This window comes from Marmota flaviventris, chromosome 5, assembly GCF_047511675.1.
Source record: "Marmota flaviventris isolate mMarFla1 chromosome 5, mMarFla1.hap1, whole genome shotgun sequence".
NCBI classification, from domain to species: Eukaryota; Metazoa; Chordata; class Mammalia; order Rodentia; family Sciuridae; genus Marmota; species Marmota flaviventris.
In genome coordinates this window covers 70135414-70207502 of record NC_092502.1, presented here as the reverse complement: position 1 = coordinate 70207502, position 72089 = coordinate 70135414, and the positions used below count along the sequence as shown (strand labels likewise).

Sequence of the window (72089 nt, the reverse complement as noted above, 5' to 3'; positions counted from 1 at the left end):
GGGCGGTGGCTCTGCTCTGCCCCTACTCCAATTGGGGTGACGTGTGTACCACGCTGGCAGGCCGCTGGGCCTGATCTGCCAGTCGGTTGCAGGTCTGCTTACCTTGCAGGTGCGGGCGGCGGCTCTGCTCTGCCCCTCCTACCACGCCTGCGGACCACTGGGCCTGTCCTGCTGGTCGGTTGCAGGTCTGCCTACCTTGCAGGCATGGGTGGCGGCTCTGCTCTGCCCCTACTCCAATTGGGGTGATGTGACTGCCACGCCAGTGGGCTGCTGGGCCTGTTCCAGGCGTGGGCGGCGGCTCTGCTCTGCCCCTCTGGCTTGATGACAAAGTGAGAGAAACTCGGGTGTTTGTGACTCACTTTCTTTACCAGGAGACCAACTGTTTCTGTCGCCGCTGGTATCGCTGAAGTTCTCTCCTCCGCCGCTTTCTGATGACATCCGATCTCTGCCATGTTGGTACCCCATGCGAATGGCAGCATTTTGTTCCCTTTGCCGGGTGACCAAAGCAATGGGTGAGTCCTGACCGGCCCTCACAAGCCCTGTTTCAATCCTGTTGCCACTGCCTATGAAGGCTCAGTTGGTATTTACCTCCACAGTGTTCAGCAGGACCCGGACCAAGAAGCAGTTTAAGTGGGTTCTTTAGCCCTGGGCCAGAGCAGTTCCGGGAGCCGGAATTCGGCCACTCTGGGCTCGGTGTATGTTCTGATTGGAGAAGGCTCCAAGAAGCTGTTTCTGCGGGTCCTTTAGCACTGAGCCTGAGTAATTTGTCTGCAAGATGCAGGTGAATGGCAGCCTGAAATTACCTGTTCTTGGCTGAATGAGCTGCGATCAGTCGAAAACAGGGATGGTGACGTCAGCTCTCCAAGATGGTGGCCGCTGGCTTCCTCTGTGGTCTGACCGGTGTGGAGAACCGAATTGGACCGCTTCCTTCCCCCATCTCAAACCCAGAATTCAGCACTGAGCACGGTGATTGCACAGCTGGCAGAAGCCTGCAGAAGCCTGCAGAATCCGCAGCGCTGTATCTTTGCGTTGCTATGTTGTCGTTTCCCAGCGCGCGCCGCCTCATTTGAGTTTTAAATTTGATTTATTGCTTCCTACATTTCTAGGGTTTCTGTTTGTTTGTTTTTTATAACCTCTATCTCCCTGTATAGTTGATCTTTTGCTTCTTGGATTTGTTTATGTAATTCATTGTCAAAGTGATCTTTCATTGTCTGATTTTGCTGTCTAATGTCTTCCTTGAGACTCCAGATCATCTGAAGCATGTATATCCTGAATTCTTTATCTGACATTCCATCTGCTGCAGATATTACCTCTTCTAAAGTTGAGTTGAGCTGCATTGCTTGTGGTCCTTTCTTTCCTTGTCTTTTCATACTGCTCACGTTTCTTTCTGCTTTGTGAAACTGTTGTGTTATGCTGAGAGCCACGGCTGAGTCTGTATGGCCCCTGGCATTTTGCCAACAGTATTGATTGACAGGCGCCTCTGCCTGTCCACCTCTGCCGCAACTTTTGAGTTCTCGCACTATTTTGGAGTTCTCGTGGGGATTTCCGGGGATTCCCCGAGAGTTCCCATTGGTTGGGGAAGTGCAGGAGGAGGGATTTCCGGGAGAGATAGTTCCGGCTGGGGGTTCCTGGACAAGCCTCGTGGCGCGTTCGGGAGGATTCCCCGGGAGCTGTGTGAAGTGTTTTCCTGCAGTTTAAAAATAAAGTTTGTTCCTGCTTCAGTGGCTCGTGATTTGTGCCCAGCCAGACTGCGGCAGATGGTGGCCTGTTACGGGGAGCCCCAGGACACTCGGGGGTAAGTGACGAAAAAAAGCTGCCCGTCCAAAGATAGGACGGGAGCAAATCTGCTCGTCCCTAGGCAGATAGGGCGAGAGGAAAAATGGCCATTTTGAGAAAATGGAGAAGATTGATACAGTATGTTTGTGTCTTGTTTTGTCTCAGTGTATTGTATTGTCTTTGTGATGAAAATATGGAAGGGGTGAGAAGTAAATTACTAAGGGAAGGAGGCACCCCAGTGGAACCAAGAATAGTTAGGGCATGTGTTGATGGAAGCCCAGGAACTCTAGTCAGAAAGAAAAAGAAAGTTCAGAAGAAGAAGGATTATCAGGAAAAAAGTTGCGGCAGAGGCGGACAGGCAGAGGCGCCTGTCAATCAATACTGTTGGCAAAATGCCAGGGGCCATACAGACTCAGCCGTGGCTCTCAGCAGTGTTATTGATTTTCCCCCTATATATTTATATTGCTCTTGTATAGTTGCAAAGTCTCCCTTTTGTGGAGAAAGACAATGTTAACAGTTCCCAATATCAATAGTACATCATCTAAGCACACGTTTTCCTTATTACTACATTTATAGCTAGACTCTATGTCTACAAATGTTGGTTTCGATTATCATTTACAAACATAGTCATTAGTTTCATGAAAGGCATACTGTTTCTGGTAGCTTGAAGAAAACTGAATTTCAGGTGTAGGATGTTATGTTTATGGGGAAAGGAGTGAGGGTATGGGGTTAGTCTAACTTAGTAACTTTGGAAATCTCTAACCAATAGATGGGTAATTTATGGAAGAATGTATAGATTCAAATTCCTATCTGTATTTGTAAGATTACCCTACTTATAAATAGTAAAATTTAGGGGGTTTCAAGTGGGATAGAGGGAGTAAGAAGGAGAAAAACAAATAACAAGGAAAGAAAGAGAAAAAAAGAGTGAGAAAAATAAAATAAGAGAAAAAATAAAAGAAATAAAAGGGGGGAGGGAGGTGGGGCATATGCAATTCCTCTATATTATATTATTCTGGTGATTCAGTTGTTAAAGACCTTTTTCATGCACAATTCTTGGTTTCACATATGTTGAGGTTGCAAGAACCAGAGGGGGAAGGGTACAGGAGACTGGATGAATGGATGAAAAGAGAGAGAGAAGAAAAAGAAAGAAAGAAAGAAAAGTCTCTCAGAACTCTGTTTTCTTTTCTTCTAATTGGTGGCATTGTCTATTCCTAGCTTGAGTCTCTGGGTTCAGGGTGGTGGTGGTAGTCAGTGTGAGAGGACTTGAGCTTCCACCTTTGGCCTCTCTACTCTTATTCTCTGAGATGTAAACCAGGTGCCTGATCCGCTGCAGAACCGAGCTGGTAGCCACGCCCATTGGTTGGTGGGTTTTAAGGGTTGGTGGGATTTTCCAAGATCAGTTCCATCAGTTTTTCTCATAAGGTGTTTGATGAGGTGGGGGTGTTGGGGAGACCTTATGTTTGCCAGAGCTCGGTCAGGTGACTGCACGGGTGGGCGGCTGGGCCCTTCCTCCAGTTGGGGTGGTCTGTCTACCGAACGGGTGGGCGGCTGTGCCCCTTCTCCAGGCCGCATGGTCTGCCTACCATCAGTAATACATTTCTTAAATGAGCTATATTTCTTTTCAATGAATAGTGGCATTTAGAACTACATGTATTAACAGCCTTAGTGCCTAGTACATAAGTGTTTAATAATACCATTGATTAGGTAAATTTCTATAATGAAATTTATATTTGTGCTGGCCTTATATTTGAAGTTTTATTTTAAAAGTCCTTTCTTACCCCTGTGTCATAAGGTATCTTCCTGTGTTTTCTTCCACCAACTTTATCGTTTTGTTTTCATGTCAGTTCTTCTAGCCACTTGGTGTCTATATTTGATTATAGTGTTATTTTTATCTTTTTAATACATAATATATAAAGTGTACTCTGTTTGAATAGTTTGTCCTTCCAAAATTCTTGTTGGGGTGATTAGCCATGGGGGCTATGCCCTCATTGATGGGATTAGTACCATTATAAAGACTTGAAGGGGTTAATTCATTCTCTTTTGCCCTTTTTTAAAGTGAAGACATGACATTTGTCTCTTCTGTCTTTTCTGCCACATGAAGAAGTTGTGATAAGACCCCCAAACCAGGATCTTGCTGTGGCTAGTGGTCAATCTAGCAGATTCCTGTGAGGGGGGAAGGGGAATAGAAAAAACAAAAATTCACACACGCTTTTGAAGATACAGCTGTGGTCATGTGGAGCATTGCTCTCTGATGGAGAAGCAGGTCTAAAGAATTATGCCAGTACCAGGTGTTGTGGCACACACCTGTAATCCCAGTGGCTTATGGAGCTGAAATAGGAGATCACAAGTTCAAAGCCAGCCTCAGCAAGGGCAAGGCACTAAGCAACTCAGTGAGACCCTGTATATAAATAAAATACAAAAAGGGCTGGGGATGTGTTTCAGTGGACAAGTGCCCCTGAGTTCAACCAAAGTACCAACCAACAAACAAACAAACAACAACAACAAAAAAGAATTATGCCAACAATCTTTACTTATAAGGGGACTCATTATCAAGTTAAAGACTATGCAAACATTATGCATTATTCTTTGTATTCAGGAAAGTTACAGGGTTAACAACATTATGTGGCTTTCTCATAGTTGCATTCTACATTTGCATTGTGCAACGTTAAGAAGTTTGTGTAGCTCTCAAGAAAATTCATGGTTTGAAGTTACTGTGAGACAGGAAGTTTCAGGAGCAGTGGAGCTGGTGAAACATTGTGGTTGTCTAGGAAGAAATTTCCTCTATTCCCAGGAGCTGTGTGCCTGAGATCAAGGTTTAGGCTGATAAGATTCTAGTACAGAACCTCCTAATGGAGCTTAGGAGCTAGGCATCCTGCACCTTTGCACAGAAACTTTCCCACAGCCAGGAGGTCATCAGAGACCCCAGTCTCAGACACTGCTTTCCCATTCACTGTAACCACTTTCCACAATAACTGAATGTGTTGATGCAATCAAAGATCTTTGGCTTCCCAGCTTCCAGAACTGAGAATAAATTTTTATTATTTATAAATTACCTAGTTAAAGGTATTTTTGTAGCAGAAAGAACAGAATAAGATAATGAGCAAAACAAAGTTTTTCCATTCCCATCTACACAACAATCTATCATTTATCCATTGATTTATGTTGCAAATTTTCCTTATATTAATTTAAATGTATTTAAAATTTTTTTGTCGTATGCCATTGGTCTCTTTTGCTATTCTTACATTGGCAACATACTTCTTTTTCTATAGTTTTGTGGCACAACTTAATAGCTCACAAGTCAAATTCTCCATCTTTTTACTTCATTTTCAATGTTGACTTAAAATTCATTGGATTATGCATTTCTGTTTAAGTGTTAAATTAAGATTCTCCAATAGTCTTAAAAATCCAACTGAAACATTGATGTCAAGGATTTTTGGTTTATACTAACTTTTGGAGTGTTATTTTTTAAGTGTAAGGTGTCCCCTAAAAGCTCCTACAAATGTAAGAATATTCAGAGGTAAAATGATAAGGTCATCAGAGTTGTAATCTAATCAGTCAATCCTAGCTTGAATGGACTGACTGGGTGGTAACTAGGCAGATATGGGGTATGGGTGGAGAAGGTGGATCATTAGGTCATGCCCTGGGAGGCTCATTATCTCTCATTTTCTATATTCTTTTTTGCTGCCATGAGGAGAGAAGCTTCCCTCTGCTGTGCCCTTTTCCCATGATGTGCTGCCTCATGCTGGACTCAGAGCCATGGTGTCAGTTGTCTATGGGCTAATACCTCTAAAACCATGAGCTCCAAATATACTTTTCATCCTTAAAATTGTTCTTGTCAGATATTTTGGTCACAGCAATGAAAAGTTAACTAAAACATGGAGATTGTATTATGTATGTACATATGTATGTATGTATGTATGTATGTATATCTATATATATATATTTATCTATCTCTATATCTATATGTACCAGGGATTGAAACCAAGGTCACTTAATGACTAAGCCCCAGCCCCAGCAATTTTTTGTTTTACTTTGAGATAGGGTGTTTGTTGCTAAGTCTTAGGGCCTAGCATCATGTACAAAACTGAGTTCAACCACAGCACCCCCACCACACACACACACACAAAAGTAAGGAAAGAAAACAAAAAGGAAGAAAATAGAAGAACTAAAAAAGAAAGAAGTAGAAAGGAAAATGGAGGTATAGATTGAAGTGATAGTCATAGGAATGCTGACAGTCACCAAAACTTGGGACAGATAAGGAATAAATTTTCACCTAGAGTCTTTGCAGAGAGTTTATCCCTGCTAGCACTTGATCTGAGACATTTGGCTGCTGAGAGCCACAGCCGAGTCGGAATGGCCCCTGGCATTTTGCCAATAGTATTGATTGACAGGCGAGGCATTACTATCCGCCTCTGCCGCTACTTTGCAGTTCTCACGCTACTTTGGAGTTCTTGTGGGGATTCCCGGAGAGTTCCCATTGGTTGGGGAAGTGCAGGAGGAGGGATTTCTGGAGGATATTTCTGGCTGCTGGTTCCTAGACAAGCCCTGTGGCGTTCAGGAGGAGTTCCCGGGAATGTGTGTGGAGCGTGCTGGTGGAGTTCAGAAATAAAGTTTGTTCTTGCTTCAGTGGCTCGTGATTTGTGCCCAGCCAGACTGTGGCATTTGGCCTTGATCTGAGACATTAAACTTTTTCTTTGATCTTCCATGTGACCAAATCCAACCCTAGAAAATTAATACATATGTTCTTTTTATTCTTTAGCTTATTTACATAATCAACCTAGACAATGAATAGTGCCAGAATAAAAAAAAAAATCCAGGTATTTTTAATTGGGAGGAGAGTAATACAGGAAATTTAATGCTTAAAATATTATTCAGATGACCTAAATAGTAAGCTGCACAAAACCAGGTTACTAGTAAGTCTATTTCCTTTGAGACTGTCATCAGATATAATGCTGTCTAGTTCTAGATATTTTTCCAGCACCACAACAGCTCATGTGGTCAAAATTCTGGGGGTCAGACACTAAATGTGTCATCCAGGAATTTAGAAGCCAGATTAAGGTGTAATAAAATTAATCATGAGACTTTAAAAAAATTATTAAAAATTTGAGAGCATACTTGAGAAAAGAGTATTTTACTTATACTATTATCTAAAATAATGGCCACTTATAGGCATTTTAAAATTTTATATTTGTAATTTATAGTAGAAAGAACCTCTGTGTAATAATATAAATTAAACCCTTTTCAGATTGGGATAAATTTGTTTTTATTAAATATAATGTGATCAATAAAAATACATGGAGGGAGAGAGATGATGGCAGAAGGGAGTTTGGCATCAGTTCTCAATCCCACAACACAGAAAGGAGGTGGTGAATAAAAAGCAGAATTGAGAGTTGGGTGACAAAATAAATGTTCTAAGGTTCAATCCTACAAAGTCTGATACCTGGAGAGACTTGAAGATTGGTTATCAGAGTGGAAAATAAGCAGAGTTCCCTAACCCCTAACCTGAGGTGGGGGAGGGGCAACAGAGAGCATGCATGTGCACACGGGGGGGGGAGAGAAAGAGAGAGAGAGAGAGGTGTGTGTGTGTGTGTGTATGTGTGTGTGTGTGTGTGTGCATGCACACACACATACGGAAAGACTGTTAAGCACAGCCACTTAAGAACATTTGGAAAGGCAGACAAAACTTAAAGTGTGATAGAAACAACAGGAAGCAGATCAAACAGCTTAAAACCAAATATGAAAAAAAAAGCTGTGCTGGAGACCTGTAGCCATTTTGTGGATCCCTCAGCCAAATAGTTACCTCCCTAAATCAACATAGCATTTTCCCATACCCAGACATCTGCAAATATAGCAGAGGTAAATCCTCTGCAGTGGGATCTCTTAAGAATCTGGCTAGAAAGAACACCTAGAGGGGTCACTACTAGCTTAAAATTGCCAAAACCCCTCCCTCACCATGAAAAAGGAGAGTGGTGTGGAGCAGACTTGTATGGGGAAGTATACCTAACCCAGTATTCTGCTCAGCCTTCTTGTAATCCAGGCAGAGGCAGAAAGCTCTGTGTAGCCTCTATGGGACCCAGGCAGAGATAAGCAATAAAGCAGCTTTGTCCCTGGGCAGAGGAAAGTGAATCTATCAGGACCACTCCAGCACCCAGTGACATTGGTGGGGGGGGAAGTACCATGGAAAGCCTAGGGACTGTTCCTTGATTTCACGGCTATATCAGCGGGAAACTGACTGAATTTCCAGTGAAAGAGACTTGTCTCCCTGTTTGTGTCAACCACCAACAGATGGCCACTGGGAGAAGTTGCCTGAGTACCCCAGGAAATGTAAACAGAAGGCAACTACAACCATAAACAGAGTTAAGGCATAAAATGCCTTATCCAGGGCAGCTGGGAATGACTGCTCCCAGCCTTACCCAGAGCCCAGCCTGATCCTGGTTACATCTGATGAATGAAAGCGTTTGACATTGGCTGGACCTCACATCAGTCACTGTAAACAGAGGGAATTTGTGCCCGTGTTCATAACCTGAGGCAGTGGAAAATAGAACACAGGTAAACCACCTTTTTTTTCACTATAGCACCCCAGAGAGTGGCTTCAGTTCAGGGAATGCTTCTGTGCAAAAGAACACCCATGGGAAAACCACAACCAGAGGATCTATGCTTATAGACAGACACTATGCACTATGCCACCATGAAAAGGATCCTGTAGAGGGAAGGAGGTACATGGTGACTCACAACAATCACAGGGACACTCCTGAGTCTATCTCCTGAATTCCTGCACACAATAGAAACAAGATCTAACACTGCACCTGCTAAGCAATCAACTGCAGGCCCCTGACTTGACAAATCAGAACTAGCTTGTGGAAGGTCCACATCAACTAGGGAAGTGGTACCTGTTCCCCAGCAATTCTGGAGGGATCCAGCCAAAGAGTGATGAACATATGCTAAAATTCCAAATCCCAGTGAAATCCAAACCAAGATTCATCAAAAATTTTCTTCACTTTGGCATAGTTTACTACAATAACTTTAATATCAATTTTGGTCATATATGTCACTATTTAACTGATTGATAGTTGTTATTCTAACAGCTAACATTGTACCTTTAATACATTTGAATGTATTTCTTCTAATGTATAAATTAGAATTATAATTTAGAATTAAATTATGCTTTCTTTTAAAGCATAATTAGAATCAATATTACTATCTTTGTTTCCTAGCTCTAGTTTATAATTTCTCCTCTTATTTCCTATCCAACATCTTATATTATCTGCTACTACCTCAAATACTCACCATCCATCTATTGCTCCTTTCTTTTTTGGTGTGTATTATTTTTCTGTCTTTTTTCTCTTTCTCTCTTTTTTTGTCCCTCCTTTAAGCCCTCATTTAATGTCATTCCAATTTTACTAAATTTAATAACTAAATTTTGATTTATTCCAGAATTTTACTACAAGTTTATGCCTGAATTTGAAGAACAATGGAGAATAATATCAACAAGCTTTTCATTTTTCATAAGGTTGAATTGTATGAGGCTTGATTCTGAATTGATTGTAGTAAATAATGCTCAGTGGCATCTCTCAAAGTGGTCCTGATATTGGGATCAGCAGAGATTACACATTGAGTCAAATTATCAATATCCTGATATCTGCCCAACATAAGGTTCTTAGGAGAAAGAAGCTCACAAAGTAGTACCTTGCTTAAAAGAAGAGGTGATAGCTATCCCAGTAGATGAGTAGACATACAAACAATATGAAAAATCAAGGGAACACACCATCCCAAACAGCCAATTATGCTTCAACAACTGACTCCATCAATACCACAGTTCAGGAAAGTTCAGATAAAGAATTCAGGAAGTTCATAGCTAAAGTGTTCTATAAGCTACAAGAAGTTATAAGGGGTGAAATTATAGGGAAAATAAAGGAAGTGAAAGATCACTTCAATAGATTCTGAAAAAGAATCAAACAGAAATCCTAGAAATAAAAGACTCAATAAACCAAAATTTAGAGTTCAATGGAAAGCATTACCAATAGATTAGATACTCTGAAGATAGATATTTTTGGCCTCAAAGACAAAGTATGTAATCTTGAAAATAAAGTTGGCCATAAAGAAAAGATGTTAAGAGGGGCTCAGAGGTAGAGCACATGTCTAGCATGCATGAGGCACTAGATTTGATCCTCAGCATCACATAAAAATAAAATAAAATAAAATGTCTTGGAAATAAGAACAAAAAATATAAACTAGAGCTAGGATACAGAGATAGTAACATTGATTCTAATTTATGCTTTAAAAGAAAGCATAACTTAATTCTAAATTATAATTCTAATTTATGCATTAGAAGAAATACATCCAAATGGGTTGAAGGTACAATGTTAGCTGTTAGAATAACAACTATCAATCAGTAAAATATTGATATATATAATCAAAGTTGATGTTAAAGTTATGTCCACCTACAACTAAAAATAATTTCTTTTAAAAAAAAGTTGAGAAGAGACAGTGACAAGAATTTTGAAGTATCATGTTCAGTCACAAGGCTGGGATCCTAATTAGAATAAGATATACTCCATGTTCATATAAATATGCCAAAATAGACTGTACTGTCATGTATAACTGAAAAGAATGAATAAAAATTAAAAATAATAAAAAAGCAAAAAAAGAGAAAGAAACCTGGAACATCAAGAGGCAATCGAAAATTAAGAATCATTGGGATAGATGAAAGCTCTGAAAAATAAGCTAAAGGAATGCACACTATTCAATGAAATAGTATCAGAAAATTTCCCAAACCTTAAAAATGAAGTGGAAATTAAAATACAAGAGGCATATAGAATTCTAAATATGCAAAGTCACAATATATCTATTCCAGGTACATAATAAAAATGTCTAACATACAGAATAAGATTTTTTAAATCTATAAGAGAAAAATGACTGGTCATATTCAGAGGTAAACTAATATGGATTTCAACTGATTTCTCAACCCAGACCTTAAAATCCAGGAGGGCTTGGAATAATATAAACCAAACCAAACTCTGAAAGAAAATGGATGCTAACCAAAAATATTTTACTCAATAAAATTAAGCTTCAGATTTGAAGATTGAAAAAAAGACAGCCTTCCATGACAAACAGAAGCTAAATGAATTCATAACCAGAAAACTTGCACTACAGAACATAATCATAATGAATAGTTCATAATCAGAGATATTTTATGAAGAAGAAATTAAAAAATAAAAATGAAAACCAGCATAGGTGTAGGGCATGGCTGCCTGCTTCCCAGTTTTGGGGCCGCACATGTGGCTGGGACGGCTCCTGACGATCAGCCAGGAGGCAGTGCTGTGGGTGGTGACGGAGGAGGCGGACCACCTCCAGGATAGGTCCAGAACTCTTCCTCCCTGGCGGACAGCTGGTGCCTTCCCTTACAGACTATGGGATGGGTGTACATGTGAACTTGCTCCACCCCTCTGACCTTTATTCTGATTGGCTCCTGTGCACTATATAAGCTGTGTGTACTTCCTTATTAAACGAGATCCTGCTTTGACTGTTCTCCTTAGCACATCTGATTGTCCTCTCAGGAGGGAGGGCTGGGTGTGGGTGGCCAGTCAACCGTTAACTCTCTTGACTCATCTTGGTCAGAGTGTGCTTTCCCCGCTTCTCCTGCCAGTCAGGAGAAGATGGGGGGCTAAAACCCCCGACACATAGGAATGAATTAAACTAGAAGAATAGCTAATGAAAGGAGAATTGAGTCCAATTTAAACACTAAAAATACATCACAATGACATGAAATAAACAGTATCCCTCCATAATAACATTGAATATAGATGGTCTAAACTCTTCAAACATAGATTTGCAAATTGGATTAAAAACAAGACCCAACAAAATGCTGTTTTCAGGAGACTCAAATCACATACAGACATCCACAGACTGAAGATGAAAGAATGGGAAAAGAGATACCATGAAAATGGTACTCATAAACAAACATGGGTAGATATTCTCATATCAGACAAAGTGGATTTCAAGCCAAAATGAATCAGAAGAGATACGGTCAATTTATACTGCTTAAGGGAATCATACCACAACAAAATAAAATGATTGTAAGTATTTATGCCCTAAACAATTGTGCATCTATGTGCATTAAACAATCTTTTTTCAATATTAAGGATCAAATAAACTGCAGTACAATAATATTGGGTGACTTTAACACACCTCTATCACCACTAGATAGATCATCCAGACATCAACTATATAAAGATTCTATAGAATTAAAAATATAACAGAAATCTATAGAATATTTCATCCATCAATGACTGAATTCACTTTCTTCTCAGCAGCACATTGAACATTTTCTAAAATAGACCATATATTAGGCCACAAAACTCTTTGGAAATACAAAAAAAAAAAAAAAAAAAAAAAAAAAAAGGAAATAACACCTTGCATTCAATCAGATGATAGTGGAATGAAATTAGAAGTCAACCATAATATAAAAAGTAGAAACCACTCTAATACCTGGAGACTATGTAATACACTTTTAAATGATAAATGGATAGGAGAAGAAATTAGGATGAAATAAAAAATATGTAGAGATAAATGAGAATAATGATACAACATCAAAATATCTGGGACAGTATGAAGGCAGTTCTGAGAAGAAATTTTATAGCATTAAGTTCATAAATAAAAACATAGAAAGATACCAACTGAATAATCTAACATTATGTCTCAAGGCCCTAGAAATATAAAAAACAACCAAATTAGTAGAAGACAGAAATTAATTAAAGTCAGAGCCAAAATCAATGAAATATAATATAAAGAAAACATTTAAAAAGATCAATAAAACAGAGAGTTGTTTTCTCAAAAGGATAAAGTTGATAAACCCTTAGCCAAACTAACCAAAACAAAGAAAGAAAATACCCTCAAATTAACAAAATTAGAGATGAAAAAGCAAATATCATCACAGACACTACTGCAATTCAGAGAATCATAGAAACTACTTTGAAAATTTATACTTCAATAAGTTATAAGATCTTGAAGATATTGACAAATTTCTAGAGACATATGAATTACCAAAATTGAACCACAAAGATATAAATACTTAATATATCTATATCAAGTAATAAAATTGAAGCAGTTAACAAATATAACTTTTATTTCCAACAAATAAAAAGAGACAAATCAGAAGAGATGGGGCATTAATATCTGAAATATAGAAGAACAGGACTGGATGGATTCTCAGGTGAGTTCTACCAGATTTTTAAAGAAGAAATAATACCAATCCTCCTCAAATTATTTCATGAAATAGAAAATGACAGAACACTGACAAATTTATCCTATAAACCCAGTATCAACTGATACTCAAACTATAACAAAGATTTAAAAGAAAGAAAAATTCAGGCCAATACCCTTAATGAACACAGATGCAAAATGTGTTAATAAAATATTGGAAAACTGCATAAAAAAGCCCATTAAACAGACAATGCACCATAATCAAGTGTGTTTCATTCCAGGGATGCAACATATGTTGATTCAACATACAAAAATCAATAAATGTGATTCATTGTATAAATAGACTTAAGTTTAGGGCTAAAATAATCATAGTATAAGGGGAAAACATTTGACAAAAAATTATTTTAATGTGGTGCTGAGGATTGAACCAGTTCCTCAAATGTGCTAGGCAAACACTCTACTGCTGAGCTACAACCTCAGGCCCCCCATTTATGTTTAAAACTAGAAATAGAAGGAACTTACCTCAACATTATAAGGGCTATATATGACCCAAGGCCAACTTATACTGAATGAATAAAAATAAAGAATTTTCTCTAAAAACAGAAAAAAAGAATTCTCACTTTTATCACTCCAATTCAACATAGTGCTTGAAACTCTAGCCAGAGCAATCAGGCAAGAGAAAGGAATTAAAGATATATGAATGGGAAAAGAAGAGCTCAAATTATCTCTGTTTGCTGACAACATGATTCCATATTTAGAAGACACCCACTCAAATCCACTAGAAGACTTCAAGAGCTGATAAATTAATTCAGCAAAGTAACAGGATACAAGATCAACTTTCATAAATCAATTATGTTTTTATACACCAATAATGAACCTGATGAAAAAGAAATTAGGAATACTATCCCATTCACACTAACCTTAAAAAAATAATAAAATACTTGGGAATCAATCTAACAAAAGAATGAATCAATCTAACAAAAGAAGTACCTCTACAATGAAAACTATAGAACACTAATGAAAGAAATTGAAGAAAAACTTAAATGATGGAAAGGTCTCCCAAGTTCTTGGGTAGGTGGAATTAATATTCTCAAAATGACCATACTACCAAAAGTGCTATACAGATTCAATAAAATTCCCATCAAAATACCAATAATATTCTTCACAGAACTAGAAAAATGAGTGCTGAAATTCATTTGGAAAAATAGAAAATTCAGAATAGGGTATTTATTTTGAATATCCAGTATCTATGCCCCAGAGAGTGCATAAATATCAGAAATAATCCTTAGCAAGAAAAGTAAAGCTGAAACATCCAATACTGGACCTCAAATTATACTACAGAGTTATAGCAAAAATAACAGCGTGGTACTGGCACCAAAACAGACATGAAGACCAATGGAATAGAATAGAAGACACAAAGACAAACCCACATAAATGCAATTATCTGATACTGGACAAAGGTGCCAAATACATTGATTGGGAAATAGATAAACTTTTTATCAAATAGTACTGGGAAAACTGGAAATACATATATAGAAGAATGAAATTTGACCCCATCCCACACCCTGCACAAAAGCCAAAGTAGATCTGAGACCTAGGAATTAGATCAGAAACTGCAAACTGATAGAAGGAAATGTAGACCCAATACTCCAAAGTGTTGGTAAAAGAACTGAATTCCTTAAAATTATAAAGCACAAGAAGTAAAATAAAAAATCAACAAGTGAGATGGCCAAATTAAAAATATTTTGCACTACAAAGGAAAAAATTATGCATGAAGAAAGCCTACAGAATAGGAGAATATCCAGTATCTGTTCCCCAGAGAGTGCATAAATATCAGAATGTACAAATAACACAAAACACTTAACCCTGCCCTAGAAAAAGATACAAATGGCCAATGAATATATGAAAATTATTCAACATGTCTGGCAACTAGGAAAATGCAGATCAAATCTACATTGAGATTTTATCTCACTCCAGTCAAAATGGCTATTATCAAGAATAAAAATAATAAATTTGTGAGCATGTGGGAGAAAATGTACACTCATACATTGTTGATGGGACTGCAAATTAGTACTCTGGAAAGTAGTATAGAGATTCTTCAAAAATTAGGACTAGAACTATCATATGCTCCTGCCATCCCACTCCTTAGTATATATCCAAAAGATTTAAATTCAACATACTACAATGATTCAGCCACATCATTTTTTATAATGGTTGAATTCAAAGTAGTCAAGCTAAGGAACCAACCTAGGTGCCCTTCAACAGATGAATTGATCAAGAAAATTTATATACACACAATGGAGTATTATTCAGGCATAAAGAAGAATGAATTATAGCATTTGCTGGTCAATGGATGAAATTGGAGAATACCATGCTAAGTGAAATAAGTCATTTGACCCAAAAGCCAAAGGACTAATGTTTTCTCTGATGTAGAAAAGCTAATCAAAAACAAGGGGGATGCTGTTTTAGTTGGATTTTTCACTGCTGTGATCAAAAGGCAAGAAAAATTTTAGAGAATAAAAATCTTATTTGGGGGCTATGGTTTCAGAGAACTCAGTCCACAGAGAGTTGGCTCCATTCCTTGGGGCTTGAGGTAAAGCAGAACATCATGGAATCTTGGGAAAAGAGTAGGGTGGGAAAACAGTTGGGAACATGTCAACAGGAAGGGTTGGGGAGGAAGAGAATGTTCCACTCAGCCAGGACAAAATATATATTGTAAAGGCATGTGACTAGGGGCCCACTTTCTCCAGGCTTACTCTTCCTGCCTATAGTTACCAACCATTTAGTTCCTAGTAGGGGATTAACACACTGATTAGGTTAAGGATCTCAGAATCCATATCACCTCTAAACTCTTATCATTTTACATATTAGCTTTTGGGGGACATCTCACATCTAAACCACAACACAGGTGGAGAAAGAGAGAAAGGAGAAAAGCAGAGTGGGAATTTCATCATAACAGAGGAAATATCAGTAGCATAGATAAAGGCAATTAAAGGGGAAGAAGGTGGGACAGGAAAAGGGAAGAATAGTGGAATGAATCTGATAGATCTTTCATGTGTACATAAATATAGCCCTGTGAATCTGAACATCAAGTATATTCATAAGATGCTAACTTTTAAAAGTATAAATAATTGCAGAAATATTAATAAAATAGAGGGTGAGAAGTAGGGAGACAGATAAGGGGAAGTGCTGAGGACTGAAATAGGACAAATTATATTCCATGTTTTTGTGATTATGTAAAAATGTATCCTGAAGTTACATATAACTAAAAAGAATCAAGAAAAAAGTCATTTGATCATAAAAAGAGAAGAATTAGTGATCACCACTAGTAATGAATATCCATTGCCCCAGCGTTAGAGAACTCATACTGGTGGAAAAAAGAACAATAAATTAAGACATATATATTAGTGTCATTTAATTTAGTTGTTAGTACACCTTAGTGAATTTACATTGATGAGGTAAAATTAATGTTGAGAATGTGAGCAAATTTTACTGTGTGCATAAGTTAATACAAGTAGATTTATAGTAGTAAGAAATCCAATGAATATAAGGAATGCAGAATGTATTTAGAAGCAATTGAATCTATTTTGCAAATCAGAGAATTCATACTGGTTGTAAACTTTAGAAATTAGGAATTGGAGAATGCCTTTATTGTTTGTGGACAAATTACTCAATATCAGAGAATTCATACTAGTGAGAAATTGGATGAATGTAAAAAATATGAAAGAGATTTAAAATTCATAACTTACTATTTATTAGAGAATTCATACTGGTAAGAAGAATTATGAATATAAGAAATACAACAAGTTCTTAATTATTTGTGCATAACTTACCCTATCTCCTAGTATTAAATGGATGAGATATTTCATAAATACAAGAAATGTAAAAAGGTATTTTTACACAATTGAATTCTTCTAAAAACTGGATAATTATACTATTGATAACTTTATGAATTTAAAGACTATGTAAAGAGTAACCAGAGAATTCATACTGGTGAAAAACTTGATGAATGTAAAAAATGTGAAAAAATATTCAGACTTGACTAAGTCCTCACTCTATATTAGAGAATTCATACTGGTGAGAATTCTTGTTAATGTAAGAAATAAAATCAAAACTTTTCTGTTGGAATAATTTGAATATAAAAACACTTTTAAATTTTTTGAATATTAAAAAACACTGTTTTTTAAAACCTCTATGAGTATAAGGAAAGTGGAAAAGCCTTTAAGGTTCATTGAAATGCAATTTACTGGAGAAATACAAATTATTGGAGATTAGAATATTCATATTTTTGAGAATGTCTATATATGCAAGTAATGTGAAAAAACTTTTAGATATAATTTAAACCTTACTATATTTCACTGAATTTATACAATGGTGGAAATTATGAATGTATGGAATATGAAAAAAATCTCTAATTAGGTAAACATCGTGAAATAAAAAAGAGAACTCATACTGATAAATATCCTATAAATATGAGCACTGTGATGCAAATTTAATGTTCATGAAATTACTCAAATTAGTTTAATTTAATTTATATCAGAGAAAATTTTATAAATGCAAAGTATGTTTTGTCCATTTCAGAAGTCTCAGTGATTTCTTGAAATCATTCATTCTGTTAAGAAAAAACATATAACACAGAGAAAGTCCAATGGGCAAAACATACATATTTCTCCACATTGAGAAGTCTTAGCATAATTTAATTGAATTGAGCATATATTTACTTTTTATATTTGTTTGTAGAATATCATAATATACATTCTAAAAGAAAATTTGGAAAATATAGAAAATTCACATGCTACTTTAATCTCATGTCACTAAATGGCACATTTTACTAGGTACAATTGTGAATTACAGAGAGCACTGTGGAAAACATCTGATTTGGAATTAAATTTATACATTTGAGATGGATCTTATGGACGAAAAGTGAATTTATAATTCTGCTTCCCCAGTGGTGCGTTTTTCTCAATTTGGATGAAAAAGTTTTCAACTAAAATCTGGACTTTAAAATTAATTCACATGCTACTTTAATCTCATGTCACTAAATGGCACATTTTACTAGGTACAATTGTGAATTACAGAGAGCACTGTGGAAAACATCTGATTTGGAATTAAATTTATACATTTGAGATGGATCTTATGGACGAAAAGTGAATTTATAATTCTGCTTCCCCAGTGGTGCGTTTTTCTCAATTTGGATGAAAAAGTTTTCAACTAAAATCTGGACTTTAAAATTGTTTCACTAAATAAATCCTTAACTAAAGCAAATGGGAAATATGAGAACCTTTCAATGGACTCATTTGTAGATCCATGAAGCTCATTCTACTTCCTTGCTTATATCTTCTATGCTTTCCTTCACTTCCTTCACTCCCAAAAACTTGCTTTACTTTCATGGATTACTAACTTTTAGTTCTCATTCTTAACTCAAATTGAGATAGAGGGCTCCATCGGGAGAGAGAAAAACAGATCCTGAGTATATAGAGCCCTGGATCTTCAAGAATGTCCAGTCACGCATGACAGTTTAGTTAGATGAACAAAACCTCCATGGTTTGCTTATAGCAAATTGAATATAACAAAAGCATAATCAGTTTAAATAGCATATGTTACTTAAGAGATAATTGCAGATGAATAATGGTCAGCCTATACTGGCTTCTCCCTGAGATTGAATTAAATCAACAATTGTGCAGATACATGAAAAAATAAGGGAACAGTGGGCAAGCACCATATTCCAACTCAGAGAATCATTGATTATCTAAAGCACAGGAATTGTTATTATTAAGAATAATATCAAAGAAAAAAAAGACACATTGAAAGACTACACCTGTTCTGGAGTCTTGGCCATTCAGTGGGGGAGGAGAAACTCCTTCCTAGAGAATTGAAGAAAAGAAATAATAAATATTTCAAGAAATTTTAGCCTCCACCATCAGGTCAATAGGCATATAGAGTATAAAGCAAATTTACTATATAATGAACCAGTGTGACTAAAGGGCAGATCTGCACTTGCTGCTGGAATCATTTTTTCATTTATCATAATTGCCATTCAAAGTGGTGTAAGGGATTGATTAAAGCACTTTGAACAAGTTCAGTGGTTAAATACCCCAGAGTTAAATCTCTGGGTCCTCTGGCACAGAGATATAGTGCTGGCTTAGGACATATAGTAACATGAAAGCAGCCTACTAAAAAGTCTTTATAAGACAGTAGGAGAAGGGATACATTTCAGATCATGGGCAAACATAAATGTGAGAAATCAAGGAAACAAGATGTCTCCCAAAGTTTGCAACCTCCTGCTGCAGTCTGGCTGGGCATAAAATAACCGAGCCACCATGAGGCACTTGTAGGTTCAAACAGGAACTACTTTATTGTCCGAACTCTCACCGGCACTCACTCGCACACTCCCCGGGAACTCTCTCTGCCCTCCACACGGCTCCGAGAGAACTCAACGGGAACTCTGCGAGAACTCAAAAGTAGCGGGCACCCGAGGCAGCAGGAGCCGCCCTATTGCCAGACAGCAGGGGTCTATATACAACTGAATGCCCAGCCTGTTTCAATCCAGCATCATCCAGTCACAGCAATTATACACAGCTTAACTTAAATATCATCATCTTAATGGCTTGCTGGCGTCACCTCTCAACCACTCCTTCTGGCAAAATGCCAGGCGCCATCCCAACTCGGCTGTGGCTCTCAACATTTCCCCCCTTCTGTTTAATTAAACAACAAGCATGTGGCTTAGGGAACGTGCCTGTCTTAGGTTGTCCAATACTATATATGGTCCTTACCCATCATCGGATGAGCTGACCTCAAGGCGTCAGCCTCCTGTCTTAGGTTGGTACCATTGCAATTGGATCTTTCCCATCATTGACTACCGGCCCAGCATACAGCCATACTTGTGGATAGGCCTTTGCACCAGTGGGGAGGTGAAGTTCTTTGCCTCACCTCTGTTGGCCCCCAAATTTTAGCCGAATGACCATCACAAGCAGAAGGGAGGAGGATACAAAATGCCACAACACCAAGCCAATTGACGGCTCCTTTTGGAAAAATTGTACCACCAATGACACCATCAGCAAAAATACCCTGGCACTACCACAAGTCGCTGCACCAACAGATAGTTCACAATGCATACAAGTGATACATAGTCCAGGCAAGTTCTGCAAGTAGTTCAAAGCAGAGGAATCTATTAATATGTCCATTTCCTCCCAAAGTAAATCAACTTCTTGATTGAGCATCACTTGTTGAGTTACATTATTCATTGATGCATCAGTTTATACAGTTTGTTGTGATAGCTATCGCAGAAGTTGTAGTTTGGTTTTATCTTTGTCTTCACTGGCACTAGGATGAAGATAGGAATTATGGCAACGATGGCTAAAAAAAATTATGTAACATTCCAGCAGGCACTAAAAGAAAGCAATTTTCTAAACAATTTAGTATCCTGAATGGAATTAGATATAATGAAAAGGAAAGGTGAAAGTAAACAAACAGATCTGTTAACCTCCTTTTTTGTTCACATATTAAAACAATCCTCAACAGCTGTTTACCCAATTTAAATTAAACCATTTAAATCACGTGAATAAAAAAAAAATTGGATCCATTTTTTCATGAGCACTCCTCATATATGATATGTGGACATACACACATACAGACATACAACACAAAACAGAAGTGTGCACACATAATACAATACATACAACACATAACATAATAGTAAAGGCCTTGTAGCTTTTCACAGGTGAAATCCCCATTGCAATGCTCAAAAACTCCACAGTCAAAAAATAGAACTGATCAGAAAAACATTAACCTAGGTCTGTATGGGCTCAAAAACAAAATAGAACTTCATGATGTGGAAAAGGGCAATAATAAAATAGATATTTAAAAAAGCATTCTGGTTACCACCTGGATTTGACTCTTCTTTTGATATCCCATCCTTCTTTCTGTAACTTGCATATGGGTTTGAAGGTATTCCCACAAGAAAGCCCCAAGGTTTTTTACATTTGAAATAGGCCTTAATGGTGTTCATTATTCATTAGCCTCTAGGTGTGGGAGAACCACTGTCGCAGATGTAAGGATAGCTAAACTGAAGTTCTGGATATCAGCTGTTATGGATTTGAGCCAAGTCATCTTCTTTTTGGTCTGTAGAAATTGCTTTAGTTAGTCTCTCTGGAATCCAAATTGGCTGCTATTCTCCCTCCAGGCTTCAGGCATCCCCTGCATGGGCCACCAAATGCCATAGTCTGACTGGGCACAAAATAACCGAGCTGCCATGAGGCATTTGTAGGTTCAAACAGGAACTACTTTATTGCCCGAACTCTCACCGGCACTCATTCGCACACTCCCCGGGAACTCTCTCTTCCCTCCATAAGGCTCCGTGAGAACTCAATGGGAACTCAAAAGTAGCGGGTGCCTGAGGCAGCAGGAGCTTCCCTATTGCCGGAGAGCAGGGGTCTATATACAACTGAATGCCCAGCCTGTTTCAATCCAGCATCATCCAGTCACAGCAATTATACACAGCTTAACTTAAATATCATCATCTTAATGGCTTGCTGGCATCACCCCTCAACCACTCCTTCTGGCAAAATGCCAGGCACCATCTCAACTTGGCTGTGGCTCTCAACATCCTCCCAAGCATTGAATTCACAAATATCAAAGTGGATGAAATTTCAGATAAATAATTCAAAAAGTTGACAGTTACCATGATCAATGAACTAATAGAAGATCTAGGGAATAAATTAAGATAAAAAATAGAAAAGGTGAATCAGTTCAATAAAGAGAGATTCCAAAAGAATCAAACAAAAATCCTGGAAATGAAAGACATAATATATTAAATAAAAAATTTTGTTGAAACTCTCTGAAAGAAAACTGGCACAGAACTGATTACACACACATCAAGGCAGAAACCGATTTATTGCCAAGCACCTGTCAAAAATGCTCTGCATGGGGCTGGGGATGTGGCTCAAGTGGTGGCGCGCTCGCCTGGCATGCGTGCGGCCCGGGTTCGATCCTCAGCACCACATACAAACAAAGATGTTGTGTCCGCCAAATGCTAGAAAATAAATATTTAAAAATTTCTTTCTTTCTCTCTCTCTTAAAAAAATGCTCTGCATAGAGAGAGAGTAGCAGCAAGTGAGGGACAGAAGCAACAACTCCCCTCAGGGGTTACTTTTTCTAGGCCAGAATAATGGCTGCCTGTTAGGAGCGGGTTTAGTTCTTGTGACTAGAATATAAAGCATCACCTCATTTAGCAGAAGGCAAGTTTCTGCCTTTGGGGAACAGAGATGGGCAAGTATTTATATCTTAAAGAGAGAACAGAGACCAGCAAGTCTCTGTCTCTCAAGGAGAGAACAGAGACTGGCAAGTTTCTGTCTCTCAAGGATGGGCAAGTTTCTATTTCTTGAGAATAAAAACAGTATTCATAAAGTAGGATGGGGAAAGGAAGATGGCTGTAGTTATGGCGACACTCTCACCAATATATTGAATCATGCAAAAGACAGATTTTCTGGACTTTCAAATACAAGGTATTTGTATTTGAACACTCATTCTACAATAAAGATAAAATATAAAGAAACCATTATCAGAATATATAAGAAATCTTAGACAAAATTAAGAGTGCAAACTTAAGACTCATTGGAATAGAAGAGGGATCTGAGACACAGCCTAATGGCATTGATAATCTTTTCAGTGAAATAATTCAGAAAAAAATATATAAAATAAAAAAACCTTTATGATACATTGTAGTTAAAAATGCCCAACATATGTAACAAGCAGTTTTAAAAAACTATTTTGTAATCTTCATTCACATTTCTCAGCTCCTAATTTTGACTCATTTATTTTAATATTGACTCTCTTCCTCTCTGCCCCATCTTTCTTTCTTTTCATAAACACACACACACACACACACACACACACACACACACACACACAATTTTCTTCTGAACATTTTAAGAGTAAATAATTTAAATCATGTACTTTTACCCTTAAAATACTTAAGTCTGTATTTCCAAAGGAGAAGAGTATTTGCCAGGTGAAGTTTCACATGCCTGAAATCCCAGCAACTCAGGAGGCTGAGGCAGGAGGATTGTACATTCTAAGCCAGGCTCAGCAACTTAGTGAGGCCCTAAGCAATGCAGTGAGACCCTGTCTCTAAAAAAAAAAAAAAGTACTGGGGATGTGGTTCAGTGGCTAAGTGTCCTGGAGTTAAATCCCTGTGCTAAAGAGAGAGAGGGTGAGGGAGAGGGAATTCTTAGGTAACAACAGAACAGTTATTAACCTCAAGCAATTCAACATTGATGTAACTACTTTTATAGTCTAAGAATAAGAGCTTTAAAAGCTTCAATTGAAAAAAGTCAGCTCACAATTAGAGGTGTGCTTATCAGAATTACTTCCGAATTCTTAGCACAAAGGCTAAACTCTAGAAGGGCTTAGAAAGGTGTGTTTCAAGCCCTGAAAGTAAAATGAGGTCCAAGCCATGAACATAAATAACAATCAACATTGTTATATCCTCCAAAGCTATCCTTCAGAATTGAAGTAGAATGAAAAACCTTCAAAGATAAGTGTTATGGTTTGGATATTATGTGTGTCCCCAAAGTTCCTATTAGTTAATGCAGGAATGTTTGGAGGTGAGATGATTATGTTGTGAGAGCTATAATCTAATCTGTCCGTTTTAATTTGAATGAATGAACTGTGTGTTAACTGTAGGTCGATTGTGGTTGGAGCAGGTGAGCCACTGGGGGCATGCCCTAGAGGTTTATTTTCCCTAAAAACCCTTACTTCCATGTTTCTTGGCTGCCATGAAGTAAGCAGCTTTACACCATGGTGTTCTGTTTCACCTTGGACCAAAAACAATGGAGTTGACTTACCATGGACTGAATTTCTGGAACTGTGAACAAAAATAAACTTTTCCTCCTCTATGTTATTTTTGTCTCAAGTACACAAAAATGACTAATGCAAAAAATGGTGCTAACAAGTGGGGTCATTGTTATGAGTAACCTGACCATGTGTTTCAAAAGCCTTTGTAACTGGTTTGGGAAAGTTTGAAAATGCAGGTTGGAGAAGACTTAGAATGTTGAACAATTCACATCAGAGCTCAGATGTTACATCCTAGCAAAAACTTGTCTACATTTTGCCCATGTTCTGAGACTTGGTGTGAGACTGAATTTAAAGGTGTTGAACTAAATTTTAAGGCAACAGGGAATTTGAGCAGTAGCATGGATACTTTTATAAGCTTTTAGACAATTTTTTTAAACCAAACTGTAAATTATTTTATTAACAAGCATTATAAATAGATAATACTAATTTTATTTAAAAACCATGAAGGGACTAGGTTGTGGCTCAGTGGTAGAGTGCTTGCCTAGCAGGTGTGAGGCACTGGGTTCAATCCTCAGCACCACATAAACAAACTTAATAAACAAAATAAAGGTAACGTGTTCATCTACAACTAAAAAATATTTGAAAAATAAAAATAAAATCCATGAGTATCACACTGGTAAGTATACAGCTCATGAATAACTTAAAAAAGTGTTTCCCATTTTTAAAGGCAACACACAGTATACAAAAACAATGAAGCTGTAATATGAGTGATTGATGTTCATAAAATAATATATATAGTACAATATTAATGATATGATCAGTACATTTTCTATGACTCCCTTCATGTTTCACTTTCCTTAGAAAATGAATTTTGAACTTTCTCTTGTAAAATTAGTACAATCAGGTTATCCTTCAACATCAAATTATATTTCATCATGAGTTTAGTAAATTGATGACATAAAAATGTTTCATTTTTATATTCATCAAATACCTGCCAGTGATGAAAATATTCTGTAAATTTTACAGTATAGTCATCCTAGTTTTTCTATAGATGAGTCTTTTATGCTAATACTGCTTTGAAAATATTTATTGCTATTCAGAAGTCATGAAGCATAATCAAGTGTGTGTCTAGAATACTCAATAGCAGGACACTCTTCTGGAGTTTGATGAGCTGCCCAAAGAAAAATCCATGGTTCATTTGCTATTATTTGGTACATGTATCTGGATGGCATTCCCTCTAAATTTTGACAGAAAGTCCATTTAATTTAGAATTGCCTTAAATGTTCATACTTCCATACACCTTCATCTTGGCCTTCAGATGGTTCATGAATTTTGTCAGTATTGGAGGAATATTGCCTCTATGTTCTGTTGAATATATTGCTGGACAGCAAGTGTGCTGTCCATTTCCTCAAATGATTCATTTGGCCAATTATAGAAATCCTGAGCTTTGATTCCTCCTCAGCATTACTGTCCCTGCCACCATCACTATAGTGTCTGTCTCTTAGACAGACTTAGAGCAGAAATTAGAACTGAAGGAATAAAAAAACTTTCAGTATGAACGGAAAATGCATGTAAAACCAGGGACAAGGAAGACGTTGTTAAAGAGATTACAGTAACTAAAAAGGTGCTAAGTATCTTGCACAGAGATAATTGGAGAGATGACTTGAAGCCATCTTTAGAATTTGAAAGACTATACTCATTTCAGACCCATGGATATAGAAGAAAAAATTTGAGATGAGATCATGGGGCCTTGCTTACTTATGAACTTGTTTCATCATGCTCAGCCTTGCAGCCACTCAGAAGCTACTGAAGCCATGATTCCAGGGTTCCAGGTACTGAGGAAGCTGATATTAGATCTTGGCATCATCCATGTAATTCTGGTTAATCAAGAATGCAGAATGCTGAAGTTAGGGTATCATGAACACTTCCACTGAGTTTTAAAAGAAGAGCCTACAAGATCAGACAAAGTTTAGCAGGGTTGGAATCTCTGCCTCTGAAAGGGTAATGCATAAAGATGTGAAGGTAAAAATGAAACTAGAATGGTAACCTGGAGAATTAAGATGTGCCAATAATATGGAATGAGTACTGAGAAAAGCTGCTGGCTATGAAGAGACGAGACTAGAACAGAACCCATGGTGATACAACTAGCAAGGCCAAAGAGATAGGGCTGCCAAGCCTTTTGGAGAGAATATCTAACCATAATGTGCCATAGATGATATATGTGGAGTTACAGAACCTGTTTGCCTACCTGAGGTTCAGTCTTACTTTGGTTCCATCTTTTCTTTCTATACCACTGTTCCTCCCTTTGGAATGGGAATGTTTACTCTGTGCTATTCTATATTGTGTGTGTGAGTGTGTGTCTGTGTGTGTGTGTGTGTGTGTGTGTGTGTATATATATATATATATATATATATATATATATATATATATATATATATATATATATATAAAACTAGCTTTTGATTTTTATAGGGGCTCATAGCCAAGAGTTTTCCTTGAGTCTCAGAGGAGATGATTAGGACATAGACTTCTGGGTAATACTGAAACTTTTAAGACTGTGGGATTCTGGAAGATAAACTAAATACCTTTTGCATTGTGAGATGGACCTGAACTTGGGGAGGCCTGGGGTGGAATACTGTGGTTTCAATATGAGATGTTATATATATATATATATATATATATATATATATATATATATATATATATATATATATATCTTAATGTATAAATCTTTGAATGTGAGATGATGAGATGATAAGAACTATAACCTTATCAGTTAGTTTGAATGGACTGACTTGTGTTAACTGTAGGCATATACTGGAAATGTTCATGTGCTCTGTGGCCACTTTCCCCTAAGCCATTTCCTCTTTCTCTACTTCTTGGCTGCCATGAGATGAGCAGTTTTCCTTCCCCACCATCCTTCTACCACCATGTTTTGCCTTACCTTGGGCCCAAAATGATAGGGTTGACTAACCATGGACTGAATCTGTGGAACCAGTGAGCCAAAATAACCTTTTTCTCTTTGACATTCTTTTTGTTGGTTGCAATGAATAAAGTTGGTTGTAATGATGTGAAGTTGAATAACTAAGCATTAATTTTAAAAATTTAAGGGTTCTAAATCAGCATTACATAAAATACAATAAGGAATACCACCCAGAAAAATAAGTAAAAATTAAACTCTGAAGCTTGTTAATGGACAAATCTCATTAGAAGAGAAGCTAAGCAATTGATTATTAGGACCATAATAAGCACTAGAAATAAAGTAATACACATCTTTATACAATAACACTGATTTTATTTATTCATTTAAAAAATATTTTTTTAGTTGTCAATGGACCTTTATTTTATTTATTTATATATGGTGTTGGAGATTGAACCCAGTGCCTCACATGTGCTAGGCAAGTGCTCTTACCACAGAGCCACATCCCCAGTCCCTGATTTTATTATTTTATTGATGTATTATAGTTACACATATCAATGAATTTTGTTATATATCTGTACATGTACACAATATAATTTGGCCAATATCATTTGTCAACATTTCTCACCTCCCTCCCTGCCTTTCACCCCTTGGTCATTTTTATCTTTTGATCTCCCTTTGGTTTTTTAGGAGATCAAACACCACCTTTGTTTTCTTTCTTCCACTCTAGCTTTCACATATGACCTTAATCTTCTGAGTTTTACTTATTTTGCTAAATATGATGGTCTCTAGATCCATCAATTTTTTCTGCAAATGCCATAATTTCATTTTTTCTTTATGGCTAAATAAAACTCCATTAAACAACACTGCTTTTAAAGGTCTCATCCCTCCACTTAAAATACAGACTGCTTCAGAGGGTTTCAAGGTCACTTTCCTGGCTGCTCCATGGCATGTGACCAAGAAAGCAGATATGCAGCTTCTCAACTAGGTGAGTTAACAAAAAAATGGGTGAGGACTTCATTGGAAGTTTAATATTGAACATTCAAAGCATATCAGGGACTCAGGAGGTTGGAAATAATAAAATAAGGAAGAAATCCCCAGCACCACTGCCATTGCTATGTCTGGAGGCACAATCCAGAGTGGTCCCTCCATAAGCACAGTGGAGGGATAAAGTAATTAAAAGAACCAGCATTTTTCAGAGGCCTGAAGTGTGTTTGCATATGGAGAGTTTAGAAATAAAAGACATTGACTTACTAAACTTGAAGGCATGCTGCAAAATATCATTGTGTGGAAAAAAAGCCACATCTCTCCCAGCTGCATGCAGAGGACAGAGGAAGGAACCATTTTGTAGCTGCAGCTCAAAAGCTGGAAGCTGGGGAGCTAATTTTTGACAAACCCAAGCTTCGCTCAAAATGCAGTCCTGGAAAATCCACACTGCAAAACATAGAGTGTGCCTAAGTGACCAGGAGAAAATTAAACATGGAGAGAGTTTTACACAAGGGACTACTGGTTGTGAAAACCCACCCAGCTCTTCTCCTCTCCCTCAATTCTGGCTGCTTAAAGAACTGGCTGGGAGAGACCTGCATGGCTGGGAGTTCAAAAGGGCAGGGATGGGAGAGATTGAGTTTGAAGACTGAATCTGAAACCAGGAAATGCAGTGTCCACAAGTGACATAGTGGATTAAGATGGGCTTCTACACCACATGAGTGTAACCCAGGGGAGATCTCTGTCGTGGAGTCTTCCAGCATGGATGGGCAATTGCTGGGCCCTGGATGTACACTGATTTAAAATCTAGAGGCCAATTGGAATTCAGTGAAGATCCTGGAACATACTTAAGCCTAAACCCTGCCTCTATTGTTCTGCTTGCAGAATTGCCTTTTTCACTCAAGCAACCCCACCCTGAGAGTGAAGCAAGCATCACACTCCAGATGACCCCACCTTCCACTGCTGAGAAGAGAAGCTAAGAATTGTTTGAACTCCAACATAAATAAATCTTTAGCTTTCATTGAGATCTTTTCATCTCTTCTATGTTTAATCATGACCTTAATAGTTCATGAACATTTATACATATTCATATATTTTAAAATCATTTATAGCATTTTTGAAGCCAGTTATTTTTCATGGATCAGTATTTTGAGAACTAAGATGTTTGATTAGTATTTTCAGTACTGTTTTGTGTATCTCTCTCTCTCTCTCTCTCTCTCTCTCTCTCATTTATCTGTTTCTCTGGATACTCTTCTCTACATTTTTCTGCTAACAGCCAATTCTATTATTCTTCCTTTCACACTTCCTTTAATTTTTTACTTCTACCTTCTCTCCTCCTCCCTCATAATCATCATATATTACATCATTTCTGTTCTCTCCCTACTATTTGAAATTGTAAACCCTTTTACAAACTCACTGTTTTACTGTAGCCAATAAATTATCACTTCATTTCTGTTTATTGTGACAGTTAACATTCTAGATGTCACAGCAGGAACTATATAATTTAATGGTGCATATTGTTTGCATTCGTAGTTGTTATAATTTGTCACCCCCTAAACAGTGAGGTCCTGGAAAATTTATATAAGTCCACAGTGTAGAAATTCTCCTGGTTCCAATCCATACTCTTAGATGGGATGACACATAAACAACATAAAACAGCAAAGGAATAAATCACCTCAAACACACCAAGATACTTCAATAAAAGAATTGATCAATATCACAGTGGAAGAAATGTCAGAGAAGAAGCTTAGAATGTACATAGTTAAACTGATTTGTGAGGTAAAGAATGATGTAAGGAGTGAAATAATAGAGAGAAAAACAGGATGTGAAAGATCACTTCAATAAAAACATAAAAATTCTGAAAAAAATAAGCAGAAATCCTGGAAATGAAGGAATCAGTAAACCAAATTAAAAATTCAATAGAAAGTATTGCCAACAGACTAGGTCACTTGGAAGACAGAGTTTCAGGCAATGAAGACAAAAAATAATGTTAAGCATGGAGAAAAGATGTTAAGAGACCATGAACAGAACTTCCAAGAAATAGAGGATAACCTGAAAAGACAAATCTAAGATTTATCAAGATTGTTGGAGGCTCAGAGACACTAACCATAGAAATGCACAATCTTTTCAATGAAATAATAACAGAAAATTTCTGTAACCTAAGGAATGAAATGAAAAATCAAAAGCAGGAGGCTTATATGACCCCAAATATACAAAATTACAACAGACACACACCAAAACACATTATTATGAAAATGTCTAATTTACAAAATAAGGATAGAATTTTAAAGGCTGCTGGAGAAAATAACAGTTCATATTTAGAGGGAGACCAATCTGGATCTCAGTTGATTTTTCAACCCAGACTCTCAAGGCTTGGGGGGCAAATATATATATATATATATATATATATATATATATATATATATATATATATATGAAAGAAAAGAGACACCAGCCAAGTGTTTATACTATACCCAGCAAAATTAAGCTTCAGATTGATGATGAAACAAAAACCTTTCACAATAAACAAAAGTTAAAAGAAATTACAACTAGAAAGCTTGCACTACAACACATACTCAAAATATTTCATGAAGAAGAAATAAATAAAAGTGAAACCAGAAAAGGGAGGAACTACACTAGAAGAATAGTCAATCAAAGGAGAAACTAATTCATATAAAAACCAAAAGGAAATCAAAATGACAAGGAATAAAAATCATTTCTCAATAATAGCATTGTATGTAAATGACCTAAATTCTCAATAAAAAGATGTAAACTGATAGATTGGATTAAAAACAAGATCTGATAATAGGCTATCTCCAAGAAACTCACATCATATGCAAAGACATTCACAGACTAAAGGTAAAAGAATGGGAAAAACATATCATGCACATGAATCTTATAAACAAGCAGGGGTTTTTAGCCTCATATCCAGATAAAATGAACTTAAAGACAAGGTTAATCAAAAGGGACAAAGAAGAACATTTCATAATACTTAAGGGAATTATACATCAATAAGACATAACAATCATAAATATTTATGCCCCAAACAATGGAGCATCTACATACATCATACAAATCCTTCTTAATTTCAAGAATTGAATAGACTACAACACAATAATACTGTGGTGACTTTGACACCTCCTTCACCACTGGATAGAATATCCAAACAAAAACTAAACAAAGAAGCAATAGAACTAAAAAATATTGTTAATAATTTAGACATAATAGACCTATATAGAATATTGTATCCATCAATGAATTAATACATTTTCTTCTCTAAAATGATGCAAAGTTCTCTAAAATCCTTCTCTGAAATGATGCAAAATTCTTAGACCATATTTTAGGATACAAAGCAACTCATAGAAAATACAAAATAGAGATAATTCACTTCATTCTATCAGATCATAATGGAATAAAATTAGAAATAAATGATAAAATAAAAATAGAGGGTACTCAAATGTAGTATAAGACAGGAGATAATTAAAACCAGAGTCAAAATCAAAGAAATTGAAGCAAAAAATTTAAAAAAATAACAAAACAAAAAGTTGGTTCTTTGAAAAAATAAATAAAATTGATAAACCCTTAGCTAAGCTAATGAAGAGAAAGAGAAAACTCAAATTACTAAAATTTATGATGAAAATCAAGTATCATGAAAGACACTACTAAAATTCAGATGATCAAACTATTTTAAAAATGTATACTCCAATAAAATAAGAAATCTTGAAGAATCAGCAAATTTCTAAAGACACATGACCTACACAAATTGAATCAGGAGGACATAAAAAATTTAAGCAGATAAATTTCAAGTAATAAAATTGAAAATTCTGTCAAATGCATACCAACAAAGTAAATACCAGGACTAGATGGAGTCTCAGCTGAGTTCTACCACATCTTAAAAGAAGAACTAACACCAACCCTCCTCATACTATTCCATGAAAAAGAAAATAAAGGAATCCTTTAAAAAATTGTTCTATAAAGATAGTTATCATACTTATACCAAAACCAAAGACACATCAAGGAAAGAAAATTTTAGGCCAATATCCTTGATGAACATTGATGCAAAATTCTTAATAAAACACTGGCAAATTGTGCACAAAAACATATTAAAAAGATATTACACCATGATCAAGTGAGGTTCATCACAGGGATGCAAGGTTGGTTCATCACACAGAAATCAATAAGTATAATTCATCATATCAATAGCCTTAAAGATAAGAATCACATGATTATCTCAATAGATGCAAAAAAAGCATTTGACAAAATACAGCATCCATTAATTCAAAAGTAGTCCAACTCTCTATCATGTCAGATTAAGAAGTGAATTCATCAACAAGACTCTGAAAATGCAAGAAGTAAAATCAAGAATCAATAAGTGGGATGGCATCACACTGAAATACAGCAAAGGAAACAATCAAGAATATGAAGAGAGATTCTACAGAATGGGAGAAAATCTTTGCCATATGCACCTCAGATAGAGCATTAACCTCCAAGATACACAAAGAACTCAAAATAACTTGACCCAGCTATCCCACTTCTTGTTTTGTACCCAAAGGACTTAAAAACAGCATACTACAGGGACACAGTTACATCAATGTTTATAGCAACACAACTCACAATAGCTAAATTGTGGAACCAATCTAGATACCCTTCAGTAGATGAATGGATAAAGAAAATGTGTTACATATACACAATGGAATAGTACTCAGTATTAAAAGAGAATAAAGTCATAGCATTTGCAGGAAAATGGATGAAGTTGGAGAACATAATGCTAAGTGAAGTAAGCCAATTCCTCCCCCCTCAAAAAAAAAAAAACCCAAAACAATTGCTGAATGTTTTCTCTGGTATAAAGATACTGATCCCGAATGGGGATGGGGGTGAGCATGGGTGTAAGAGACGAACTTTAGATGGGGAGGGGAAAGGAGGGGACATGGGGGTGGGAAAGATGATGGAATGAGATGGATATCATTACCCTAAGTACATATGAAAACACAAACTTTGTGACTCTACTTTGTGTACAACCAGAGGCATGAAAAACTGTACTCTATTTGTGTTATATGAATTGAATTGCATTCTGCTGTCATATATAATAAATTAGAATAAATTAAAACCAAATAACCCAACCAATAAATATACAAAGAAACTGTACAGACACTTCACAGAATAAATACAATTGGTCAACAAATATATGAAAAAATGTTCAATATCTCTAGCGACTAGAGAAATACAAGTTAAAACTACACTGAGATTTTATCTCACTCCAATTATCAAGAATACAAGAAATGAAAAATGTTGGTGAGGATGTGGAAAAAAAGGTACACTCATACATTGGTTGTGACACTGCAAACTGGTGCAACAGCTTTGAAAAGCAGTATAGAGATTTCTCAGAAAACTTGGAATGGAACCACTATTTGAACCAGTTATCCCACTCCTTGGACTATACCCCAAAGACTTAAAATCAGCATAGTATAGGGATGAGGCCATATCAATGTTTATAGCAGCTCAGTTCACAATAGCAAAACTATGGGACCAACCTATATGCCCTCAAAAAGATGAATGGATAAAGAAAATGTGGTATGTATACACAATGAACTATTACTCCACCAGAAAGAATAATCAAATTATGGCATTTGCTGGTGAATGGAAGGAACTGGAGAAAATTGTGCTAAGTAAAATAAGCCAATCCCAAAAAGCTAAAGGCCAAATGTTGTCTTTGATATGCAAATGCTAACACAATAAGGATGAAGGGAAGGAAGAATAAATGTTCATTGGATTAGACAAAGGGGAATGAAGTGAAGGGGGTGATGGGAATAGGAAAAACAGTAGAATAAATCAGGCAAAACTTTCCTATGTTCATATATGAATATATGACAAATGTAACTCCACATCATGTACAACCACAAGAATGGGAAGTTATACTCCATGTATGCATAATATGCCAAAATACACTCATTGTCATGTATATATAAAATGAACAAATTAAAAATAAATAAATAAAAATAAATGCAACAGTGGATATTGAATTCTCCCACTATTATTGTTCAATATTATGTCTACCCTCCCTTTGAGCAACCTTGATTCATATTTTGAGGCTCTATTATGTGTATTCATATTTAATTTTTAGAACTTCAATATAGACTGAAACATTTACCAATATAAAATATTTATTTTTATCTCTAATAACATTTTCATATTCAAGTCTATTTTGTCAGGTATAATTTAGTTAATTTAACTTTTGTATATCAGCTGTTTGCATATATCCTTTGCCAATCATTTACTTTCAATGTATTTTTATCTTTGATTCAAAAGTGTGGTCTTGTAGATAACATGGTTGGATTATGGTTTTTAAAAATTCCATTTTGTCAATTTCTGCCTTTTTAAAATTGATTTTAAAAAATAACAGCAGAATGCTTTACAATTCTTATTACACATATATACCACAGTTTTTCATATCTCTGTTTGAACATAAAGTATGTTGACACCCAATTTGTGTCTTCATACATGTACTTTGGATAATGATATCCAACACATTCCATTATCCTTGCTAATCCCCTGCCCCTCCCTTTCCCTCCAACCCCTCTTCCCTATATGGAATTCATCTATTCCTCCTATGCTCCCCCTCCCTACCCCCACTGAGTCAGCCTCCTTATATCAGAGAAAACATTCAGCATTTTGCCTTTTGAATAAATAATTTTATACATTTATGCAGGAAGCCATCTGTGAAAAACATGAGACCCTCGTCTTGGCATGGAATCCAGGGAAGGATAGGCCTGGCATTGGGAATTTCTCGTGGCTCTCCACTCAGTGCTCTTGACCTTCCCCTCTGCTATGCTAGAAGGGTTCCTCATAGTGGCACCGGAGATAGGCATAACCCATTAGGAACTAAACAGCCCAACTTTAACCTGTTTTGGAAATGAACATTCTATAGAATCTCTTTGATGTCTCCCAATATAAATAAAGCAGGCATTTTGTCAGAAGCTGGATCCTTGAGCTCAGCTTGCTCATCCTGCCACCACTTTTTAAAGTACTTTCTGTGCTCTATGATTTTTTTCACTATTCTATTTTTCCTAGCTTTTATTTCTCAGCCAGTTTATTTCACCAAGCAGAACCCCATGCCCACCGCCCAGAGGGAACATGGGTGGAACATTTATAGTTAGGGTAATTATTAATAAAAAAGACTTCTGCCATTTTGGTTTTTATTTTCTATATGTTTAATAGCTTTACCCTGCTCATTTATTCCAATACTGCCTTATTTTTTGTTTAGTTGATTTTTACAAAGTAATAAGCTTTGATTCTCTTCTCATTTAATTCTGTTTATATTTTTTAGATATTACCCTTATGAATAACATGAGAATTACATATAACATCTGTTCTATTTTAGGTGTGTCCCCCCCAAATTCGTGTGTTGGAAATTTAATTCCCAGTCCAACAGCATTGGGAGTTGGAATATAATAAGAGTTGATTAGGTCATGATAGATCTACTCTCATTAATGGATTCATGCTATAGACATTGGAATTTGTTAGCTATTTCAAGAATGGTATTATGTTTTGGATGTGAGGTGTACTTCAAAAGCTCATGTGTGAAACAATGCAAGAAGTTTCAAAAAAGAAATTATTGGATTGTAAGAGTCTTAATCCAATTAGTGAATTAATCTCCTGATGAAGATTAACTAAGTGGGAACTGAAATGATAGGGTGTGGTTGAAAGAGGTAGAAATTAGGGACCTGGTTTTGGGGTATATATTTGTATCTGGCAAGTGGAGACCTCTCTTTCTGCTTCCTGATCATAATGTGAGCTAATTCTGTTCCTCACACTCTTCCACCATGATCTTCTGCCTCACCTTGAGCCCCTAGGAATGAGTCAATTTTCTATGAACTAAGACTTCTGAAACTGTGAGACCTCAAATAAACTTTTCCTCCTCTACAATTGTTCTGGTTGGGTCCTTTAGTCAAAGCAGTGAGAAAGCTGACTAAAACAACTGGACTAATTATAAAAGTGAGTTTGACATACTCCTGCTTTTATGTTCTCTTTCACTTTATTCCTAATGGGATAATGTAGTATAAAGACTTTCTCAAGATGTCAGCACCTTGGTGATGGATTTCCAAGCCTCCAGATCCATGGAACAACTAAACTTCTATTGTTTATAAATTAGCCATTCTATGGTGTTCTTTTAAAGCAAAACAAAACAGAGTAAGGCATTATCCTAAAATTATAGCCATCTAATTGGTATCGATAACAATTTAATTTCATTCATAACTCCTCCTACAAAGCTTTACTTAACCTTTATATCATTGATGTTATATATTATATCTTTTTTTTTAATATTAGAGATTGAGCCAAGGCCTTTCACATGGTAGGTTAGCACTGAGCTGCATCTCCAGCCCTTTTTATTTTTATTTTGTTATAGGGTCCTACTGTTGCCCAGGCTGGCCTTGACTTTTTGATCCTACTACCTCAACTTCCCAAGTAGTTGGGATTACAAGTGTGTGCTATCATACCTGGATACACATTATATCTTTATTCATTGTGTGTCCAATAACATATATTTATAATTATTTTATGTATTTGTACCTTGAAGACTATAGAATACAAAAAGTGGGTTTACAAACCAAAATTACAATAATATTTGCATTTATATATGTCTATGTTATTATCTTTCCTGGAAATTCTTATACCTTCATTCAGATTGGGGTTATTGTGCAACATTCTTTTATTTAAACTGAAGCACTTCTTGTACAGCAAGTTTAATGGGAATGAATTCACCCATCTCTTATTTATCTTGGAATGTCTTAACTCTCATTCATTTTTGAAGGACAGTTTTGCTGGATATGGAATTATTTTTATAAGTTTTTTTCAATATTTTAAATATATCATACCATAGCCATATGGCTTCCAATATTTTTTCAAATTTATGGTAATTTTTTTATTCTAAAATAACTCATCATGGTCAATGTACTTTATTCAAGATATCCTACTAGGCCAGAGAAGAAAACAATAACTTCCTTTGGAAACACAAACAACCCAGACAAGAATCCAGGAGCCATGTGAGATTAGAAGGTCTCCAGGAAGGGAACGTAAAATGTAGATGCAACTGGCTAAATGTATAGGAAGATCAGTAAAAATAAAACAGAAACAAAGAAGGAAAAGAAGTAATATTAAACATAATGAAAGGTCGAAGAGCACTAAGAAGCCTCAAAATTTCTTCAAGGGAGACTGTTGTTTCTAGGTCTAGAGGGCAGGAAGATAAAACCACTAGACAATGAGACTACCACAGTGAGGGGTTACCTTGTCTCAGGATTCCAGAACTTCCAAGGAAACCCAAGCAAGCACAATAGGAAGGCTGCATTCCTGGAGGTTCAGAGACAGATAACAATAGCAGAAAGGCCATTGCTGTGCTGGGATGATACTTACTGGGCAAGTGAACTCTTAACATGCCTGAGAAAGGGAGAGGGGGGTAAGACATGCGTCATGGCTTTAAAAATTTTCCAGGGATTGATGTTGATTGGCATTTGACCCAGAGTACTGCCCATGGGCAAGGGTACAGCCTGAGTATGGGTAGAAAAAACAGCATCCTGCTCTCCCCCAGTTAAGCTTCTGTGAATCCTCCAATCCAATGCCTACCTCCAACTTTACCAGTAATCCCAAGAAGGTGAAATGTCTTAGGGACAGGATGTGTTGCTCTCTCAATAGTCTCCTGATTCTCAAAGTTGAAGGACAAGGAGTATTTGAAGTTCTGAAGTCTCTGTTTCTTTCCTTGCATTCGGCTAATATTTTGACAGAATTTCTTGAATTCCAAGAATGGAAATAGACAAAAACAAATAAAAAATTGAGGGTTGGGAAGGGGAGAGAGAGAGAGAGAAAACAGCTACCTCTCCCAATTTTAGCAGATTGTATCTGTGATATCATATTTCTTTACCATAGATAGGCTTGTTCTAAACCTAGGGACCAATCAAAAGTGAAACCTAAAATCTTCTCAGTACTTTTGTATAGGTATTAATATGGATCTCTAAATTCCACATTATATGTAGCTGATTTAGAATGTCCTGATTTGTGTAAAAAGCCTCACTGCAACTTATCTTATGGGTGTTAGGTGGTCTTTTTAATGTCTCCATACATAATCTCTTGCTTCAGTAGTCTCTTGGTTTTTAATCAACCTGTAGCTTCCAAGAGCATTTCCTATCAATTTGTCCACCTATATTTCTAGTTAACAAACAATAAACACCTTGTGTTAGTACTTCTGATGTTTCCTAGAAGAGGCAAATTTTAAAAATTTGCAAATAAGTTTTTCTGTTCTTTCTGGTTCAAGGGAGAGAGCTGGAAATTTGGATGCCACCTATTCAAGACCAAGTTTGATGCTGTACTAGGGAGTGGTTGGGGAAAGGACAAATTAAAATACCACAAAACTTTCTCACCAATTTGTTTCTCTTTTTGTATTTTTATTAATTAAATTTATTTGAGCTAGTACATAAAAAATTAAAATATGCACACTAATGGGGTGGTATTATGTGACGTTTTGATACATGTAAACATTTCACAATGTTTAAATCTTGTTGCACATACTTTATCACCTCAAACATTTATAATGTCTTTATCGTGAAAACATTCAGGATGAATTATTCTTGATTAGGCATTTGCCTGGTTTCTAAAAACATTTATTTTCCAGAGTTGCTGTGAGTTTAGTTCAGACTGCTTCTGTGGTTTTTATGTTTCCATTGTGGAATGAGTTTGGATAGTTCTAGTCCGCTATTTTGTTGACACAACTCCTGATTTTATAATTGAAATTGTATTTGAGATAATTGTAGGTTCACATGCAGATATAATGAATAATTATCCCATGCTGAGAGCCACGGCTGAGTCTGTATGGCCCCTGGCATTTTGCCAACAGTATTGATTGACAGGCGAGGCATTACTATCCGCCTCTGCCGCAACTTTTGAGTTCTCGCACTATTTTGGAGTTCTCGTGGGGATTTCCGGGGATTCCCCGAGAGTTCCCATTGGTTGGGGAAGTGCAGGAGGAGGGATTTCCGGGAGAGATATTTCCGGCTGGGGGTTCCTGGACAAGCCTCGTGGCATTTGGGACAATTCCCCGGGAGCTGTGTGAAGTGTTTTCCTGCAGTTTAAAAATAAAGTTTGTTCCTGCTTCAGTGGCTAGTGATTTGTGCCCAGCCAGACTGCGGCAATCCCACATATCCTTGACCCAATTTCCCTCATATAACACTTTGCCAATCCATAATACAAGATCACATTCAGTATATTGATTGTATCAAGATACAGGGCATTTCCATCACCACAAGGATCTTTCATATTGCTCTTTTATACCTTCACAAGTCTACTCAGGTCCACATCCCCTCCCAGACCCATCTCTTTCTTAACCTCTACAACCACTAATTATTTGTTTATTTCTAAAATGTTACAATTTAAGAATGATGTATAAATTGAATAATACAATATGTGACCTTTTGGGATCAAGTGTATTTTTTTCATTTAGCATATTTATTTGGAAATTCTCCCAGGTTGTTTCATTTATCAATACTTTATTCCTATTTATCACTGAATAGAATTCCATAATATGAATGTTCCATAGTTAAGTTTTATCATTTACTCATTGAAAGATTTCTGGGATGTTTCCAGTTTGGGGATATTATGAATAAAGCTTCTTTTATTTTTTTAATATGTGTGTAAAGATTTTGTGTGAATGTAAGCTTTAGTTTCTTGGAATAAATGCCCAAGGATGCTATTACTGGATTATACATCAAGTGTATCTGTAGTTCTCCCCAACTTTTTTTTTGGTACTGGGGATTGAACTCAGGGACACTCCACCACCGAGCCACACCCCCAGCCCTATTTTTGTACTTTATTTAGAGACAGGGATTCACTGAGTTGCTCAGTACCTCACTTTTGCTGAGGCTGGCTTTGAACTCAGGATCCTCCTGCCTCAGCCTCAAAAGCAGCTGGAATTACAACCTGAAGTTGTACATTTTTAAAGAAAATGTGATACTGTTTTATAGAGTGGCTTTGGTATTTTACATCCTTCCCAGCAATATTTGAGTAATCTAATTTCTCTGAAATTTTGATAGTTGAATGTGATATCTCATTGTAGTTTTCATTTGCATCCTCAGCAGCTACTAGCATTGAGAATACTTTCATGTGTTTCTTTGTCATCTGCACATTTTCCTAAGCTGTCATTGCTTTTTTACTGCTGAGGGTTTTTTTCAGTACTAGGGATCGAACACAGGAATTTCACCACTGAGCTACATGCCCAGACCTTTTTTATTTTCTATTTTTTATTTTGAGCAGGATCTTTCTAAGTTTGTGAGCATGTCCTCAAACTTGAGATTCTCCTCCCTCAGACTTCCAAGTAGCTGAAATTACAGGTGTGTGTCATTGTGCCCACTTGTGTGTATAAGACAGAACATTCAATCCTTCACTTTTGGAATCTGGCTTATTTCACTTATCATGGTGTTCTCCAGTTGCATCCATTTACCATCAAATGTCATAACTTCATTCGTATTTATGACTGAGTAAAACTCCATTGTGCAAATAAAATACATTTTCTTTGTCCTTTGAATTATTGGTGGACACTTGGACAGGTTCCATAACTTGGCTATTTTGAAATGTGCTGTTATAAACATTGATGTGCCTGTATTGCCACGATATATGGATTTTTAATTATTTGGGATAAATACTGAGGAGTAGAATAGCTGAGTTACATGGTGGTTCTACTCCTAGTCTTTTGAGAAATCTACACAATTATTTCTAGAGTAGTTGTACTCATTTTCAGTCCCACCAAGAATGTATGATAGTATCCTTTTCCCCACGCCCTTACCAGCATTTATTATCACTTGTATTCTTGACAATTGGCATTCTAACTGGCATGAGATAAAATCTCAATGTAGTTTTGATTTGCATTTCCCTGATTACTCAAGATATTAAATGTTTTTTTTTATATTTGTTGACCATTTGTGTTTCTTCTTTTGAGAAATGTTTAATTCTTCTTCCCATTTATTGATTGGTTTTATTTTTTAGTGTTGAATATTTTGAGTTCTTTAAATATCTTGATATTAATTCCCTGTTAGAGGACTGCATGGACCTATTTTTATATTAATGTGTCATGTTTATCTACATGTCTACTCATCTGCCAAACAGCACATAGTCTTGAATACCAAAGTTATATAATAAAATTACAAAATAGAGTAAACTGATTATTCTTACTTTTTGTTTTTCTAAAATTGCTTTAGATACTCTAGTTCCTTTGTTATTCCACAAAAATTTTAAAATAATCACATCTACATCTATATAATATCTTGCTGGCATTTTGACAAGGATTATTTTAAATCAACATATCAATTCAGGGAAACCTGATGTCTATTTGTGACATGTTGAATTTTCCAATTCATGAATATAGTATATTTGTCTGTTTATTTGGATTTTTAAAAATTTTTCTTTCATTAACATTGTTTAATTTTCAGAATAAAACTCCTGTACATTTTTTGTTACATTTATTCCTAAGCATTATTTTTGTTTTGTCAATAGTATTGCATTTTTAATTTTTTGGGGGGTGGGTGGAACTGGGCTTTACAAATGCAAGGCACACACTTTGCCACTGAACTACATCCCAGGTCTGCATTTTTAATTTTGATATCTATCATTGTATTGTTAGTATGAGAGAAATTATTTATTTTTGTATGTTCATCTTGCTTTCTGTGACCTTGAAAAATTCACTTATTCTAGAAGATTTTTTTCCCATTCTTGGTATTTAAAATATATTATATATTAATATATATTTTATATGTAATTGTATTATTTATAAATGGGGATATCTTTCTTTCTGCCTTATATTTCCTTTCATGTATTATTGCATAGAGTAGAATTTCCAACAGTAAAATGAGTAAGAGCGGGGAGAACAGATATTTTTGCTTTGTTGCTGGTCTTAGTATTCAGTTTTTCACAATTATTATATTGTCCACAGATTTTTCATACATGCTTTTTATTAGGTTGAGGAAGGTCTCCTCTATTGATATTTTTTCTAAAAAATTTTAAGACAACTTGGTATTGCATTTTGTGAAATGTTCTTTTCTGCACTGATTAATGTAATCATATGACTTTTCTTCTGTTGCCCATGGTATGGCGAATTATGATGATTTATTTTCAAATATTGAACCACCATTGCATACCTAGAATAAAAAGTCCCATTTGGTTATGGTGTATAATTCTTAGAACTTTTACTTTTAAATCTGTGTTTATGAGAGGTATTCATTTGTATTTTTTTCCTTTTTTAAATACTGGATTTACCTATTTTGTGTTATAGTGATACTAGCCTCATAGCATGAATGGAGAAGTGTTACCCCCTTTTATATTTTCTAGGGAGAATTTGTGGAATTTATATTAAATTTTCTTAACATGTTTAATAAAATTTCAGTGAAACCATTTGAGCCTAGAGATTTCTTTTTCAGGAATTGTTAAATCATGAGTTCACATTTTTAGTTATGGGGTTTCTCAAATTATATACTTCATATTGGGTGAGTATGGAGGTTTTTGTTTTCAAAAGAATCAGTCCATCTCACCTAAGTTGTCAGATTTACATGTACAGCATTTCTTTCCTATTGATATCTTCAGGGTTTGAAGTGATGCTCCCTGTTTCATTAATGATAATGCTGAACCATGTCTTCTCTTAATTTTTCTTTGGGAGTCTTGCTAAATATGTTCATTTTACTGATTTTTTCAAAGAACTGTCTTTTCACTTATTTGTTTTTTGTTGTTGTTGTTTTAAATTTTATTGATTTCTGAACTCTTCCTTTTGTGTATTTGCCTTTGGTTTGTTTCACTCTTCTACTTCTAGCCTTTTTTTAAAAAGTTTTTTTTCATTGTAGACACAATACCTTTATTTTATTAATTTATATTTATGTGGTGCTGAGGATTGAACCCAGTGCCTCACATATACCAGGCAAGTTGTCTCCCACTGAGCCACAACCCCAGCCCTATTTCTAGACTCTTAATTTGAGAATTTCTCTCTTACCAAAGATATTTATTTATTGCTTGCTATGGTGTCCATGTCCCCCCAAACCAATGTAATTTGTCATTGTGACAGTACTGAGTGGAATTTTAAGAGAGGATTAGGTCAAGAGCTTCTGATTTGCATGAATGAATTACTGCTGTTATCACAGGAATAGGTTAGTTATTTTATTTTATGTAGTGGGTTTCTGACAAAAATATAAAGTTCAGTTCTTCCTATCTCTGTTTCATATGATCACTTTCCCTTCCAACTTATGCTTTGGGATGACAGAGCATGAAGGCTCTCACCATTTATTGCCATTCCCTTGAACTTCTCAGCCTCTAGGACCATGAAATGAGCAAACTTCTATTGTCTATAAATTACTCAGATTGTTGTATTCAGTTATAGCAACAGAAAATGGACCGAGACAGCACTATAAATTTCCCTTTCTGCAATGATTTAGCTTTGTTCCACAGTTTTTGCTATGTTGTGTTTTAAAAAATTTATAACCAGTTCAATGTTTTTCTTTTCTTTCTTTCTTTTTAAAAATAGTTTAATGTATTTTAATAGCAAACTTACAGGAACAACACAGAAGACAGAAGACTACTTGCATGTAGGACAACTCAGAAAAATATAGTGAATGGATGGAATCTACTGTATGATAAAAATGCTACAAACAACATTTAGTTGCTGTCAATAAGAAATCTGCTTGTTTAAAAAGTCCAAATGCTGGCATTTTCCAGAAAAATTTAACAGTTGTTTTATAATTATTATAAAGTTGAACTGCTGAAATTTGTTCACTGAAACATTTTGACTTGCATTTATACTAAAAATTTACACACAAATGAAAGGGAAAAAATGGCCAATGCTTGATTTCTGTCTCCTACTTTTCCACTCACAATTATATACTTAGGTAACTTTTGACCCCATGGAAAAAAATATCTAACGCTCAGAACTACCAATAACAGGAAAAAGAGGAAAACCCCCTTTTTTGAGAATGAAATGTTTTCCCATCATAGTGAATTTTTAAGCATGTTTTCCATGTATGAATTGTGCTAGTTGGATGTCTTTTGGCATAATTGTTACATGTTTGGCATGGATAGCACATAGGTTGGTGTCTTCAAAAAGGCCAACCAGATAGGCCTCACTTGCCTCCTGCAAAGCACCTATAGTGGTGCTCTAGAATTGCAGACCTGTTTTGAAGTTCTGAGCAATCTCTTTCACCAGCGACTGGAAGGTAAGTTTGCAAATCAGAAGCTCAATGGACTTCTGATAACATCTAATTTCATGGAATGCCACCCTATCAGGCCTGTAAAGATCAGGTTTCTTCACCCCTGCAGTAGAGGGCATACTCTGTGAGTGGCTTTTGTAGCAGTTGTTTCCTGGGTGTTTTACCTCTGGTTGATTTGTGGGCAGTCTGCTTTTTATGAGCCATGGTAGAAAGACTTCTTCACTTATCCCCCTTCTCCTTTGGCTGGAGTTCGGCAATCTAGAGATGGGACTGGCGTTAGAGAGCAATGGCTGCTAGGCGAGGCAGCTGTGAACACAACTGAAAGATGTCTCTCTCTCTCTCTCTTTTTTTTTTGAGCAGTCCTAATACATGAATTATTTTAAAAGTATGCTCTTTAGCTTTCAAGTGTTTAGAGATTTTTCTTTTATCTTTCAGTTAGTGGTTTCTAATTTGATTCCATGTGATCACAGAATACACTCTGATTTCAAGTTTTTTGAGTTTATTAAGTTTTGTTTTATGATCTTGGGTATGATATATTTTGGAAACAACTCCATGGCACTTGAAAGAATGTATACTTTTTTGTTGTTGTTGTTGTGTGGTTCTATAAATGTCCACTTGCTGCTATTGGATGAAGGTGTTGCTGAGTTTTTCTCTATCCTTGTTGATTTTCTCTTAGTTGTTCTATCAGTTGTTGAGACAGGAGTGTTGAAATATTCAATTTTAATTATGGATTTGTTTATTTCTCCTTTCAGTTCTATCATGTTTGCCTCATATATTTTCCATCTCTGTTGTTTAACAATATGCATTTAGGATAGCTACATCTTCTTGGAGTGATTTATTATCATTTATAATTTCCCCCATCTTTAGTAATTTTCTTTGCTCCAAACTCTTATGTGATAGATACTCCTGCTTTTCTTCAATAGTTGTGTGATGTATCTTTTTATTTCAACTTTCTTATATTGTTAATTTCAAGTGAGATTCTTATATATAGCAGATAACTTGGTCATATTTACTTTCTCAATCATTATTTGGTATATTTTACATTATTCACATTTCATGTAATTACTGACACATATTGGCTTAAGTATGTTATTTTATTTTTCTTTTGTTTTCTTTGTTCTTTTTATTATTTCATTTCTGTTTTCTTTTTCCTGCCTTTATGTAGGTTTCTTGAACATATATTAGAATCCCATTTTTATTTACTGACAGTATTTTTTGTGTTACCTCTTTGCATAGCTTTTTATTGGTTGCTGTAGATATTACATTATGTACACATCAGTCTACTGGTGACTATAAACTTTTGTTATAGTCCATGAGGTTCTGTTCTTTTTATCTTCTTTTAGTCTATTTTCTCATTTTACCAGTTAAAATAAAATTTAGAATATATAACTTCTTTACTCTTCTACCCTTTAGTTTTTTTAAGAGAGAGAGAGAGAGAGAGAGAGAGAGAGAGAGAGAGAGAGAATTTTTTAATATTTATTTTTCAGTTTTCGGTGGACACAACATCTTCATTTTACATGGTGCTGAGGATTGAACCCAGCGCCCCACGCATGCCAGGCCAGCGCGTTACCGCTTGAGCCACATCCCTAGCCCAACCCTTTAGTTTTTATAATTTTTGTAAATGCTTTCTCTACTTTTCATTTAAAATCACAGGCAACAGTGTTTGTAATTTTTTGCTTCAACTACTAAATAATTTTTAAATCTGAAGAAGAGAAAATATTATTTTACTTACCTACATTTCTGCTTACTGTGTTCTTTCTTCCTTCTCTATCTCCCAAGATCTTTTATCATTTCTCTTCTCTTTAGGGAGTGATTCTTTTTTTAGTGATTCTTTTAAGGTAGGTCTGCTGGTGACAAATTGTCTTGATTTTCCTTCATATGAAAATTTTCTATTTACCCTTCATCTGTTACTCATACTGAGTCTAGGATTCTGACTTAACAGTGATTTTCACTTATTACTTTAAAAATATTGTGACACTTCTTTCTGGCTTTCATACTTTCTCATGGGAAATTCACTTAACTAGAATTGTTCTTCCTATGGGTAGGTAAGGTGTCCTCTCTACTGCTGTTCTCAAGATTTTTTCTTTGTGTTTTATTTTCAGAAGTTTGCTTATCATGTGTCTTCTTTATGTTTATCATCTTTGGAGTTTACTCACCTTCCTAAGTTGTTTACCAAATGTGGAGAATATGTTTCTCATTCCTGAGTACTCTATCATCCTCTTCCTCTTTCTTCTCTCCTTCCATGACAATAATGACTAGATCTTTCATTATAGTCCATGAGGTTCTGTTCATTTAATCTTCTTTTAATTAATTTCCTCTCTATTGTTCAGATTGGGTCGTTTCTATTTTTCTATATTTTAGCTTACTCATTTTCTTTTCTTTTACTATTCCATTTTTCTACTGAGATTTCATTTTGGTTATTGTATTGTTTCTATTATAAAATTTGCATTTAGTTTTTTAATCATCTGTTTCTTTGCTGAGACTTTCTAGTTCATTGCCAAGGCTTTCTATTGCAATGGCGAATATACTTAAAACAAATAAATAGGAAATTAGGTTAATGAAAGTTGCAGAAATCTTTTTCATAGAACTCTAATTCTCTGGCATCTATTCAGTTGTCCTCATCTTATTCAGTTGTCCATGCAGGTATGTTCCCAAACCCCCAGTTCATTCTTGAAATCCTAGACAGTACAGGACCCTATATGTATTTTTTTCTAATACATACACAGCTATGTTTAAGTTTAAATTTAAGTTAGGCACAGTAAGAGATTAACAAAAACGAATAATAAGATAAAATTGTAACAATATACTGTAATAAAAGTCATGTGAATGTAGTCCATTTCTCTCTCTTTTACTATTCTTAGATCTTACAACCTCAGTATACAAATTTTTTATAACATCAAGAACTTTCTTGTATTCACTGAAAGGAATCAACTTATTGCTTTCCTTTGGAATATATGAATGGCTAGCAACATAACTCTTGCACTTCATTATTTTTTTTGTCCACACTGAGGATTGAACCCAGGGCCTTGTGCATGCTAAGCAAGGGTTCTACCACTGAACTACAACACCAGCCCATACATTAAAATACTTTGAGCACTCAAATGTTGACAGTGTTGTCTAAATCTATTTTTTGTCATTAAGCAGTAATCATTTTTATTGTGTGCTTTCTTTAAATACTATACATACATTAATTCAGCACTTAGAACAATCCTATATGGGAGAGTTACTCTTATCTTCATTTTATGGGGGAAGAAACTGAGGCATAGAAAGCTTAAGTATTTTTCCCATGGTCATACAGGTAATAACTGACAGTGCCAGAATAAACCCAGGCATTTTGGCTTCAGGGCCAATACTCAAACCAGAATATTATACCTGCACTTAGCTGATGTCTAATATGCATTCTGCACTTTTTTTTAAAACAAAAAATGACCACAACTTACTGTCTGAAATCCATGAGCAACAGAACAATGGAGCAATTTATTTAAAATTCTGAACAAATTAAAAGAAATTGTTAATCAAGAATTGTCATCAAGGAAAAAATATATATTTAAAAACGTAAAAATGAAAACAAAAACATTTTTAGTAAAACAAACACTGTGTGAATTTAGCACCAGCAGTTCTTCACTATAAGAACTATTCAGACAGAAGAAAAAAATGATACTAGATGAAAGCATGGGTCTATGTAAAGAATTAAATAGCACAGAAAATATATGTAGACAAACAAAATGTATTTTTTATTAAAAAGAATTCTTTAGCCAGGGTGCTGTGGCACATGCCTGTGATCCCAGCTAGTTGGGAGACTGAGGCAGAAGAACTGCAAGTTTGAGGCCAGATGGGCATCTTATCAAGTCCCTGCTCAAAATAAAATTTTAAATAGGGACTGGGTGTGTAACTCAGTGGCAGATCTCTTGCCTAATATGCATGAAGCTCTGGATTTAATATCCAGTAAAATGCCCCCCCCCCACCAATTCCCAAGCAATAACCAAACATTTACAGCAAAAAATATGATAGCTATGAGATTTATAACATTTAGAGGCAAGATGTAATGAAACAATAACACAAAAATACTAGCAGGAAGGAAGGGAAGGATGCTGTTTTGAGGTTCTTATATTTGATGTCACCTGATATATATAGTTTTTGGAGATGCATATTGTAAACCTGACAGCTATCACTGAAAGAGTAAAACAGAGTTATAGTTAACAATCCAACAGGGCAAAGGTGTTAGTTTACTATTGTTGCTGCAACACATATTATTCACCTACCATACTCCATCCTAATCCCCAGTGATTTATACCCATCCTTTAAACAAAATATTTACCTTATCCCCATGTTGTGAAAAATCCCGCATTATAACGTTAGTACGAGCCCTCCAAATCTCATCTAGGTTTTATCAGCTCAAAAGTCCCAAATTTCATGATCAAAACCCCCTAGATTGGTATGGTGAGCCTTTGGGTACAATGCTAATTTTATTGATACTGGCAAGGAGCAGCGGCAAACGCCTATAATCCCAACTACGTAGGAGGCTGATCAGGAGGATTGCCTGTTCAACTTTGTCATCCCGTTTCAAAAATTTAAAGAAAATTTAAAAACAGGCCTGAGGATGTGGCCCAGTGACAGAATGGTGGCCCTGGGTTCAATCCCCAGCAGTGCAAAAATCAACCAAACAACAACAACAACAAATTTTAGGAAGTTTCCAAATTCTAAACTTCCTTCATTTTCGGAATAAGGGTATTTATGTATCTTATATTGCCATACATTTTGTAGTAAGGTGGTTTCATCAAACTACTATTGAAACACACAAACTGATATTTCTTTAAAATTTTTTAGTTGTTGATTAGACCTTTATTTATTTACTTTATTTATTCATATGTGGTGCTGAGAACCCAACCCAGTGCCTCACACGTGCCAGGCAAGTGCGCTACCGCGGAGCCCCAGCCCACAACCTAATTTTTTTAAAGCCCCATTTTTTTTTCTTTCATACTTTAAACAAAGATTTTGATTTCCTACGATGAAGACATAATGGATTAAATAATCCTTATTCATGTTAATATTCTTTAATATTCCACTCCCTGGCCCACCTGGGGTGCCATTGAGTGCAGAGCTCAGGACGCAGGTGGGCGCTACTGTTCTCTCAGCACTGGGCAGCCGATTATCCACGTCTCTTATCACGTGACTAGGGCGCCCGGAGTGTCCACGTGACCTGACAAAATCCAGACTTCTGGCCTAGACTCCTCCGGAGTAGCTAGTAAGTATTCCAGGCCTGCGATTCCAAGACCGAAGGCAGTCTTGAGGTCCTAGCGCCCACCAGCGTTGCTAGGTAGTGGATAAAGAGCGTGGCAAGAATGTCTCAGCTCTGGCTTCCTTTCACGCCCCATGTCTTTTTCCAGTCTTCTGGCTTCTGTGTGCAGAGCTAGATTCTTTTATCCTTTGTGATGTCTGATGATATTCCTGCATCTTATCTCAGGGCTACTCTTCTTCCTTCGAGAAATCCCTTCTATCCTTCTCATCAAGACCCAAAGCGAACCCTGTTTCCTAAACCAAATAGGACCACTTATCTCTCACTCTTATCACCATCAGCCCAGAGTCCTGGAACATTTCTGGCCTGGACTATTGCCGCAACCTCGACTCCTTTGCTATCCCCTACTCCATTCCCCACCCAGTAATTAAAGCACCCTTAAAGAATGGTTCATGGGTCCTCTGCCACAAAATTGCTGATGGCTTCTTGTTGCTCTGGAATGACAAACTCTGGTAAGTGCCTTACCTCCTCTTATAGCTCATTTCTCAAAGGCCCCGGGATCTTCTTGCCTTGGAGCACAACAGTTGACACAATGCAAACAGTCCATTTTAAATCCAGACACTACCAACCACCACTTCTACATTTTCCAGAATTCCTTTAAACTTTGTATGCCTCAATTTCCTCATTTGCAAAATAAGAATCATCAGTGTTACCCACCTCCTGGGACTCTTGAGAGAATTAAAGGAAAGAATTCAAGACCACCACTCAACCTTATTAGAGTATGCCGCAGTCCGGCTGGCTGCAGCAAACTAACCAGGGGGGGTGACGAATAACTTGTGTACGTTGATACAGCAGGAGTAGGAGCCGTTTATTGCAGGACAGGAGCAGTATTTATACATTCCACACAGCTTATCTAATTAACATAAACTAGATACATCAGTCAACCAATCAGGAATCCCCACACTTAATGGCTCACTTTTGTTACTTCTCAAACCACTCCCTCTGGCATTTTGCCAGGCACCATCCAGACTTGTTTACGAACTCTAACATTCCCCTGGCAAAATGCCAGGTGTTATTTTTGACTTGTTTACAGACTCTAACATTTCCCCCTTTTGTTTGATTTAAATAACGACCATAGTGGTTTTTACACAAACACCACAAATAACCTGCTACAAACAGAAAGGGAGGATACAAAATGCCACAATACCAAGCCAATTGATGGCTCCATGCAAGAAGCCCTTGGAAAAATTATATCAGCAATGACACCATTTGCAAAGATACAAAGAGTTACAATTTGTTGTAGATTACAGTTTGTTGTCTCAGTCCAGATAAAGCAGTGTCTCAATAGATTAACTCACAGTCCAGGTAAATTACAATCCAGGTAAGTTCTGCAGGCAGCTAGCTTAAATCACAGTCCAGGTAAATTCTGCAGGCAGCTAGCTTAATCCGAAGTCTCCTCCGGTTCTCAGCCGAAGTCTTGTCCGGTTTTCAGCAACACTGGAAATTCTTCCACCCTCATCCTCACCGGCACTGGGACGAAGGCAGGAACTCCGGATGGCTAAAGAAAATCCTGTAGCATTCTACTAAGAAAACAACCTTCTGAACAATTTAGTACATTATCTCAAGGTTTTTTACATTTGAAATAAGCCTTAATAGTGCTCATTACTCATTAGCTTCCAGGTGTGGGAGAAACATTGTAGCTTAGTTATTGGCATTGAAAATGAGCAAACATCAGGGACGCTGGTAGTGTCTTCTGCTGGCTGTAGCGTCCTGGGCAGCCCCAGATGGCCCTGGGGAGTGTCCCGGACTCAAACTGCCACCGGGCACAGGGAGCAAGAGCCTGCGAGACTGTGCCTCCAGGTCAGGTCTAGATTTGGGCTCGTGGCAGTGGAAGAGTTAGCTCCCCGGCCAGGAGGCGGGGAAGGGCCAGTCGCCGCCGCCTCTTGGAAAATCCTTGCTGCGCTGTGACCGGCTTGCACACTCGGCAGCCGCCTCTCCGCTTCACACACCCTCCGGTAACGAAAAGTATTTAGTAATAGCCTTTCGCTGCAACTTTTTTCCTGATAATCCTTCTTCTTCTGAACTTTCTTTTTCTTTCTGACTAGAGTTCCTGGGCTCTTATCAACACATGCCCTAACTATTCTTGGTTCCACTGGGGTGCCTTCTTCCCTTAGTAATTTACTTCTCACCCCTTCCATATTTTCATCACAAAGACAATACAATACACTGAGACAAAACAAGACACAAACATACTGTATCAATCTTTTCCATTTTCTCGAAATGGTCATTTTTCCTCTCGCCCTATCTGCCTAGGGATGAGCAGATTTGCTCCCGTCCTATCTATGGACGGGCAGCTTTTTTTCGTCACTTACCCCCGAGTGTCCCGGGGCTCCCCGTAACGGGCCACCATCTGCCGCAGTCCGGCTGCAGCAGAATAATCAGGGGGGTGACGAATAACTTGTGTACGTTGATACAGCAGGAGTAGGAGCCGTTTATTGCAGGACAGGAGCAGTATTTATACATTCCACACAGCTTATCTAATTAACATAAACTAGATACATCAGTCAACCAATCAGGAATCCCCACACTTAATGGCTCACTTTTGTTACTTCTCAAACCACTCCCTCTGGCATTTTGCCAGGCACCATCCAGACTTGTTTACGAACTCTAACATTCCCCTGGCAAAATGCCAGGTGTTATTTTTGACTTGTTTACAGACTCTAACAAGAGTAGGGGTATTGGATCATAAAACTTTTCCTCAAGAAAGCTCTTCCTCCATCTAAATGAGAAGAAGTCTCTTTATCCTATTTTTAAAATGTGTTGTGTTCTGTAATTACTTTTGAAATATTTATGCATTTTATGGGTGAAGTCTTCAGAATCAAGGCCATGCTTATCTTGCTCCCTGATGAGACTGACAACAAGCAGATGTTTGTTGCACACATAAATACGCAGCCTCTGTTCCTCCAGTGGTATAGCTATAATGTGGACTTCCAAGGACAGGGGGTAGGTTTGGCGAGCAGGTGGGACACAACTGCCCTCATAGTCTGTTATCAATTTCCATTAAAGTGCATTAAACCATCAATATGCCAGAAATTCTAACATTAGTGGAAAGAACAAAGGGAGGGATTACTGTTCAGGTCACCTGCAGGGCATGTTTCCTCTGACTAGGTTGGCCAGACTTGGGGAAACAGAGTAGTGACTAAGTGTGATGGACCTAAGACTGCTATGTTGCTCAAATTGGCTTCAAACCTGAATCTACTTGCCTCAGCTGTTTGAGAAGCTGGGATTATAGGCATATGCCACCTTGACTGGCCAAAGTTTATTCTTTTAAAAAAATAACTAGTGAGTTTATTCTGACCACATTTTTTAGTCAAATTTTGATGTAATTGTGAGATTCTGATTATGAATTGCACTGAAGGTAAAAAGAGGTTTATTAATAGGTTATTCTCAGATTATTTCTTCTGAAAACTTAATCATTGCACTAGATTTACATTTTTCATTTTGATTGTGAACTGTTATGAGATTTTTCAGTTTGTGTACCAGATAGCAATTCAATATTCTTATTATTTTTGTTGAAATGTGATAATGTTTGATAATGTTTGATTTAGCTATGACTAAAATTTTGATGTTAGAATAAAGATCCAATTGATATTAATTCAATTTGGAATAATGACTTTTTGAAGTCAAAGTTAGAAGTTCAAAACTTAGGTCATTATGTTATATAACAAGCAATAGGGGATATCCCTAAATATCTTCATTAAAGCATTTAAAGTATCAAAAAATGATGACTTTTTTTCAACACTGAGGAAATTTTAAATGTATTTCAGAAATCTTTCTAAAAGTGTCATATGTAAGTCTTGAAAACCATATATTTATAAATACATATAAGTATAAATTTATCACTTAAATAAATAAGCTGTTCTAGAATAAAGTGAACTTTAGTGGTCAAAGTGCATTGTTTTAAAACTTCGGTATACATTTACTTATTTAATAATAAAACTATGTGAGCTGCTAAATTATTTTAAATACAATGATGTAATGAGTGGCAAAGCATATCCCAAATGTTCTCAAATTCAATTGTAATATGTTTGTGAAAATAACTAAAGGAAAATACTGAACTAATTTCAAAGGAAATTAGAAAATGTCCTAAATCTTTAAAAAAAAAATTTTTTTTTTTTTTTAGTTGTAGATGGTCGCAACACCTTTATTTTTATGTGGTTTGGAGGATTGAACCCAAGGTCCCACACATGCTAAACAAGTGCTCTATCACTGAGCTACAACCCCAGCCCCTTTCCTGGATCTTTAAAGGACTTAAATTGAAAATAATCTTATTGCTTAAATCTCAAATGAATATAGAGACTGTACTTTGAAAAAAATCAATGAATGGATGGAAAATTCACATTAGCCACATGATGTCGCTGTATACCACAAAGTCTAGTCGATAGAAATAAGGTACCCATCACTAAAAGCTTTTAAAGGAGGAAGCTTCATTTTGTCAGCATCGGAGAGAAGACAAAAACGATAAGGAGATACATGATTGAAAATATGAAATAAAAAAGTAAGATTGTTTAGTAAGGTGAGAACAGAAGGAAAGCGGTAGTGTTTCTGCAATGCTGTTTTTCAGGCGAGGAGGCCTGGGATACTTGCTACTGCTTCTCTTGCTTCTCTCGGTCTGGGAGACCCCGAGCAGTCAGCTCCATTACTCGGTCCCTGAAGAGGCAAAACACGGCACCTTCGTGGGCCGCATCGCCCAGGACCTGGGGCTGGAGCTGGAGGAGCTAGTGCCGCGCCTGTTTCGGGTGGCGTCCAAGGGCCGCGGGGATCTTCTGGAGGTAAATCTGCAGAATGGCATTTTGTTTGTGAATTCTCGGATCGACCGGGAGGAGCTGTGCGGGCGGAGCGCGGAGTGTAGCATCCACCTGGAGGTGATCGTGGACAGACCGCTGCAGGTTTTCCATGTGGAGGTGGAGGTGAAAGATATTAATGATAATCCACCGGTTTTCAGAAGCAAAGAACAAAGGATATTTATTCCTGAAAATAGACAGTTGGATTCTCGCTTTCCGATAGAGGGCGCTGATGATGCAGACATTGGTGCCAACGCTCTTCTAACTTATACCCTCAGCCCCAGTGATTACTTCTCCTTGGACATACAGGCAAGTGATGAACTGAGCAAATCTCTTTCACTTGAATTGAGGAAATCTTTGGACAGAGAAGAAACACCAGAACTTCATTTATTATTGACTGCCACTGACGGGGGTAAACCAGAACTGGAAGGTACAGTTCAGCTGCTGATCACTGTGCTCGACGTTAATGATAATGCCCCACTGTTTGAGCAAACTATATACAGAGTCCATTTATTAGAGACAACAGCAAATGGAACATCAGTGACCACATTAAATGTATCTGACGCTGATGAAGGTGTAAATGGGGAAGTTGTCTTTTCTTTTGGCAGTGATGTTTCTCCTAACATTCAAGAAAAATTCAAAATTGATTCTATTTTAGGAGAAATTAGAGTAATTGGTAATCTGGATTATGAAGAGACAAAATACTATGAAATCCAGGTAAAGGCAGTTGATAAAGGAAGTCCTTCCATGTCAAATCACTGCAAAGTTTTGGTGAAAGTGCTGGATGTAAATGATAATGCCCCAGAACTGGCAATCACTTCACTATCTTTGCCCATCCGAGAGGATGCTCCACTTAACACGGCCATTGCTCTGATTAGTGTGTCAGATCGTGACTCAGGTGCCAACGGACAGGTGACTTGCTCCCTCACACCCCATGTCCCCTTCAAGCTAGTGTCCACTTTCAAGAATTACTATTCTTTGGTACTGAACGGAGCCCTGGACCGTGAGACCATATCTGACTATAAACTGGTGGTGACCGCCAGGGATGGGGGCTCACCTTCACTGTGGGCCACCTCCAGCGTGTCAGTGGAGGTGGCAGACGTGAATGACAATGCGCCAGTGTTCCCGCAGCCCGAATACACAGTGTTTGTGAAGGAGAACAACCCCCCAGGCTGCCATATCTTCACGGTGTCCGCAAGGGACGCGGATGCTCAGGAGAACGCGCTAGTATCCTACTCTCTGGTAGAGCGGCGGGTGGGTGAGCGTGCACTGTCGAGCTACGTGTCAGTGCACGCGGAGAGCGGCAAGGTATATGCGCTGCAGCCCCTGGACCATGAGGAGCTTGAGCTGCTGCAGTTTCAGGTGAGCGCGCACGACGCTGGTGTGCCACCCCTGGGCAGCAACGTGACGCTGCAGGTGTTCGTGCTGGATGAGAACGACAACATGCCAACACTCCTGGCACCTGGGGTGGGTGGCGCCGGAGGCACTGTGAATGAACTGGTGCATTGGTCAGTGGGCGCTGGTCATGTAGTGACCAAGGTGCGCGCGGTGGATGCTGACTCTGGCTATAATGCGTGGCTTTCTTATGAGCTGCAACTGGTGGCAGGTAGTGAGCGCAGCCCGTTCCGTGTGGGTCTATATACTGGCGAGATCAGCACAACGCGTGCCCTGGATGAGGCAGATGCTCCGCGCCAGCGCCTACTGGTTCTGGTGAAAGACCATGGTGAGCCGACACTGACTGCCACAGCCACAGTGCTCTTATCCCTGGTAGAGAGTGGCCAGGCTCCAAAGGCCTCATCACGGGCATCGGTCACTACTGCTGGCCCTGGAGTGACCCTGGTGGATGTGAATGTGTACCTGATCATAGCCATCTGTGCAGTATCCAGCCTATTGGTTCTCACGCTGCTGCTGTATACTGCATTTAGGTGCTCTGCGGCACCCACGGAGGATGTGTGTGTGCCTGGGAAGCCTACACTGGTGTGCTCTAGCGCAGTGGGGAGCTGGTCTTACTCCCAGCAGAGACAACAAAGAGTGTGCTCTGGAGAGGGCCCGCCCAAGACTGACCTCATGGCGTTCAGCCCCAGTCTGTCCCCAGGTTTGAACACATCAAACAGAAATGAACATCCAGAAGCAAATTCAGATCTTTCCGGTAATGTAAGTCAAACTTTTAAGCTTTGCCTTAAATTTTTTTAAATTAGATCTAACTTATCTAATGAGCTTTTCAAATGTCACTTTAAAAATATGTTCACGGTGTTCATTGACATTGAAACAAACCTTACCATTTAATGTAGATGCTCTATTAAATGTAGGTATGTGTTGAATAGAACCAGGAAACAAAAGCTCTAGGGGCAAACTATCATATACATTGATTTAAATGGTGGCATACTTTTAAAAATACTCCAACACTAAGTAGTGTTTGTGATATTTAACAGTATGTCAATGGGGTCGTATACAGTGATATTTTCAAATTTACTTATTGTCTTATGTCCCCTAGTGAAATGTCAAAACTCTTTACAGTTAATTGCAGGCCAATTATAGAAACCATGCCATCTCTTCATGTTGCTAAATTTCAAAGTGGGCAATAAACAGAATACTTTTAAGCCCATGAAATTTAAAATATATTTATTAGGTGATACTTTAAATTTGCAACTAAAAATTTACAATCACTTCATTGTCACTATGAGCAATTTCTTGTTGCCATTAATCTTGACTTCCCTGTGTCTAGAAGGCTTAATATTACATGAATTTGTTATTTAAAAGATCCAGTTAGGAAACACAGCACACCTCCCATTTACTTGCTAATGTTCTAAACCCTTAATTTTTACCTCATTTAATTGTTCCAATGATTTTGCAAGGTGAAGCTTTATAGTTGAAGTGCTGAGGCTCAGCAGAACCGTATTCAGCATACTTACTAGATTTTCTTTAAATTTCCCGATGATACACAAAAACTTGTTTGCTCTAATACATTCCATTGCCTTTTATAAAACATGTAAGGTAGCTTACAAAGGAAGAAATTTGCAAAAGCAAATTTTAATAATTCTGCTAAAAGTCAATGTATAAAGATCAAGACAGAGGAGTGAGTGATTTTTCAAAAATCAAGCAGAGACTGAGTGCAAATTTTTACACCATCTTCCTGGAAGTGAATACAGAAATATAAAAAAATAATAATTAAAAAAGTACTCTATACCCATTTTTCAGAAGGGAAAAATATTTTCTTCCTGCTATACAATCAAGGAAGATTTGATTATTGATCATTATGTTGATCAATATATTTGTGCACTGTAATGGACAGTATGTTTTATAGCAGTTTTGCAAAATCACTTGATATATATTGGATATAGACTTCATTGAATTTACTAGTCTTTGAGCCCCAAGCAAAATGTTATGTTTTGTTTTCTATGTTTAATTATGGTTACATGAGTACCAAATAAAAATATCTTTGTTTACCAAATGTTCAAAGAAACATACAAAAATGTCCCATATAAGTTTCCTTATGAAAATATTCTAAGAGAAATTAATATAATTTGCTAGTTAAACTTTCACAAATTTGAGCTGGTACAGACCCATTGCTTAGAGAATTGTAAGAATTAAAATGAAAGCATGTTTCTTTATCTTTCCAAATACTAACTATCATACCTAGTCTTTTGTTAATCATCAGCAAAAAATAATAATAATTTAGGGTCCTGATGTCAAGAAAACATCCCATTTATTCTATATATGAGATAAATTTTTCAGGATTATCAAATTGGAAAAGATAGAGTTGGAAATCACAAAATAAAATTTCTTCCCAACTCATGCTATGTCCCCCTAACTACATTTGTTAACAGTATTAATGACCAGGCTTTGGATTAACTCTATGGACATTCAATATTTAATTATTATTGATTCAACAACCACATATTGAAAGCTAGCACAAACTAAGCCCCATTATAGAATCCTAGAGATGCAGCAATGGTGAAATAAGGTAGCAAGGTCCCTGGCTTCAAGGGGACAATATTCCAACCTATTTAAAATAACAATTGGGCTATAAAACATCTTGGATTTGATGTAATATTGCTTTGCAGTTTTCTTTGTCAAACCAAGGTGTCCATAGAAAAGGATCTCATTCTATTTGTGACTTTAAAAGATAAGCAATAAGTCTGAGCATTTTAAGTAAGCTTCTTTAGGAAAAAAGGCAGACTAAGACATTTTCTTTTAATAAAATATTGCTCAGAAAACTGTGTGTAGGGCTAGGGGTGTAGCTCAGTGGTAGAGCTTGCTTAGCATTCAGGAGACCATGGGTTCAGTCACCAGCACTAGAAAGAGAAAGTGGTGTGTAATTATCCTTGCTAAAATACAGCAGAAAATATCAACTAGTTGGAAAATGCCATGAAAGGGGCAATTAAATTGATTGAATGATTAAGAGGGATAGAATGAACTATGGTTTGAGGCCAAAATGAAAATCATACGTGGTATGTAAAGAATAAAGATATATTTTTTTCATTACACCAGAAAAACTGGGGCTAGTTGTTGACATTTAAAACTACAGTTTCACAACTCATTAAAGAATTTATGTAGTTTGAAAAAGCAATTATCTCACAGCACTTAAATGAGAGATTAACCATAAGATTATTAATGGAACTGAGCATCTTTTGATAATACCAGTAGCCTTTTAATGGCCTAATGGCATTCATTATATACCTTCAAACAAATGCATTGGAACCACCCTCAAAAACAAAGTTTTAGATTAGTACATTATAGATCTAAGAACAGATAATTCCTTCTGTATTATAATGATTGTTGTAAAGATTAAATGTTTTCTGGGTTGGTTGAAGGCATTAACTTGGAGGTGAATCTCAAATATTAATCACTATTAAATCAAAAGACATGGGTCACTCCTAAACAAAATATATTAATTCATCTCCTATTCTTCATAAGATGAATCAGTTGCTTTATTTTCCTACTTTTCCATCTGGTCTTTCCTATGATTCATTTGTTACAATTTACTATTTTAGTATTAAGAAGAGCATAGAATAATACAGATTTATGGAAATTTGTTCTTTAGTGCTTATTTCACAATATGTTTACAATTTAAATTAGACAATCATTTAGGAAATGTACTGATGATTTAAAAGTGGTCATATTCTTAAAAGTTGATATTATGAAGACTGAGAGCTTATTAGCAGATTATAATCATTGTTATATAATATAATTAATTTTGGTTAATCTTTAGTATCAAGGGCACTGCTTATTGTCTATCTGAAAAAAACTCGGCAAGGGTGATTGTGCTGTGCATATTGGGAAACACTGTATTATTATCATCTTTCTGTGGAGTCTACAACTTTCAAATGAGCCAATGGGAACAAAATATCACTGATTTCAGTAAAATCTTGATAAAATATGAATTTTTAATTTGATATTATTTGACTTCAAAAATTAGTTTTGGTTTCATGATTATGATTTTAGGAATGGTAATTTATTTTCAAGCCACCTTGGTATGCTGATACCAATGCAACTTATTTTTTTTAAAGATTGATGTGATTTTTTTTATACGTTTATTTTATTTATTTATTTTTATTTGGTGCTGAGGATCGAACCCAGCGCCTCTCACATGCTAGGCAAGTGCTCTACTGCTGAGCCATAGCCTCAGCCTCCCAATGCAACTTAATTTTTAGAAAAATATTTTTTACACTTCCTGAAATAAAAGGCAGAAAACTTGAGAAGATTTTATTTTTGTATGCTCCTTCTCTTAAAAATTATTATTCTGAACATTAGAATTGCAGTTCTATATTCTAATATAATAATAAATAATTAGAAAAGTGAAGTATCAGCCGAGGCATCTGAGACTGCTATTCAGTAAAATATACAAATAGGCGAGAATGAGAAATAGTTGTTTACTTTGGTAGCCACTATCAATATTTCTGTGCTCTTCCTTCTTTTTTTTATTTGTTGTTTTTAGGTATACATGACAGTAGGGTGTATATTGACATATCATACATACATGGGGTGCAAACCATTACAATTTTGATCCTTGTGGTTCCTGTTCTCCTCCTACTGAGAACACTGGAAGATTTCACTTCTCTATTGCCTTAATGTAGTATGGTTGTGTGATTTTCTTTGGCCAATGAAATGCAAGTACATGTCTCTTTCAAACAGTTATGTAATGGCCAGTGCAAGACTCTCTTCTCCTATTTTTTTTCCTGTTGCAGCAATTACAGAAGCACAGGTTGACATTGATATTGAGATGCCATAAGAAACCTGGGATGCTAAGCCAACATATGGAGAAAAGCTGTCATAGGAGTCTTCTATAACTACAGATAACTTTGCAGGAGCATGAAATAAAATTTAAGAGTTTATTTGAGACTAAAAAATGAAACATTGAATGCACAACAATATATTAATTTGTGTTTCTGCCATTAAATTACTGTGAAAAGGATACATTTTAATACATTTAATAATTAACAACAGGTAATACAAGTGATAGAACATTATTATTGACATTTTAATCAATGCAGCTGACCATTAGGCAGATTACATAATGGCTTTTATGGAAAAAGTTTTCATTATGATTTCTTTTTTTATGATTTCTTTTTCTTATGTATAAAATGTAGAAGAAAATAGCAAAGTGAAATTTAAAATGGCATAGGAATACCTTCTTTTTTCTTGCTCATTATCCATTTTCCCTTCTTTTTTCTTCTGGGTCTTTGTAGTACTTTTGTGAAAGATCGGTTTGAAGGTTTATCAAGAGTGAATGCTCAGGCTCATAAATATTATGGAACTTGGTTTGTTTTGGTAGGTGCAAAGAGTACAGTTTCACTAGTGTGTATTGTATTAGTTTCCTTGGGTTGCTGTAACAAATTACCACATATTGGTGACTTGAAACTAGTGACTTAAAACCAGTAAAAAATGATCTGTTTTATATATAAGCCATTAAATGATGCTTTACTTTTTTCCTTAAGTCAGTTTATGTAGGATTCTTTGTGAGAGTATGATTAATATAAATGTTCACTTCCATAGACAGAGTTAAGTACTTTAAGATACTGGATTCTAGGAAAAAGTTAAAATAGGGTTCCAGCACCAGGAAAAGCTAGTTTTTCTTTAATTTTTTTTGCTTTCCTCTAGGAAAATCACCCTTTATTATGGATTTTGAACATTGTCACAACTCTTGATTCATTTTGTTTTCATCTCCATGTTATTTTATTGTTTTCACATTTTTCCATGTGAAGGGACCAGCTAAGAATTACTAAAAGATAGTTTCAAATAATTAACATTAAAAAGATTAATTGTATTGTTCTTGCATAAAATTCAAATGTAACAGAAAAAGAAGTATCCCTAAATTAATAATTCAAATGAGAAACAAATAAATTATTAATGTTCAAACATCTGTAAACAATTCAAAAATAAAATTAAACCACAAAACAGCAGTATACAATTGAGTAAAATACCCTTTGATACATATGTGCTTCCTTTGAAGAAACAGTTAAAAATGGTAGTATGCCTAAAAGAATTGAAAGCAAGATATTCAAGAGAGTTTTGCACACCTGTGTTTGCAGCAGCACAATGTACAATAGTCAAGAGGTGTAAGTAATCTAAATGCCCAAGAATGGTTGAGTGAATATACAAAATATAGTACATACACACAATGGAATATCATTTAGCTTTAAAAGGCTACACATGGATGAACTTTCAAGACATTATGTAAGTCAAATAAGCCAGTCCCCCAAAGCAAATACTGTTTGATTTCACTTATAGGAAATATCTAATGTAGACAAACTTATAGAAACTGAGTAGTATGGTGGTTACCATGGTGGGGTAGTGGAAAATAGGAGTTTTCTAATTGGATACAGAGTTTCAGTTTTACAAGATGAAAAATTCGCAACAATGTGAATATATTTAACTACTGAACCTCAACACTTAAACGTTGTTACAATGGTAAAAGTAGAAACTATGTTTCAGCCACATGATGTCGCTGTCTACCACAGAGTATTCTCTAAGAAGAAAAATACCTAGAGCCCCTTTGTTACTCCAGATAAACGGAACATTAACAGAAGCAGCAGGACTTGATCAGAGATTAGAATATTTAAAAATTTGCAGAACATGATCCTTTAATTTGACCAACTCACTGAGGATTAGTAATGGTGTCCTCTCTGCGAAGGGGTCGAGAGGTCTGGCAGTGTCCTCTGCTCTCCCTTCTGCTATTGGCAGCCTGGGAGGTGGGGAGCGGCCAGCTCCACTACTCGGTCTCCGAGGAGGCAAAGCACGGCACTTTCGTGGGCCGCATCGCCCAGGATTTGGGACTGGAGCTGGCAGAACTGGTGCCTCGTCTGTTTCGGGTGGCGTCCAAGGACCGCGGGGACCTTCTGGAGGTAAATCAGCAGAATGGCGTCTTGTTTGTGAATTCTCGGATCGACCGGGAGGAGCTGTGCGGGCGGAGCGCAGAGTGTAGCATCCACCTGGAGGTGATCGTGGACAGACCGTTGCAGGTTTTTCATGTGGAAGTGGAGGTGAAGGACATTAATGACAACCCGCCGGTATTTTCAATAACAGTTAAGACTATCCGGTTTCCTGAATCTAGGCTGCTTGACTCAAGGTTTCCTTTAGAGGGAGCATCTGATGCAGACATTGGAGTAAATGCTCTTATCTCCTACAAACTCAGCTCTAGTGAGTTTTTCTTTCTAGACATCCAGACGAATGATGAATTAAGCCAATCCTTGTTTCTTGTGTTGAGAAAATCTCTGGACAGAGAGGAAACTGCTGAGATTAATTTGTTACTGGAAGCTACGGATGGGGGGAAACCTGAACTCACCGGCACTGTTCAAATACTTATTAAGGTTTTAGATGTGAACGACAACGAACCGACTTTTGCTCAATCAGTTTACAAAGTGCAATTGTTAGAGAACACTACAAATGGAACTTTGGTGGTTAAATTAAATGCTTCTGATGCAGATGAAGGATCAAACGGTGAGATTGTGTATTCACTTAGTAGTGATATATCTTCCAGTGTACAGACAAAGTTCAAAATAGATAACAGCTCAGGGGAAGTCAGAACTAAGGGGAAATTAGATTATGAAGAAACAAAATTCTATGATATTCATGTCATTGCATCTGACAAAGGAACCCCATCAATGTCAGGACACTGTAAAATTTCAGTAAAACTTGTGGATATCAATGATAACACACCAGAAGTCTCAATAACATCACTCTCGCTTCCTATCCAAGAAAATGCTCCACTGGGCACCGTCATCGCCTTCATCACAGTGTCAGATCGGGACTCTGGTACCAATGGGCAGGTGACCTGCACGCTAATGGCCCATAGTCCCTTTAAATTGCTGTCTACTTTCAAGAATTACTATTCCTTGGTGCTGGAGAGCGCCCTGGACCGAGAGACCATAGCTGATTATAAGCTGGTGGTGATTGCCAGGGACGGGGGCTCCCCTTCGCTGTGGGCCACAGCCAGTGTGTCCGTGGAGGTGGCAGACGTGAACGACAATGCACCAGTGTTCGCGCAGCCCGAGTACACGGTGTTTGTGAAGGAGAACAACCCGCCAGGCTGCCACATCTTCACGGTGTCGGCACAGGATGCAGATGCACAGGAGAATGCATTGGTGTCCTACTCTCTGGTGGAGCGTCGGGTGGGCGAACGTGCGCTGTCGAGCTACGTGTCAGTGCACGCGGAGAGCGGCAAGGTATATGCACTGCAACCTCTGGACCATGAGGAGCTTGAGCTGCTGCAGTTTCAGGTGAGCGCGCGCGACGCTGGTGTGCCACCCCTGGGCAGCAACGTGACGCTGCAGGTGTTCGTGCTGGATGAGAATGACAATGCTCCCAAACTGCTGACACCTGGGGTGGGTGGGACAGGGGGAGTGGCGAGTGAGCTGGTGCCATGGTCTGTGGGTGCAGGCCACGTTGTGGCTAAGGTACGCGCGGTGGATGCAGACTCTGGCTACAATGCGTGGTTGACCTACGAGCTGCAAGTGGCGGCGGACGGTTCCCGCAGCCCGTTCCGCGTGGGGCTGTATACCGGTGAGGTCAGCACCGCGCGCGCTCTGGACGAGTCGGATGCGCCACGCCAGCGACTGGTGGTGCTGGTGAAGGACCACGGCGAGCCGTCACTGACCGCCACAGCCACAGTGCTGTTGTCTCTGGTGGAGAGAGGCCAAACGCCAAAGGCCTCTTCAAGGGCATTGGCAGGCGCTGCTGACCCGGAGATGGCGCTGGTGAACGTCAACGTGTACCTGATCATAGCCATCTGCGCTGTATCTAGCCTGTTGGTCCTCACACTGCTACTGTACATGGCATTTCGGTGTTCCGTGGTGCCAACTGAGGGCGCCTGCAAGCCTGGGAAACCCAGGCTGGTGTGCTCCAGCGCGGTGGGGAGCTGGTCTTACTCGCAGCAGAGGAGGCAGAGGGTGTGCTCTGGCGAAGTCCCGCCTAAGACAGACCTAATGGCCTTCAGCCCCAGCCTACCTCAAGGTCCAGACTCCGCAGAAGAGCAACCACTTTCAGAATCAAAATACTTCGGAAAGGTGGGTTTTTAAATTTCTTTCCAATTCTAGAATTTTCCATGTTTTATTCTTTAGGAATTCTACTAATTATTTAGATTCATAGCTCTGCCTTTATTTTGAATCATCATTCTACCATCCAACATTGATTATGTATTAAATATCAATAAAGAGCAATTTTTATTAAATTAGAGATTAATAGAACAACTTTCTTAAGTGTTATTTTTATTTTTATACTTTGGCTTTTTCCTAATTAAATCTCTCCATTAAGAATGATGAAAACACACTTGAGCAAAAATTTACAATTTAACATTAACTATAAATATTTGAATCTCTTAAAATTTTAAAATCAGAATTGGAGAAATTTTAAGCACATTATTACATAATATTTCCAGTTTATACGATCTTTTCATTCTATTGGAATATGTTTGGAATAAGGTTATATTTGTTCTGGACATTTCCTATATTGTTCTTTGGACCAATCATATATTTGTTTTTATCCATTCATGCAAAAGTAAGTGAGTTGTTCTTACCGTGTATTGGAAAGCATCCTGAATCTTCAATGCTAGGACCTCTAAAAGTATTTATCGCACTCCAGCACTTATATGCTAGCACTTAGAAATACTTGTTAATCTTAGATTTGTCTTTTATAAGTAAAATAACCTATTATTTGGGATAAGAATTTCACACTGGCAAAATCCTTGAGTGTTCAGTCAAAATAAAGAATTCACTAAGAAAGGGTCCTTTCAATCTTAACACTTTAAAATCATATGGGATTGGCCTGGTGAGACCTTTTCTTTCTATAATTGGAGAGTTCTCTAACCCAATCTTTGTGTTAGTGTTTGATTAAATCATCGTTCCAGTATCATTATCATTAGTCTAGTGCATGCAGGTCTTTCACAATACAAACTGGGAAGCTTCTGCCGGCACCTTACTGTGCCTGGGATTACATCACTGTGAGTTCACTCAGTTTCACCAGGTAACATTCATATTCTTAATGAAACTGAAGTTTCCCCAGAAGGTAAGGCCTGGCATTGGATGATTACATTTTCATTAGAATATACTATAATGGGTAATTGAAACACTGACCTTCCCCAGTAAATTGATAACTGAGAAGGACTCTTTTTGTTTTGTTTTGTTTCAAACCAAAGGGGTTAAATCTAAAACTGTCTTTTGTTATTTGGTTATCAGTTATTTGCTCTTTTTCCCAGATAATATGTGCATATTGATGAATCATATCATTAACTTCCACTAAGTGATCTTGGCCTCAGTCACTTCATAGGTAGTCCAGAAGTTTTATATGGAATATGCTTTTAAAGGAGCTGGGAAGTTTGGTGGATAAATCTTGACCTATAGTCAAGCAGAGTCTATGCCTACAGGAAACTTACCTACTTAGAGTTGATAAGTCTCATCATGCAAAGTATACATTTCCTGAAAATCAGAAAATTTCATTTAAGGTTTTACAGAGAAAAATGAATGATTTGAACAAATGAGGATGAAGCTCTTCCCTGGGAGTTTTATCCTACCTAGAGTATTGCATGCAGAATATATGAGTGGTCAGGTGGAGTCTGTCCTACTGGAAGTCTGGTCATTATGTTTCTACTGTAGGTAAATTGTAACCTTTAAAAATTATATTCACATGTACCTAGATCTCCAAGAGTTACAATCTATGGTTCAATAAATTCTTATTCTTATTTATATTTTTCTTGGTTAATTTGCTTAAGGAGATAACTAATAGAAACTATTCCCTGATACTTTATGCACACATTGGTCCAATCTTCTAAACTCATGTTCCTTTAACATTATCTTATCTTCTAATAATCAGTACTGGAGTCTACTCTGCTATAAATTTTCTGTGAGGCATTCCATCTTTCAGTTAGTATAATTCTTAAAAGCAATGCAAGGCCCATAATATTACAATAAATTGTCAAAAGTATCTCATTAATATGAAGTCTGTGATGATATAAAATTTTAATTTTGTCTTTCATTTTCAAACTAACTACCACCTTTCAATATTCATCAAAGTTATATCTGGCATTGTAATATCTATACTTATTTTCTAGATCCATGACATTCACAAACAATTCTTTAAAGTTTACTTTCTTCTTCATGAGCTAGCACAATATAATCAGTTAGAAATTATGAAAGTTTTATGCTAATAAATATATTAATATAATGCTTTACTTATCTTGCTTGAGAAAGTTAATTTCAAACATTTATTTACTAAAATTAATTGATAATATATTCTATTATAAATATAAATGATGAACTATGAGTAAATTGTATCATGGCTTCCCTTTAGTAAAACACAGGAAACAACAACTTGAATGAAAACTGTTCTCCAAATTCTTAAATATTGAATTGCATTTAATAATGGTCAGGCTATATGCAAGGAGTTGTAATATTCCTATTGTTCCTAATTCTCTACAATAGACCTTTACCAAAGAATTTTGTTATTTAACTTACAAATGCTCAGGGAACTCATGACTTTCACCAAATTCAGAGAGATCTTTGAGACATTTCATCACCTACTCTTACCTGTATTGACTGGTGACTCATGTTCGAAGGTTGCTTTTCTCTCTTTTGTCATTGGTTAAGTCACCAATTCTTTCAGATAAGAACTTTTAAAGCAATGGAAATCTAAAAATTCATCCAGAGTGGATTTTTTTTTCTGGTACTGATGATGGAACCCAGATATTCTCTACCACTGAGCTATATCCCCTACCCCTTTTATTTTTATTTTGAGACAGGGTTTTCCTACATTGCTGAGGCTGGCCTCAAATTTGAATCCTCCTGCCTCAGATTTCCAAGTTGCTGGGATTATGTGAGTGTGCCACTGTGTCCAAACAGAGTGGAGGCATTTAAAAAACAAAATTATCACATTTTGTAAATGCTTTAGTATATACAGGTAAATTGGAAAACATAAAGATGTGAAAAATTTAAAAACTAGTATGTTCTTATTTGTTGTGGTACAAGTATAACAAATATCCAATTACACAGTGTTGTCCTGCAATAGGAAATAAATTGACAAAACAACTTCACTGGAAAATACTGATTTCTTACATCTTTATTTAAATAACCGGTAAGATAGTTAACAAGAATATAATTCTTGAATAAGGGACATATGAGTAATTTACAGATATCCTAGAATTAATAAATATAAGGGAACCTATTTTAAATATTGATAATTGCCATAATGATGTGTGTGTGCGTGTGTGTATACACACACACACAAACACACACACTTTATGTATACAGACATTTTTACCAATGTTTCCTTTTTCACGTTGTGATGGTCACAAATCTCAAAAACTCTGCTTTTTCCATAAACTGTAGTCTGAGAGGCTAAGTGATTAAAGGAATAGCATCTTAAATCAGATTGACATCCCACCCTTACACTAATAAAGTCATTCTTAAGTTACTTAACTACTGTGTATTTGTAAAAAGTGAAGCACATTCATATATTTTTGATAAGAACACAAATAATAATAAATTCTGGCAAGAATGTGGGGGGAAAGGTACACTCATACCTTTTGGTGAGATTGAAAACTGGTGCTACCACTCTGGAAAGCAATATGGAGATGTCTCAAAAAAACTAGGAATGAAGCCATCATATTACCCAACTATCCCATTCCTTGATCTATATACAGAAGAACTAAAATCAGCATGCTATAGTGATAGACAAATCCATATTTATAGTTGTGCAACTCAACAATAGCCAAGATAATGAGCCAGTCCAGGTGCCTGTCAGTAGGTGAATGGATTAAGAAAATGTGGTATATATACACAATAGAGTTTTAATCAATCACAAAGAAGAATGAAATTATGGCATTTGCCAGTAAATGGATGGAAGTTGAGAACATCATGTTAAGTGAAATAAACCAAACTCAGAAATTCAAGGGTCAAATATTCTCTCTTATATACAGAAGCTAGAGCAAAGTAAGGGGAAAAAAGAGTGAAGGAGTGTTTGTATATCATAAATATTGAAGGAAAGTCAGTGGAGTAAAAGAAGGAGACTAAAGAGGAGGGAAGAATGATGGGAAAGGGGAGGAAATGAGGAATAAACTTAACAAAATCATAGTATGTACATGTATAAATATACCACAGTGAATTCCACCTTTATGTATACCTATAAAACACCAATCAAAAATAAATAAATGAGAAAGGTAGACAAGTAGAGTAGAGAAAGGGGAATAGGGAAAGGGAAAAGAGGAGGGAAGGGGAGAGAACTGGGGACTGAAATGGATCAAATTAAGTTTTATGTATGTATGATTATGTCAAATTGAACCTAACTATTATGTAACTATAAAGCACCAATAAGAGGAAAAAATCCTACTCATATAAAAAATGCCTTTCTGAGAGGATATTTGTGAGAATTTAATGGAATGATTCCATTAAGACAAATATAACAGTGCCTGTCCCGGGAAACATTTTCAATAGATGTTCATTGTTACAACAGTAAATAATTGATATCTTACTGTATGTTATTAATTGGAATAATTGAAATTGATGAATTAGTATAAACTTTCTAAGGACAGCTTGATAAACAAATAATTGAGTGAGTACTCAAAGTATAATTGAACAGAAATCTAAAATTTTGAGAAAGTTCAATGGTCATATAAGGAAAAGAAGATAAATATATTTAATACTTACATATTTAGCCACATGATGTCGCTGTCTACCACAAGGTCTTTCTCCACAAAAGCAGTCCGCATTACGTATTCACGTTGAAGCCTTTCTTCATCATCTCTGAAGTATGGTGACGGTGGGAGTTTAAGAAATGAACAGTAAAGAAATCAAATTATTGTTTTTAAATTTTGGATTGATGTAAGAGGAACCAAATATTTAGGAAAAACTGGCAATGGTGTTTTCCTGGCGAAAAGATCCTGGAACTCAGCGTCTGCTGCTCTGGCTTTTGCTCCTGGAGGCTTGGGAGGCAGGGAGCGGCCAGATCCATTACTCGGTTCCCGAGGAGTCAAAACACGGCACCTTTGTAGGTCGCATCGCTCAGGATCTGGGGCTGGAGCTGGCGGAGCTGGTGCCGCGTCTGTTCCGGGTATCGTCCAAGGACCGCGGGGACCTTCTGGAGGTAAATCTGCAGAATGGCATTTTGTTTGTGAATTCTCGGATCGACCGGGAGGAGCTGTGCGGGCGGAGTGCGGAGTGTAGCATCCACCTGGAGGTGATCGTGGACAGGCCGCTGCAGGTTTTCCATGTGGAGGTGGAAGTGAAAGATATTAACGACAACCCGCCAGTATTTCCCATGGCAGTAAAAAATCTATTTATTTACGAATCCCGACAGCTTGGCTCTCGGTTTTCGCTAGAGGGCGCATCCGATGCAGATATTGGAACTAATTCGTTGTTGACTTACAGTCTTGATTCCAGTGAATATTTTGCTTTGGACGTTAAAAGAAATGATGAGGAAATTAAATCCCTTGGACTGGTATTGAAAAAACTTTTAAATCGAGAGGACACTCCTAATCATCATTTACTAATATCGGCGGTTGATGCCGGGAAACCAGAACTCACTGGCACCACTCAAGTGAAGATCACAGTCTTGGATGTAAATGACAACGCCCCAGCATTTGAGAGGTCGGTTTACAAAGTCAGATTATTTGAAAATGCTCCATATGGTACCTTAGTAGTGATCGTTAACGCCTCTGATTTGGATGAAGGAGTAAATAAGGACATTGAATATTCTTTCAATACAGATGTATCAGCAGAGATTCTGTCGAAATTTCACTTAGATCAGGTTAGTGGACACATCAGTGTAAAAGGAAACATAGATTACGAAGAAACTAGGTCATATGAAATCCAAATAGAGGCGACAGACAAAGGAAATCCTCCAATGACAGATCACTGCACCGTTCTAGTGGAAATTGTGGATACCAATGATAATGTTCCTGAGTTGGTTATCAAATCATTATCGTTACCTGTTTTAGAAGATGCTCCACTTGGCATGGCCATAGCCCTGATCAGCGTGTCAGATCGTGACTCAGGTGCCAACGGACAGGTGACTTGTCACCTGACGCCACATGTTCCCTTCAAGCTAGTGTCCACTTTCAAGAATTACTATTCTTTGGTGCTGGACAGCGCCCTGGACCGCGAGACCATATCTGACTATAAGCTGGTGGTGACCGCCAGGGACGGGGGCTCCCCTTCGCTGTGGGCCACAGCCAGCGTGTCGGTGGAGGTGGCTGACGTGAATGACAATGCACCAGCTTTTGCACAACCCGAGTACACAGTGTTCGTGAAGGAGAACAACCCGCCAGGCTGTCACATCTTCACGGTGTCTGCGCATGATGCAGATGCGCAGGAGAATGCTCTGGTGTCCTACTCTCTGGTGGAGCGGCGGGTGGGTGAGCGTGCACTGTCGAGCTTCGTGTCAGTGCACGCGGAGAGCGGCAAAGTGTATGCTCTGCAGCCTCTGGACCATAAAGAGCTTGAGCTACTTCAGTTTCAGGTGAGTGCCCGCGACGCTGGCGTACCGCCCCTGGGCAGTAACGTGACGCTGCAAGTATTCATACTGGATGAGAACGACAATGCGCCAGTGCTGCTTGCCCCTCAGGTGGGTGGCGCAGCGGATACAGTGAGGGAGCTGATGTCTAGGTCACTGGGCGCTGGCCACATTGTAACTAAGATACGCGCGGTGGACGCTGACTCTGGCTACAATGCGTGGCTGTCCTACGAGCTGCAACTGGTGGCAGGTAGTGCACGAAGCCCATTCCGTGTGGGACTGTATACAGGCGAGATCAGCACCACACGAGCCCTGGATGAATCGGATGCGCAGCACTACCGTCTGCTGGTGCTGGTCAAAGACCACGGGGAGCCGGCACTGACTGCCACAACCACAGTGTTGCTGTCTCTAGTGGAAAGCAGCCAGGCGCCAAAGGCCTCAAGGGCCTTGACTGGCGCCGCGGGCCGCGAGGCGGCGCTAGTGGATGTGAACGTGTACCTGATCATCGCCATCTGCGCGGTATCCAGCCTGTTGGTGCTCACCCTGCTGCTGTACACAGTGTTTCGGTGCTCTGCGGAACCCAACAAGGACACTTGTGGTCCTGGAAAGCCCACGCTGGTGTGCTCCAGCGCGGTGGGGAGTTGGTCGTACTCACAGCAGAGGCGACAGAAGATGTGCTCTGGAGAGGGCCCACCCAAGACCGACCTCATGGCTTTTAGCCCCAGTCTTCCACCATGTCCAGTTAACCAGGATAGAGAGGAGCAACTGGCTATGGACATGGATCTCTCTGCCAAAGTGAGTAATTTATCATTCTTTCCAAAGCGTTCTCTTTTTTTAAAAAAAAATTCCTGTGTTTTCACCCCCTTGAAAACATGTTTAAGGTTAATTACACTACACTCTATTCTACTAATTAGCATTTTTCAGTTGCTGATTTTGTGATTAAAATGGTCAGATTCTTTGTGACTAAATTTTGAATGAAGAAATGAACAGTGAGATTAACATTTATATTGTTATTTTGTTTTGTTGATAAGTGCAGTAGCAGGATTATTTTATTGCTAAATGTCTGGGTACAAATAAATTTTTTTTTTCTTGGACGAATTTCATTATTTACAGAATTTACTCTAACTTGTGGCCAAGTGCTACCTGCAGAATAACTGTCTTTTACCTCTTTTCAT

At 37.1% G+C, this 72089-nt stretch overlaps 3 protein-coding genes and 2 pseudogenes across 3 annotated transcripts in view; 3 read left to right on the top strand and 2 right to left on the bottom strand.

Moving 5' to 3' along the window:
* Positions 1-24613: 24613 nt before the first annotated feature.
* Positions 24614-25255, bottom strand: LOC114086252 (MOB-like protein phocein pseudogene; annotated as a pseudogene).
* Positions 25256-43691: 18436 nt separating this feature from the next.
* On the bottom strand, positions 43692-44100 carry LOC114086414 (histone H3.3A-like; annotated as a pseudogene).
* A 9642-nt stretch (positions 44101-53742) lies between these two features.
* On the top strand, positions 53743-56169 carry LOC114086253 (protocadherin alpha-1-like). The gene has a single exon (XM_027927491.2). The coding sequence runs from the start codon at positions 53743-53745 to the stop codon at positions 56167-56169; it is 2427 nt and encodes an 808-aa protein (XP_027783292.2).
* Positions 56170-62090: 5921 nt separating this feature from the next.
* Positions 62091-64493, top strand: LOC139705693 (protocadherin alpha-2-like). Its single transcript, XM_071611859.1, has one exon. The coding sequence runs from the start codon at positions 62091-62093 to the stop codon at positions 64491-64493; it is 2403 nt and encodes an 800-aa protein (XP_071467960.1).
* Positions 64494-69318: 4825 nt separating this feature from the next.
* LOC114084283 (protocadherin alpha-3-like) overlaps positions 69319-72089 on the top strand; it is a 3488-nt gene continuing 717 nt past the window's right edge. Inside the window, exon 1 of the mRNA XM_027925413.2 lies at positions 69319-71713. Within this exon, the coding sequence (XP_027781214.2) occupies positions 69319-71713 (2395 nt within the window). The remainder of the gene's footprint in view (positions 71714-72089) is intronic.

Coding starts and splice junctions, on each gene's coding strand:
- LOC139705693 (XM_071611859.1), top strand. CDS start 62,091: ATGGTGTCCTCTCTGCGAAGGGGTCGAGAGGTCTGGCAGTGTCCTCTG.
- LOC114086253 (XM_027927491.2), top strand. CDS start 53,743: ATGCTGTTTTTCAGGCGAGGAGGCCTGGGATACTTGCTACTGCTTCTC.